The 72,089-nt window shown below is 45.5% G+C and overlaps 1 protein-coding gene across 1 annotated transcript; it reads right to left on the reverse strand.

Moving 5' to 3' along the window:
- Nucleotides 1–11,609: 11,609 nt before the first annotated feature.
- Nucleotides 11,610–43,360, reverse strand: ZSWIM4 (zinc finger SWIM-type containing 4). Its single transcript, XM_073622769.1, has 14 exons — nt 42,971–43,360; nt 34,885–35,086; nt 26,063–26,410; nt 23,212–23,360; nt 22,692–22,842; nt 20,373–20,549; nt 19,300–19,623; nt 18,333–18,470; nt 17,913–18,173; nt 17,513–17,648; nt 17,261–17,415; nt 16,459–16,622; nt 14,993–15,074; nt 11,610–14,896 (listed from the first exon to the last, which is right to left on the reverse strand). Exons 1-14 carry the CDS (start codon nt 43,082–43,084, stop codon nt 14,019–14,021), a joined length of 3,279 nt encoding a protein of 1,092 aa, XP_073478870.1. The 5' UTR covers nt 43,085–43,360; the 3' UTR covers nt 11,610–14,018.
- Nucleotides 43,361–72,089: the final 28,729 nt, after the last annotated feature.

Raw genomic sequence — 72,089 nt, forward strand, 5'->3', positions numbered from 1 at the left:
TAAGCGTTTATTGATTGGTTTGCGCAAAAGTTATAGCGTCTACAAAATAGGGGATAGATTTATGGCTTTTTTAAAAATAATTTTATTTTACTAGTAATGGCGGTGATCTGCGATTTTTATCGTGACTGCAACATTATGGCGGACACATCGGACACATTTGGCGCTATTTTGGGACCATTCATATTTATACATCGATCAGTGTGATTAAAAATGCACTGATTACTGTGTAAATGTGACTGCCAGTGAAGAGGTTAAGTGTGTCCTAGGGAGTGATTCTAACTGTTAGGGGGCGTGGCTATGAGTGACACGTCACTGATCGCTGCTCCCGATGAGAGGGAACAGACGATCAGTGACATGTCACTAGGAAGAATGGGGAGATGTTGTGTTTATACTAACATCTCCCCGTTCTTCAGCTCCGTGACACGATCGTGGGACACCGGCGGACATCGAGTCCGCGGGTCCCGCAGGCACGATCACAGAACTTGCGGCAGGGGCAAGCACGCGACCACACGGCGGCAAATTTAAAGGGACGTACCTGTACGCCCATTTGCCTGTCTGTGCCATTATGTCGACGTATATCTACATGCGGCGGTCGGCATGTGGTTAAGGTGGTTGTAAACCTTAGGACAAAAAAAAAAACAAACCTGCAAGACAAAGGCATAATGAGCTAGTATGCATAGCATACTAGCATACCTGAGATCGAAGCCCCTGCAGCCATCCTCATACACCACTCTGGTGGCCGACATCGCTCCCGGAGTTACTTCCGGGTATCGCGGACTCCGGCGCTGTGATTGGCCTGAGCCGCGATGACGTCACTCCCACACATGCGCGTGGGAGCCGCCGGTAACGGCACACTCACTGAAGCACTGGCACGTACGTGCCAGTGCTTCAGTGCGCATGTGCTGATGACGTGCACATGCAAATACAGGGGATATCTCCTAAACCGTTCAGGTTTAGGAGATATCCAGGGTAGCTACAGGTAAGCCTTCCTATAGGCTTACCTGTAGCAAAAAGTGTGTTGTAAGGGTTTACAACCACTTTAAAACTATTGTTTTATTATATGTTAACTTCTTTAAAATAAATGAAATAAAATGTTCAAAATTTCACTAAAACGTTGTGCCTCAAAAGTTCCATATGTTACTACAGACACTTTTATGATACACCAGATTTAGGGATGTGGCATGCAAATTGAATTATCTTTGATCATCGATTTAGACAGAAGCCAATTAACTTACCAGCATGTGTTTGGAAGGAAACCGGAGTACCCGAAGGAAACCCATGCGGGAACATGGAGAGTTTGGGATTCGACCCTTTTAGCTGCAAAGTGCTAACCACTACACCACCGTGCTGCCCAGATACAGTGATCAGTGCTTAAAATACACACGGTCACTGTACTAATGACACTGGCTGGGAAGGGGTTAACATCAGGGGCAATCGAAGAATTAAATGTGTACCTAACGTGTTTTTGTGTTTACTGTGAGCTGCTTTCATTATGGGATGTGCTGGATTGTATTCCCTTTGCAGGAAACCAAATCCAGCACATCCACAGTGACAGGACAGAGTTCTGCCTTGTTTACATAGGCAGAGCTCCGTTTTGTCTTTTTCTCCTCACCAATCAGTGGGTGCCGGCGGACATCCATTGGCCGGCACCCACTGATCGGCCTGTGCTGTGACTAATCGCAGCACACCCCCTACTGGGAAGAGAAGGATCACACGTTTTACATATGTGATTCTACACAGCCGGCCCACACTGTCGCAGTAGGTGTACAGTGCGCGGTTGGCAAGTGGATATACAATCCCAAAAAAGTTGAGACGCTATACAAAATCTTCACAAATACAGAATGCAATGATTGGCAAATCTCATAAACCCATATTTTAGTCACAACAGAAAATATATCAAATGTTTAAACTGAGAAAATTTACCATTTTAAGAAAAAAAAAAAAAAAAATATTGAAATTGATGGCAGCAACTTGTCTCAAAAAGTTTGGACAGGGCCATGTTTACCCCGGTGTAGCATCTCCTCTTCTTTTAACAGCACGCTGTAGATGTCTGGGCACTGAAGAGACCAGTTAATGGGGTTTTGGGAAAGGAATGTCTCATTCTTGCCTGATGTAGGATTCTACCTTCTATAGGAGGCTACCTTCTCTAGGAGTCTACCTTCTCTAGGAGTCTACCTTCTCTAGGAGACTACCTTCTATAGGATTCTACATTTTCTAGGGGTCTACCTTCTCTAGGAGTCTACCTTCTATAGTATTCTACCTTCTCTAGGGGTCTACCTTCTATAGGATTCTACCTTCTATAGGAGGCTACCTTCTCTAGGATTCTACCTTCTATAGGAGGCTACATTGACACTCCAGCTGTGTGGAAACTACAAATCCCATCATGGCCAAGGTGGTGCTTTTATGAATGTCCTTCATAAAGACCAGTTAATGGGGTTTTGGGAAAGGAATGTTGTCTCATTCTTGCCTGATGTAGGATTCTACCTTCTATAGGAGGCTACCTTCTATAGGATTCTACCTTCTCTAGGATTCTACCTTCTATAGGAAGCTACATTGACACTCCAGCTGTGTGGAAACTACAAATCCCATCATGGCCAAGGTGGTGGTGCTTTTATGAATGTCCTTCCTATGCACCAGATTGGATATATATATATATATATATATATATATATATATATATATATATATAGATATATATATATATATATATAGATATATTTTTTTTTTTTAATGCATGCATTGTGGTGTGTTATGGATATACTGTACATTGCATGGGGGGGGGTGATCCATGCACACTGAATGGCAATGCACCACCCAGTAGCCATAGGTTGTTGCAATGTATGTTTTAGCAAATGTAAATAGGCCCCTAACATTAACTTTCAGCGGGAAAAAAAAATCTGCTTTCTTGTCCTGACAGATAGAGCTGTATATAGCTCAGACCTGAATGGGCAGATACACAAAGGCTTTATAAAGCTTCTCCTGTATATTGTCCATCTGTACAGCTTTAACAATTCTTCCTTCTAAGGCAGGCCTTGGGCATCCTACACATGAAAGCTGCATGCAGAATTACTGTGCACACCCCAATGAGAAGATTATGTGTAATACAAGAGGATGTAGACTACATTGTGAGGCCCTATAGAGGACACAGTCCATGTTCATTTTAATGCAAACAACCCCATTCTCTATACTGAGCCCTCTGGCAATGCTCTTGCTCACCTAAGCCTCAGTTGTATTAGTCACTCTATACAAAGCCTTTTCGTGCCCACTGATACTAGATCACCAATAGGAGACAAAGGCAAATCTTCATGTGTATGGCCACAGCTGCCTGAAGGTGATTAGATGCTTGCATCTCCAATGGCCACCTATTGTATATTGTAAAGGTCCTCTAAAAACTACAATAATAGTTTCTGAGTTAGGCTGGCCATACACTAGTAGAAGTTCATCCAAAATGTTTCATTTATAAGAAAGTTTGTTCAATTTTCTGTTAGCGGGTCAAATCGATGCTTCTGCCTCTATAGATGCGAGATCATCATCAATCCAGACAAAAATGATGGTGTCAGGGATTCAGCACACAATGTAAGATCAGAACAGTTGTCACATTGGATCATAGACAAAAAGCTTTGTGCCATGGCATGGACTGCTCTGCCATCTGCTGGTGCTTTGTGGAACTTACATATCCCCTTTCATATTTGCTGCCAAAGATCCCACATTATACTACAGCTTGGAATAAATGCCTCTATTGTGGAGCTGTATCTGTACTCTAAAGCAGCAGTTCTGGTAAAGGAGTGATATGCCGATATGACTACAAGTTGTTTGTGACTTCAGCTTCATGTCTCAGACATTATTGGAGCCTCTTCACACTATGTGCTGTTTACAGTGCACATGCCATGCATTGTGGTGCACCATGTTAATGGGTCGTGTCTACTTTGTCATGTGTTAAAGCCTACCCCGCCATGAGACCATATTCAGCATATAACATGGTTGCAAGCAGAGGTTGTTCTCCCCAGTGGTAGTGTGATTTGTAGCTCTCAGTGGAACACAAGTGCGATTATTGAGGTTGCAATGCTTTGTAGGCTCACATTCTTACAGACACGCTCTAAAGTCTTGTAGGAAACATTCCCAGAAGAACAGAGGCTCTTATAGCTGCAACAGGGATAGAAGAAGTATGTTAATGCCCATGGTTTGGGATGGGAATGTCCAACAAGCCCATAGAGGTGTTGTGATGGCCAGGTGTACACCATTTGATAATTTGCCTCATTGGCTGTTTAAAGCAGTAAAATAGAAGGGCCACTAAGGCTTGGTTCACATTGCCACAACTTGGGATCTGAAGATTGCCAAGACCCTGAAACTGAGCCGTAGCACGATGGCCAAGACCATACATCGGTTCAACAGGACAGGTTCCACTCAGAACAGGCCTCGCCATAGTCGACCAAAGAAGTTGAGTGCACGTGCTCAGCGTCATATCCAGAGGTTGTCTTTGGGAAATAGACATATGAGTGCTGCCAGCATTGCTGCAGAGGTTGAAGGGGTGGATGCCAGCCTGTCAGTGCTCAGACCATACACCGCACACTGCATCAAATTGGTCTGCATAGCTGTCGTCCCAGAAGGCGGCCGCTTTTAAAGACGATGCACAAGAAATCCCGCAAACAGGTTGCTGAAGACAAGCAGACTAAGGACATGGATTACTGGAACCATGTCCCGTGGTCTGATGAGACCAAGATAAACTTATTTGGTTCAGATGGTGTCAAGCGTGTGTGGCGGCAACCAGGTGAGGAGTACAAAGACAAGTGTGTCTTGCCTACAGTCAAGCATGGTGGTGGGAGTGTCATGGTCTGGTGCTGCATGAGTGCTGCTGGCACTGGAAAGCTACAGTTCATTGAGGGAACCATGAATGCCAACATGTACTGTGACATACTGAAGCAGAGCATGAACCCCTCCATTAGGAGACTGGGCAGAAGGCCAGTATTCCAACATGAAAACGACCCCAAACACACCTCCAAGACTGCCTTGCGAAAGAAGCTGAGGGCAAAGGTGATGGACTGGCCAAGCATGGCTCCAGAGCTAAACCCTAACATTCACCAGCTCCGTGATGTTGTCATGGAGGAGTGGAAGAGGACTCCAGTGGCAACCTGTGAAGCTCTGGTGAACTCCATGCCCAAGAGGGTTAAGGCAGTGCTGGAAAATAATGGTGGCCACACAAACTATTGACACATTGGGCCCAGCTTGGACATTTTCACTCAGGGATGTACTCACTTTTGTTGCCAGCGGTTTAGACATTAATGGCTGTGTGTTGAGTTATTTTGAGGGGACAGCAAATTTACACTGTTATACAAGCTGTACACTCACTACTGTACATTGTAGCAAAGTGTCATTTCTTCAGGGTTGTCACATGGAATGACATAATAAAATATTTACAAAAATGTAAGGGGTGTACTCACTTTTGTGAGATACTGTGTGTGTATATGTGTCAATTTGGGCATATACCCCTGCATGAGAAAGTAGCACAGAAAGTAATTTACTACATAGGGAAATATAACAACCAAATAAAAAGTGAGTCAAACAATTTTCCAAACTCAACTCTACCGATAGTTCCTGCTAAGTATAGCACCTTTTAGTCCATGGCATCCTAGGCTACACATCTACCTCCATTTTGAACCCTGGGCGAGGAAGAAGTCACCCTTTTCAGCAAGATCCTGGGGGATACAGAGCCAAAAATTGGAATGGAATATAGTGGGCCTGATTAGACTGTGCACTTGGCTCCAGAGCTTAGTAAATGAGGTAAAGCTTCACTTTGTGTTCTTTTTTTTGTTTTCCTTTCATGTAATTGGGTATTCTGTGCAAAGTGAAGCTCTACTTCATTTACTAAGCGCTGGAGCCAAGTGCGTGGTTTATTTGCCTTTAGTCATAGATATGTGCATCTCAAAACACACATGCCTTTCTCTGCAGCCTCAAATGCACTGTACTGTGAATGAGTGGGAAGTGCTCTATGCTGAATGACTGCCTGTTCTTCCCCAAACTGAAGCATAGTAAATCCAGTTTACTACACTTCAATTATGAATGGACACAGTAAGTGTTTACACCATGTTCATTTACGGGGGGGGGGTGGAGAGTTCAGCACCCGATGTAGTGATTAGGCCCCGGCACACACTTATGTCTTTAGTAAACCAACCTCAGTCTCCTCACCTGCTCTGCATTCCTCAGGAATATTCCCAAAAAGGATGGTGGCAACAGGGCCTGGGATGCAAAAAAAAATAACAGTGGGGGGTGGGTGCGGAAATCTTCTTAACAGTAGGGGATTTGTAAATGGGAGGGGTCCAGGCAATTTGACAGGGCCACTACACCAGCCTGCACACTACAACACATGCATGTTGGTGTGCATAGTGTACTAGTAGTGCAAAGGCGGATCCAGGAGGGGGGGCAACAGGGCAATTGCCCCCCCCTACCGGAAAATACCACACGGACATGTCATGTTGTCACTTGCCTCTGCTCGAGTGTCTCTCTCTCTCTCACATCACCCGATCAGTGGCGCCAAGATAGAGACTCGTCTAATGTTATTAAGCCGCTGCACCGCACTGACCAGGAGCCGGAGGAGCCTCTTCCCTGCACTCGTTGCTAGCGCCTGGGCCACCTGGCGTCTAGCAACGAGTGACGTCAGTGAGTCACGTCGGACTCGAGTCTCAGACGAGTGACGTCAGTGAGTCTCAGAGCTGACGTGACAGGAGCCTCAAATAAGGGAACAGTTAATGCTGCAGTTTAGACAGACTAGTTAAAATGTCCAGCGTCCACTGTCAGTGGCAGAGCGCCAGCATTCTTTCTTCTCTGAGTGAGTGTTGGCTCCACCCACCTCCTCCCTCCATCTTCTCCACCTTGCAGTCTGCAGAGTGACATGGCAAGTGGACAATCTGCAGCTTGTGGCAAGTGACACACTCGGGGCTCCCACTGATTCTGCATTATGGTGAGTTGAACTATTTAATTCTATATTACAATGTAATAATAGAAATAATGCGATACAATCATCCTGACACCATAACAACTATGGTGCCATGATGATAGAAGAGCCAACACCAGCCATTTCCCTGCCTGCAAAAAAAAAAAAAAAAAATAATATCATATTTTCTGGCAGTGCCCCTCCCGAGCCTAGGCTCTGGATCCGCCCCTGGAGTAGTGGGATGTGTGGTTATGGTATGTTTTAATATTTAATATTCTGGCCAAGGGAATGAATGCCCAAAAAATATTTGCACAACACAGCTTTAGGCATGCTTTTCCTGACAGGAGCAAAAGGCATTCAAATTTGCTGGGCAAACACCCATTGTGCATGAGAACATAACATCAAAACACTGCATTGAGGTGTTGTGTAACAGGAATACATAGACAAATATTTTTCTATGCAGCTCAATGCACATGTGAATGAGCCCCCAAAGCCACAGTAAGGGGGGAAAAAAAAAAAAAAAAAAAAAAAGTATTTGGATTATCTGCTGATTTTGTACATTTACCCACAGACAAAGATATTATTAGTCTATAAATTTTAATGGTCAGTTTATTTTAACGTAAAAACTGTGTTAGAAAGTAATCCAAAATTGGACTAAATCATTGCACTAGACAGCGCTAATGTTGAGCAATTGAAATATGTGGCCAACAGCACATGCAAAGGAAAATCCTATAACAGAGAAGTCCCTTATATAGGGTAGTGATGTAAAGTTCAGGGTGTAGTTCAAAAAAAAAAAAAAAAAATAGATGATTACTTTAGCCGATATTGATGATTTTTTCTTGAACCTCCATGGAAATGGTAAACCATTGTTTTGGGGGATAGAAGGCTTGGTTCACACTTACATGTTTCATGCTTTTTTGCAGAAAAGCACTAGTCCATTTACCATAGTTTCCTATGGGACACATACAAAAGTAAACCATTTCCATGGAGGTTCAAGAAAAAATCATCAATATCGGCTAAAGTAATCATCTCTGTGTTCTCTGGGGCAGCGCTGGCGTTACAGGTGATCAGGAGCCCTGAAAACCTGTGACCCTGCATGAAGTGATGTTGACAACAAACTGCTGGCAAAGAGTGATTATTCTGAATGCTCTATTACTCCCCATTTCTGGTGAGTGTAACCCCCTAAGGGGAGAGTGTTTTTGCACCGGGTGGATTTCGGAGTGATCGGTGGAAGGTGCATGCGGAGGATTGATTTCATGATCACCTGATTTTTATTTTTTTGAACTACACCCTGAACTTTACATCACTACCCTATATAAAGGGACTTTCTCCTAAGGGACTTCTCTGTTATAGGATTTTCCTTTGCATGTGCTGTTGGCCACATATTTCAATTGCTCAACATTAGCGCTGTCTAGTGCAATGATTTAGTCCAATTTTGGATTACTTTCTAACACAGTTTTTACATTTACGTATTTGATTTGAGACAGCTGCTTCACATTTTTTTTTAGGTCTTCTCTCTGCTTAATAGGCAAAGTGGAGTCTAATTTCATTTATGTGTTTATGAATGATTTTATAGTCGCATATCGATGTTTATTCACATTTATGCACTTCTAAATGTCCAATAATATTTTTTTTATTTTGGATCAGTATATAGTGACCTGGCGCTGAGTAGTGTTTCTGCAGGTCTGGTGAAACACTTCTATTTTTGTATTTCTTAGTTTATTTTAACAGTGAGAGACAGAATAACAAAAATATACAAAAAAAAAAAAGTTGTCAAATTGATTTGCATTTTAATGAGTGAAATAAGTATTTGACCCCTTCGCAAAACGTGACTTCGTACATGGTGGCAATCAGAGGTCAGACGTTTCTTGCAGTTGCCCACCAGGTTTGCACGCATCTCAGGAGGGATTTTGTCCCACTCCTTGCAGATTCCTCCCCCCAAGTCATTAAGGTTTCAAGGCCGACGTTTGGTAACTCGAACCTTCAGCTACCTCCACATATTTTCTATTGGATTAAGGTCCAGAGACTGGCTAGGCCACTCCAGGACCTTAATGTGCCTCTTGAGCGACTTTTGTTGCCTTGGCCATGTGTTTTGAGTCATTGTCATTCTGGAATACCCATCCGTGACCCATTTTCAATGCCCTGGCTGAGGGAAGGAGGTTCTCACCCAAGATTTGACAGTACATGGCCCCGTCTATCATCCCTTTGATGCAGTGAAGTTGTCCTGTCCCCTTAGCAGAAAAACACCCCCAAAGCATAAGGTTTCCACCTCCATGTTGGACGGTGGGGATGGTGTTCTTGGGAGTCATAGGCAGCATTCCTCCAAAACACAACAAGTGAAGTTGATGCTACAGAGCTTGATTTTAGTCTCATCTGACCACAACACTTTCAGTTCTCTGAATCATTCAGATGTTCATTAGTAAACTTCTGAGAGGCATGTCCCTTTTCTTTCTTGAACAGGGGGATCTTGCGGGTGGTGCAGGATTTCAGTCCTCCACCGCATGGTGCGTCACCAATTGGTTTTCTTGGTGACCATGGTCCAAGGTGCCTTGAGATCATTGACAAGATTATCCCGTGTAGTTCTGGGCCAATTCCTCACCATTCTCATGATCATGGAAACTCCAAGGCAAGATCTTGCATGGAGCGCCAGACGGAGGGAGATTGAGTTATTTTGCGTCTCTTCCATTTGCAAACAAGTGCACCAACTGTTGTCACCCTCTCACCAAGCTGCTTGGCGATGGCCTTGTAGCCCATTCCAGCCTTCGGGCTAAAATCTTGTCCCTGACATCCTTTGACAGGTCTTCGGTCTTGGCTATGGCAGAGAGATTGGAATATGATTGCTTCTGTGGAAAGGTGTCTATTATACAGGTAACAAGCTGATATTAGGAGCACGCTTAAAGGGAGTGCTCCTAATCTCAGCTTGTTACCCGTATAGAAGACACCTTGGAGCCAGAACTCGTGCTGATTGATAGGGGATCAAATACTTATTTCACTCATTAAAAAGCAAATCAATTTATAAAATTTTTGAAATGCCTTTTTCTGGATATTTTTGTTGTTACTCCGTCTCTCACTGGTAAAATAAACCTACCATTAAAATTATAGACTGATCATTTCAGTGTCAGTGGCCAAACATACAAAATCAGCAGGAGGATCAAATACTCTCTCTCTCTCGCCCTTCCCCTGTTTTAGGCAACAGGGACGTAGATAAGTTTCACAAAGCCAGGCTTTATTCACCCTCCATTGTGCTTCACAGAGCTGCTGTTAATCATCCAGACACATGGATGAGGTGGAACAGATACCCTTGAATTGTTTTGGGGGATAGAAGGCTTGGTTCACACTTACATGTTTCATGCTTTTTTGCAGAAAAGCACTAGTCCATTTAACATAGTTTCCTATGGGACACATACAAAAGTATTAGGGCACCTGCCTTTACACGCACATGAACTTTAAAGGCGTCTTAGTCCGTAGGGTTCAATATTAAGTTGTCCCACCCTTAGCAGCTATAAAAGCTTCAACTCTTCTGGGAAGGCTGTTCACAAGGTTTAGGCATGTCTATGGGAGTGTTTGACCATTCTTCCAGAGGTGCATTCATGAAGTCAGGCACCGATGTGGACAAGAAGGTCTGGCTCGCAGTCTCCACTCCAATTCATCCCAAAAGGTGTTATATTGGGTTGAGGTCAAGACTTTGTGCAAGCCAGTCAGTCAATTTCCTAAACCATCATCCATATCTTTATGGACCTTGCTTTGTGCGCAGTCATGTTGAAACAGGAAGGGGCCATCCCCAAACTGTTCCCACAAAGTTGGGAGCGTGAAATTATCCAAAATCTCTTGGTATGCTGATGCCTTAAGTGTTCCCTTCCCTGGAACTAAAGGGGCCAAGCCTAACCCCTGAAAAAAAAAATCTCTCTCTCAAAGGCCCATTAAGGTTGGGCCAGCCAACTCAATATTGAACCCTATGGACTAAAACTGGAATGCCATTAAAGATTATGTGCATGTAAAGACAGGTGTCCCGATACTTTTTGGTAATGGTGTATATGCTTTTCTTTAAGTTGCTGCGTTTTTGGAAAGGGTCAGACTTTTTAAAAAAGAAAAATGGTGCAACAGACTTCAATGGAGAACCATGTAGTGTGTTTTTGCTCAGATTTTAGCACGATTTGCATAGAGAGGGAAAAAAAAAACAAAAAAAAAACAAAACAACCCGACTCAACAAAAATCGGCTAAAAATATATTAAAAAAAATGTGTGCAAAAAAACCCCAAAAAAGCACTGCAGAAAAAGGATCAAAAGCAGACGGCATAAGTGTGAACCAAGCCTAAGTGCCTATTAGTCAAGTTAGGGGGAGATTTACTAAAACTGGCACACAGAATCTGGTGTAGCTGTGCATAGTAACCAATCAGCTTCTAACTTCAGGTTGTTCAAATAAGCGGATTGGTTATAAGGCACAGCTGCTCCAGTTTTATTACATCTCCCCCATGGAATCAGCTCTACCATTGCTTGGAAACTTAGATTTCTTGGAAAAATTCAGCAGCTTCATCATTGCACTATACATAAAGATCATCACGGAGCTTTTCAGCAGAAGCACAAAATCCACAGAAATCACAAGTCAGCAGAACACAGGTTTTCTTTAAAATGTATTTGTCGTCATTAAAGTATTACAGAGCAGTCAATAAATAAAACAGCAATAAAGTCATCATTTTTAATAGATCAGCTCCCTCCCCGACAAAATTATATTAATCAGTGAGTCGCTTTCATATATTAGGGGATTTAAACCTTCATTTGAGGGAAACTTGGGGGAGGGCAGAGAAGTGTAGAAGCCCTCCCCCGAGGAATGGAAGGAAAAAAAAAAAAAAAAAAGAAAGCAGAGTGCAGCGCTGTGGAGATACCAAATGGACAGCTTGTATTTTCCTGAGTTATATCATCAGCGACATATTATATCTAAGCGATTTGGAAATGAGAGGAGGATGTTGAGGTATTAAGCAAGGTCACCCCTCCAAAATCAGTTCTTTCAGTGCTACCGAGACTAAATTAGCTAGTCTCCTGTGATTTCTCCCTACCCTGGACAGTCTAATAACATGGGGTAGTTCCGTCAGTGTTAATACATATACATACACACAGAGTAATATACACAAAGTATACACAGCAAGCTGACCACCAGAAATACCTTCACAGCAAATTTTGGTCAACCATCAATCTCCGATCTACTGCCACTCCACGGAAAACACAGGCTGATCCAATACAACGGGAAGGACAGGAATTAGGAGGAGATCACCTTAGGCCTACTGTCAATGGATGGCAGCCATTATGTCCCACAAAATGGCCTGTCACTGACGTATACACCCAAGATTACTTGGAATGACAAGTTTACCTTACTACAAGGTATTCTACTTTTTTGGTCATTTGTTTTAGTTTTTCTTCAAGTCTAAATCGAACATAAGTGGCTACTAAAGAAGAAATATCAAAACATTCTGAGTTGCTCCTGTCCCCCCATGTGGCAAGGTGCAAGTAGGATTTTGTCCTCATCTTTCTAGGCATGTTAGTCCGAGATAGCATGATCAACAGTGCTCTACCCCCTCCCCCCCGCCCAATCACTGTCTGCCCATGCACCCAACAGGAAAATATTTTTTGAAAGACGCTCGTCTCGGGCACCAGGCGCTTTTCAGTAACACAAGCCGTTACTAGGAATGCAGGGGAAGGAAGGTTGTCGGTTCTCCTGTTACACCCCCTAGTCTTTTCAAGCAGCAATAGGCTCAGCTGATCCATCACTTGGCAAGCCATCTTCAGTGGGTGCTAGGAATGCAGGCAGCAAGGCCTTACAGTGTCCTTGGTTGCTAGGATGCAGGCAGTGTCTCCATGGTGTGGGAGGCCTGTCCTCCTGCATCATAGCAACCAATGACACAGCATAGATCAGCTGCCTGCGTCCTAGCAACCAATAAAGCTGGATTGCCAGGTGGCAAATCCAGTCAAGCCTGCTTGAAAACAGACAGGAAAGGTGGAACAGTGCTCCCGGCAGGTGCACCCACAGAATAGGCTTTAGTAACACTCCCAAATTGGGATTCTGTCAGGGAAGGAGTTGGAAAGCCTAAGATTTTCTTTACATTTCGATAGTGGTTCAATGGAGAAGCCAATACAGATGTTTAGACATGAATGTATAATCGTTTTAATGCTCATGAGAGTTCTTCTTTAAAAACCAGACTCTTATCTACACCCAAGCATCAGTGACCATTTTGTGGGCTCAGGCTATATCCAGCACATCTGTGAAGGGATAACTAAACATGACTCACAATATAGCCAAGCTACTTCATGTTTAAGTGACAAAACTAAATGGGAAACGACCAGTGCCCATACCCCTCTATTAGTATTAGCCGCTCCTGTTTTTGCGTGAAAATAACAAAAAAAAAAAAATCAAAGCCAGCGTCATACAAAATGGCTGCCTTTGGCTTAATACTTGGTTCAAGCCTGTTAAAGCTTAGCTACGCTATAGATCAGCGGCAGCGTTTTGGAGTTAAGCGGTGGAGATGTTTTGCATCCAACACGTTGGAAAAAAAAAAAAAGATGCCCGATTAGATTACAAGTCAGACTTAAACATACAAAAAAAATATATATATTAATAAGTTAATACAGAGATTCCTTCAGAAATAAATATATAAATTCTGCTCTTTGCAGATCGCTCCGCTGTCCCGCACACGAATGCGCCCACCTCCTGTGCTGTAGGGTACACAGGATTTCTATGTTAAATACATAAAAATGTCAAAGTGGGCCACAGACTGTATTAAGTTCCTGCAGTTGGGAAGAGGAGAGGTTTCACCAATATTATAAATAAATATAAGTTATTTATAAAAAAAAAAAAAAAAAAAAAAAAAGCACAACTTCACCCGGAAATCCCAGGCGATTTTCTTCAAAATTAAGTTTCCTTCAAATAACTAAATCAAAAATGTCTCCACCTGCAGGAAGGGCTGTCCAATGGAGAGATGCGAGGTATGGGGAACCTCTCCCCTACTCGTTTATCTGGACCCTTGGTGGGGGAGCAGCAAGTCTTTATTTATTATTTTCTTATTATTTTTAAAACGGTGGAAATCGCCTTCATTGTTTGTTCAGCCAAATCTTTCTCTTACCAAAAGCATTAATTTTTTTTTCCCCTTGTAAGTCTGCTTAAGATTATCCAGAAACTGGGAAAACTGCCGGTGCCCATCTGGTGCCAACATGAAAGTGTCTCGTGCCTTGGCCAGGAACTCTATAAATTCGCCATAATGGCGCGGGCTGATGTGTGTAAGACGGGAGTGTGTGGTGCTGATGTACGCTCCAACGGCGGCTTCCAGAAGCTGGCAGAGGGGGGGCTTATCAGCCCGGGGTCCGGTTCCTCTGCCCCGTGAGGCATTAGAAATAGAGAGAGACTGGGCTAAGCCAGGAGGGGCCAGGCTACAACGCCGTAGTATGTCAGAGAGGACCGGGGCGCACTGTACACTTTTGATCACTAGGGGCACCACGGTGCTCAGCTCCACTTTACCCAAAGAATGCGCCAAGGAACAAGCCCACAGGACGTCGCTGACTGCCGGATGGGAGTCCTGGCTGAAGCCAATGTTTAGGTTGGATAGGGCCAGCGTTGCAAGGGTAAACGCCCTCATGGGCAGACCACGGTGCTCCATGTAACGGGCAACGGTGAAAAGGTGAGAGTGGGCACCAGGGCCAGAGCTGGCACTGTCCAATACGATTTGGTAGGCTGCCTCAAATGATGTGTGGTCCTTTTCGCATAGAGTTAGAGCAGGCAGTGCGCAGCTCTGCGGGTCCTTCATGGCGCACTGTAGGGCGAGCGCCCGGGCACACGAACATAGTTCTTCTCGTTGTCTGGGGTCCGTGCTGAAACGGAGGAGCGTGGCGGGGGATGTACAGGACACAGCGACGATACTTGTGGCTTCTATGGGAGTGAAGAGGGTATACCAGTTCTGCATGATGCTGATTAGAGCCTGTGCCCCTGGAGAGAAGACATGGAGAATAAGGTGTCAGTTATGATCATGGCACTGAACATAAAAAGGTAAAGTCATACACAAAAACCATTGTAGCCTCTTACCAATTTCTGTGGCACACGACACCAGCCAACGCACCATTTCCCTTCGCCTCCATGTCAGAGTGGTCAACGTCATCCTCATAACCTGAACGGGACAAATCTCTTTAGTATGCAGTCTATTTAGCTTAAAGAGCATTCTTATAACATCGTCGCTCTGGCCACTCACACAGCCCGAGTCCGCGAACCCGGAAGGAAAACCGGGTGAAGATGGAAGCGCCTTCAGCGGTGACAGCGCGTCTCTAGAGGACTTCGCTTTAGGGCAAGTTTCACATAATGTGCTAGTATGTGATGCATACTAACACATTATGACCTTGCCTTGCAGGATTTAAAAAAAAAATAAAAACAAACACACACACACACACACACACACACACACACACACACACACAGCAGTTTACTACTGCTTTAAGGAGTTGATTCAGTTCTTGTATTTTTGAGACATCAGTCTCAAAATTACTCCAAGCACTCTACTGCTCCCCAGATGTGTTAGCACTGCGGTTTGTCCACAGAATAGGTGTATGCGCGATTTTCGTGCGTTTTAGGCATGGTCTCAGACTTTTAGGTCATGCATTTTTGCCACGTTTGAAAGAGCAAAGATGCAGCGTGCAGGACTTTTGGTGCACTTTCAGAAAACGGGTCACACAACAGAAAAAGTCTATGGGACTGTGGCTAAAATGCACAAAAATGAAACCGCAGTGCACCACGCCTTACACTTTAATAATGGATACCACTACCCCAAAATTTGAGTATTTAGGCCCCTTTCACACAGACAGACCAATCAAGTCCGCCTGCCAATTTTTCAGGCAGACCCTATATTGCTCTCTATGGAGCAGCTGATGTCAACGGACAGGCATCCTTTGACACCCACCGACATCCAATTGGATAGGCGGTCTGTTTCCATACGACAACCCATAGAGGAGAATGGGCTGTGTCAGGGTCTACTCTGCATCAGCAGAGCAGGCACAGACCTGTCAGCCACCTACTCAGTGGGGGATCAGCAAAGAGATACCCTGCTGTGCTGGCAGGCTCCGCCAGTATGAAAAGGACCTTATGTGTTGCTTTCTACACCTACTAAGTGGATAGCTTGGGAAAAAAAAATATTTTATAAAAAAAAAAAAAATTATATAGAATCTATATCTCTCCTGGCCATCTCTGAAATATGGAGTCACCAGTCAGCAATTCTGAAAGCATAAAAGCCTTTGAATGAGCATAACAGCCAGGCAACTGGTATTTTTCAAATATGTGTGAGTTCAAATATGGCAGTCTACTGATTACTCTCAACACGTGTCTTTTAAAGGCCTTTTGCTTTGGTACCTTCATTTTGAAGAAACAGAATACATTTCTGAATCCACCATAATTTTAGGACTACCATAGCTACTACAGTTCGAGTTATTTTACACATGTGACATCGCTGCTCCATAGTATATATCCTGATAATTCTCTCGCCTTCAGAAGTTTTGGCCTCTCACCTGTAATCCCAGCTCCAGAGAGATGTTCAGCAGGGTGGTATCAGGAGGAGAATTGGGGGGTGTTGCAGTCTTACAAGCGTCCTGGGCCAGCTTGAAGAGCAGAGCTGGGGAGTGGATGTGTTGCTGGATGGAGGCTAGGACTGTGTGAAGCCACTTAGGATCTCCTATGGAGGAGGAAAGAAGAGAATGAGCTACTGATTGACAGTTATGTAAAAGCATCACTAAAATATAAACACACCTGGCAATGACCAGCAGCATGCCTCATCAGTTCAGTTCATCAGACCACACTGCTAGTTAAAGTGGATGTAAAGTCTTACACATACCCAGTGAAGGGACTATCCTCAGGTGATACAGAGATGAAACAAATCCTACACAAGTTCTGCCAGTTTATCTGCAGTCTTAACTTCTCTACATACGTTCAAAGTACTGAATTTATAAAGCTTGTCTGAGCTTCCAGAGAACAGGGGGCGGAGAGCTGAAGTTACTCTCCAGATCTGACAGCTGATTGGAAGCAAGGCACACAAATAACAAAAAAGGAACAGAGCTAAGGCTGTCAATCTGCTGGAGATCCCTCCCGTCACCTTTTATCACTTGGTCTCAGCAAAAATTGTCTGACGTAATTCATGGTGATAGAGGAACGAAGTTGCAGACAGAATGACACTTAGTGCTTTTATTTGAGACAAGCACACACTATAGAAGACTATAGAGGGATATTCTCTTTGTTAAGATTTCATGTTTGGAGGTTTATAACCAAAAATAGTGGGATTTTAGCTCACGCGTGGATATCGATCAGCGAATTTACCTTTTGCGGTAGTCAACATGGCTGACGCCAGCTCACACTGGCGTGTCTCCAGATGGCCCAAAATAAACCAGCGGGGAAAGCGACTGGTCAGCATGGAGTCCAACGGCATGATGTCCGAACCATGAGGAGGAAGAACTGACTCCAGCACAGGCAGCCTTGAACAGAGAAGAGACCATTAAAATAGAACAACAATCACATGAAAGGACTAGCAGTGAAGGACAGACTAGAGTCACTGTTCGCGCATCAACTCACCTCATAGCTCTTAAAGCAACGCGATAGGCCAAGTCAGAGTCATGCGGAAGTAAAGCAGTAAATAGAAAGCGAGCAAATGTATGCATGGGAACGCTCTCTCTATAGATCACTTCACCGAAACCACTGAATGGACCGCCTTGGGACAAAAAAAAAAAAAAAAGTGCACATTAGTATGCTGTAAATGCATTCAAACAAAGCAATATAATATAAAAAAAAAAAAATAAATAAAACCTGGAAGCTGATTGGTTTCTATACAGAGCTGCACTAGATTTTACACTCTCCAGTTTTAGTAAATCAACCCCATAATAATGGCATAATGCATGTAGAAAGGCCCACACAAAAAAAAAAAAAAAAATTCCCCTCGTAAAGATAGACTTTTTTACCACTGTTTTATACATACCTTCTAAAAGCAGCATTGCCTGCTTCCGTAGGACTTGCACCAGCCTCTCTCCCATTTCCAATGTTCCCAGCAGGCCAATGATCTGTTCTTCACTTCGCACCAGCTTGTCCTGTGCGTATAGTCCTTCCGGCATTGCTCGTTGCTGCCCCAAGCCCATGAGGGCCACTTCCAGTGCCAAGCAAAGCAGAGACTCTCCAGACTGGGATCCTCCAAGAACTGGGACATGTTGGTACATAACCTTCCTCTGCTCCCCGCCTATTTCTGCAAAACAAAAAAAACAGTGTCAGAATGCTCTACAGAATGAAGATGCATGAAATCTGTCCGATACCAGCCAACTCAATTCTATTTATCTGAGGTCACAACTCCATAAAAGATTTATGAATTTTATCATCTCATGGAAACACTCCAAAAACTACCTACCTGGGAATGGGGCTGGTGCTTCATCTTCGGGCAAACTGGCTTCTAAGAAGGTCTTGCAGAGACAGCCGATTGGATCCAGTGGGTGGCCAATCCACCCCTCCAGATTGGTAAGAGTGGTGCTACCTTTCATCTGCAGTTCTAAAAAGAAAAAGAAGGTGATCAGAGGTGGACCTGAGAAAAAAGTATGGTTTTCAGAAACCGAAAGTACCAGTAGAGGGCTTGCAATCAAAATGAATTGAACCACTTCCTCCAAATCTCAGAATATTCACTGGAAACCCATCACTATATCATGTATAGCAAATGGTGCTCATTTTCAGTGTATCAGGAACTTTATTAATGTTCCTATACCAGAAAAAAAAAAAAAAAAAAAAAACCCACCACAAAAACTGCCCAGATTACGCTTTCGATCAGCATATTCCCCAATCCACACAAGTGAGGCAGAAAGAGGAATCCTCCCCATTATATTCTGACAGCAGGACTTCTCCACTGTCAAGACACTGATCAGCGGCTGCAGCCACCGATCGACAAATTTTTCCCCAACATTCCTGTTCGACAGAGTTAGATTGTCAAGCAGGAACAACCTTACATGGATCGAAATTCGTCTGGTCCCTGCTCAACCAGTCGGATTTTGATCAGTCTATGGCCAGATTAAAAAAAAGGAATGGACTGTAGACAGAACCCACAACTTCAGTTTTCTGAAACCTCCCAAAAATTGCCTTCTGTGCATCTGCTCAGACAAAATCCATTAGAGAGTGGAGGTTGGACCAATCCCCAATTGGTGTCATGGAGGAATTGTAACAAAGTAATGTATACTGATGGTGTTTTTGCAAGATGGCATGATCGGCTTATGAGGTGCAACATGGGAAGACCGAGGCATGAGGTCATTGTAAAACTAGAGTCAGTTCAGAAGTGTACCCAGTGTTTAGTGCCATGTCAGAATTACCATCCATTGTTCACTCCCTCTCACCTTTCCTCTGCTGCTTCAGCCCCTCCATCTGATGCTGCCGTTGAAGCCTCATGGTGTTCACCACAGAGACAGCCAGCCTCAGAGCCGGCTGCGGATAACCGTGGGACCGAAGTGCGTCGACCCGAGCGCAGGCCACAGGGAAATGGTCTCCGAGCCATAACGGACGCCCTTGAGGGTCATAGGACAGCTTGTCAGTGTTGTTCTTTATGCCGGCTCCTGAAGAGGCGGTCTCTCCGATCAGCACTTTCTGTAGGTGGGGATCATTCCAGCGCAGCTCTCCAGCCTTGAGAGCCCGGGCAAAGACAGTCTGACGGGGTCCCGGAGCTGCCGGCAAAGACACATGGGGTAAAACGAACTGCAAATGGTCACTTCTAGGCTTTACCCAATCTTTAGCCTTTAAACTTCTCTAGATATACAGTCCTGTGAAAACATAACTGCCTCTGTCCTGATGACCCAAATAGGGGGTGCCGCTCAAGGCGCCAGCCTGGTTCTTTCCTGTAGTACACCTCAGAGTGCTGGCAAAGACAGAGCTCATCCCAACTCCAATTATACAACAAACAAGGCCCTATGCGCCACACATCATTGCAAGACCCTGGGGATATGTGAAATGACAGCCTCAACCCAGGATCCAGCCAAGCCCCCCCCCCCCCAACAGGGGTCAATTCACCCCTAGGAGGTGAATCATGGGCCTCTATTCTGAACTCAGTATTAAACATTGAATTTGGTTGAAAAAAAAAAAAAATTATTATACACACATACATATACCTCCTTTTTGAGGGACAGTTAAATATGTAAATTTATTGCAGTCTTCTATATGTCCAACAGATGGCGATCTAGTCTTTTACTGTTGGTGGTTTACAGAATTCCCATAAGTCAGAGCAGTGAATCCACCCTTGTCAGAAAGCAGCTTTAGGTTTCAATCCATCAAGACTCGCTGCAAAGCAAGCTGCGCCCCAAAATAAACCCAAACCAATTCGGATATAAAATGACCTCTAAGATTTTGTGACCATCCTGTGCCAACTTTTACTGCACACCACGATTAGATCCTGCACACATCCTCCATGTAGAAATACCTTGTCCTGCAGTTGAAATCTGAGGCATCGTTTGTGTTCCTGGTCCATCCAGGGAATAGTTCCCCTCTTCCAGAGGACAAATGTCAAGCGCGTTCCATCGTCGGAGCAACTGCAACCAAGACTCCCTCTCCTCTGGGCGGCAATGTGGGCTGAGAACCACACAAACCCACAATGCACCTGACAAAGGAAAAAAAAAAATAGTAAAAATTAATGCAATGTTCACAAATACATAATGCAAACAAACATGTAAAGGGTATACAGTATGCTGAGCGACATAACCGGAATGCATTTGCCATTGTTAACTGCAGCCTTAGATCTGCCATCATGAGCCATTCTATAGCTATAGAAGACAGACCCACAGATAAAAGGGTTGGTTCAACTTTACAAAAAAAAAAAAAAAAAAAAAAAAAAAAAAAGTGTCTAGTACCCAGTTAGGACAGGTATTCCAGGTCCCATCTCTACCTGCTGCCGCCTAGACTCCTCCTTCTCTCCCACTCATCTTCTGGGACATGTCACAGGTCCCAGATTTGCTGGGCCATTCAGGACAGCGCAGCATGGCTCGCGCATCGCGCATCCAGGTGTGAAGCCACAAGCTGTCACAGCCAGGTGCCCACACTTGCAAGCTCGGCACCACAGAGAGGAGCGAAGCTTGAAAGGCAGCCGCATCGCTGGACGTGGGTCAGGCAAGTGTGCATTTATTAAAAGTCACCAGTTACACTTTTTGTAGCTGCTGACTTAAAAAAAGAAAAGAAAAATAAAATAAAAAAAAAAAAAAAAAAAAAAAAAAAAACAGTGGAACTCAGCTTTAATCCAGGTGTACTTCAAATAGCCTGGCTGAAAAATTCCCAGAGAAGGCATTGTCTCGTCCTGCCTAGTTGCTAGGACATTGCCAAGACACTCCCAAATAAGTCAAACCCCGCCCACATGCACTCCTTTTCCCTGCTGCAGTACCTTTGAGCTCTGTGATACTGCGACTAGGGAGTTAGTGGAACACACACACGTGGGGGGTTGAGAGCTCGTTCCTGAGCAGTAATGGCCGAGAGTGTCTTCACAAGGCCGGTACAGGAAGATGCAAACTCTGGGATTTTTTTTTTTTTGGGCCAGGCTTCAGGAAGAATGTAAATGGCCTACACCTATAGAAAGGACATTATTCAGGTTTAGTCAGAGCTGAACACTTTTTGTTTTCATCTACAGACACCCCTTATCTGCATAGGCAGTTATTTGGCAAGCCCTGGTTCACACTGCCGCAACTTGTCATGTGACTTGAGCATTCAAAGTCACATAACAAGTTGCGCCCCATGAATAGCAACGGAACCATTTTAATCAGAACTTCCTGCACTACTTTTGGTGAGGCTGCAGCACGACTTGCATTGACCTCTGTTAAAGTGGAGTTCCATCCAAAAATGGAACTTCCACTTTTCGGATTCCTCCCCCCCCTCCGGTGTTACATTTGGCACCTTTCAGGGGAGAGGCGGAGCAGATACCTGTATAATCCAGGTATTTTCTCCCACTTCCGGACATCGCCGTAATATTAGCGGCTATCTACACAATGTCGGGCCTCTCCCGTCCCCGTCCCCCCCGCTGTCTTCTGGGAGACACACAGGTCCCAGTGAGATCGCACAGCATGACTCGCGCATGCGCAGTAGGGAACCAGGCTGTAAAGCCTCAAGGCTTCAATTCCAGATTCCCTTACCGAAGATGGCGGCACCTCCACCCGGGAGCTGAGGGACAGATTGGCTTTGGGTGAGGACATCGCGGGCGCCCTGGACAGGTAAGTGTCCATATATTTTAAGTCAGCAGCTGCAATATTTGTAGCTGCTGACTTATTTTTTTTCTTTTTTCCCCCTGCAGAACTCCGCTTTAAAGAAGTCGTATGCAAGCCATGAATAAGTCGTGCAGGGATGTCAGATTCAAAGTCACGCAGAAGTCACGGCAGTGTGATCCGGGGGCTAAAAAAGGTGAACTAACCCTTTTAAAGGATTTATTGCTGATGTGTATGGGATAAAATGTAAAAAAAAAAAAAAAAAAAAAAAAAGGGGAGGCATTTCTGATAAGCCAAGACTTGAGCTGCATACCCATACCTATGCAGAACAAACGTATTTGACAATGGCGGGAAGGAGGGCTGGCTGAGTGGGTGAAAGATGAAAATCTGTAGAGGGTTTCCTATTCACATCATCAAACGATTAAACCGTGGAATAAATAGAGCTACATGTAGAACACACAAATCCTTTAGGTGAAACGACTGCATAAAATCCAGCCAAACCCGGATCATCGTCCATTCCAGTGCATTTAGACCCCTGTAGATGGTGCACAACTCACCTAGTTCATCCCATAGCTGCCGACATTTGTCAGTCATGCCGGCTCCCTGCTGCCTCCAGAGTGCCAGACGAGGGTCCTCCAAAAACTGTTCTGTCATCAAGATGAGCATGCGTGCTCCATTGGAATCTCGCATCCTTAACATCTCCCTTACCTGGTGGAAAAAGGAATAAGACGTTATAAAACTCAACAGGACAGGCGAAAATCTCCACATCAATGCAGACCTATAAAATGTCTGACATGTCATATTATACAAAACAAAAAAATAAAAACAAACACCAACACACACCCTACACACTGATCAACACACTTTTTCTAAAAGCTGCAGCTCCCTCTCCCAATCTGAGCACTAACAGCGCTCAAGTTAGAAGGCAACAGCAGGATGGGCTGATCTGCGTGATGCTTTATCATCCACACCCCAGAAACTCAGTTTTATCAACTTTTTGCTAGGCAACAGTATAAAAATTGGTCTACAAAAGGAAAATTTGAGGAGGATACCTAGACCACAAATGGTAACGCTCACCTTATTAAACATAGACTGCAGCTGCTTGCTGGCTCCATAATACCCTCCATTAGACAGAAGCTGCTTCACTTGCTCCTGAATTTGTTCCTCATCTAAATGCCAACAGTTATCGTCTTCTCGACCTGCACCAGCAGTGGGGTCTGGGGCTCCTGAAAAACAGAAAAATGATTGAGTATTAGATAAACATGAAAACTGTTTTCCTGGATTATAATAACACCACACTCAATAAAATGTTGGTCATGATCATTCCACAGAAAATTCCTGTACTGATTGCAAGTCCTAAAGGGCCACCGCAGCAAAACAAGGAATATTTTTATTCTGGTACCTGTAGTGTGTATGCATACATACATTATTTTCCCCCAGTACTTTATAAAATATGAGTTATTCTCCACCTTTACATTTAGGTCAAGCTGTCCAAAAAAAAAAAAAAAAAAAAAAAAAAAAAAAAAGTGATAGTTCTACTGTATAACATGCTTTAAAAAGGAACAGGATCCATTTTTTTTGTTAGGGTAACACGCTTTAATTTAGGAATACAAAAGTACTACCCAATCTCAACTGGGACGTCATTTGTTCTAAATACAGAGCAATACAAATCACAGCGGAAAAGATAGAGTCTCTCTCATTAGATTTTTATGAAATATATATGAAAATGCCACAAATCCTAAAATAAATAAAGATCTAAATCTGCGTTTAAACCATTTGGAGAAATAGTGTTGAAAAAAAATGTATCCACTGTACCTCTCTCCTAAGGGTACGTTCACCATCGCCACCTCTCCTATTTCTTTCAATGCCGTCTAATACCATGTATTTTAGTTGCAAGACTATGTCCTTGTTCTACAAAGTGTCGGGCAAGTGACAACCGTGTTAATTTGCCCGAGTATTTATGTCTGGTGATTCGATCTTTCACCAATATATACTAAACCACATGGACACTTGATAGCGTACACTACAAACGATGATTGGCATGTGTAATGTCCCTTAATAGGTAGATTAAAACCTCTGTGGGGATGTGAAAAAAATATTTACCCCTTATCATTGAGTTACATTGGATACAAGATAAACAAGCATAAGATCACGTATTTTTTGGTCCCAAGAATGTTATTTTGGGAGCAGGTGGATAAAATTGGTCCTATTTCACCAATCGATCTCGGAGTGTTCTACCTTTCCTATATGAAGACATAGGCAGACTCCAAAATTCTTCAATAGTGGGATAACTTGCCCTAAGTAAATTCCAACATTTTTTGATAGAATTAAAAATTATATGTGGAAATGGATGAGATTGTACGACAAAGGGAATTTACTGTTTAGACCTAGTATTGCCTAGATCTGATCATCTTTTTTTAATTAATGCTTCAGGATATCTCCTATTTATAAGTTTCTTTTCCATCTCATATGACAATGTTGAGAATCATTGACAATTCTTTGGACCCTCATTAATTGACTTCTCGGAATGGAAGAGATAGATAGGATAGATAGATAGATAGGATAGATAGAGGCGAGGAGCTGGTCTGCCTGGGAGTTAGCACTGCCATCAGATGGGATGAATGGGAGACATTCTCCCAGAATAAGAGTGTGGAGGAACAGAGAGGGCGGCCAGATTATAGCAGAAGAGAGCGTGGAGGAAGAGGCAAGCTGGCTTGATCACAGAGCGGGGTTTACCTGCTGTAACAGCTTACATTACAATTGCAGTCTGTGCACCGTCACACACACAGACCCCACCCTCCTGACCCCCGCACCTGTGTGTGACGGTGCACAGACTGCAATTGTAATGTAAGCTGTTACAGCAGGTAAACCCCTCTACACAGGTGAGGCCGCAATGTTGGACACACAGGTGAGGCCGCAATGTTGGACACACAGGTGAGGCCGCAATGTTGGACACACAGGTGAGGCCGCAATGTTGGACACACAGGTGAGGCCGCAATGTTGGACACACAGGTGATAAAGTTGTTATTTATTTGTGCAACTTAATTCTGCATAAAACATTTAAGTATCATTTCATGAGAATTTATGAGGGCGTGTATAGGGACAGGGCAACTGGTGGCAAGTAACCCTTAAGGCCTGGCTAGTAGCTCAGGACTTGAAAATTTGAGCCCTGTGTGTACATACAGAAAAACAGGGGCTGCTGATGTTTTAGTCATAAGGCTTTAGATGCAATTTAAAGGGAACTGCTAAAGTGGTCATTGCTTGACTTTGATGATGAAAAGATGAAGGCTTCAACGTTGTGATCCTTCAAGTGGCAGCGTGGCTTTTTTTGGTCGACTGCACCCCCTACCAGCACTTACCACATCTAGGTGGTGGGCGGGCTCCTGTGTCCTCTGCTTCAGCGGCAGGTAGCAGCTCCTGTGTCCTCTCCTGCTTGGCTTCAGGGGCGGGTGGGTTGCGGGCAGTGGCTCCTGTGCCCTCTCCTGCTTGGCTTTAGTGGCGGGCATGTTTGAGGGCAGCGGCTCCTATGTCCTCTCCTGCTCAGCTTCCTCCATACGGCTCCTCCCTCCTCCTAGGCATCCAATAGGATCGCCTGTCCTTTCAGCACCTGTGATACCCTTAATAGATGGGCCGCCGCTGGATCCTTCCTTCTACTTAGTCACCTACCGGGAATAAGTAGACGGCCAGGTTAGGTCATCTGGATGCATGCTTTTCCAGGGCAGGGACTCCCTAACCAACGAAGTCAGAATTGAGGCGAGGGCCTCAGAGCCTAGGCCTTTAAAAACAAGCCAGTAAACGGCAGCTCTAATATATTGCAAGCTCTTTTCAGAGAGCCCAAGAGCAAGTCCCATTCAGACTAACGCAAGACCTGTAGGAGATTGTGACCTTTTGAAAACCCCCTTTCCCTGCAAGGAGCTACCAATCTTACCATGCACTCTGTTTATCTCAGATCCCAGCTGAAGGATCTCATCTGCTAATCGCTGGGCAGTTGGCAGCACCTCTGTATGATGTTCACTGATCAGGTACTGCACAAACTTTTGAAGCTGGTCCCTGTTCATCTGGGACAGAGTCTCCGAGATAGGAAGTCTCAGCTCCACCCCTCTTGCCCGCCGGATGCGGTGAAGGGACAGCGCCACCACGTGCGCGCAGTAGAAAATGTCTCTGTTCTCGCAGCCGCAGCTGACCGACGTGATCTTGCATCTGTCAAAACTGATGGATACTTGATAGGTGCGCTCTGGTTCTCCTGCTTCTGTGACCGATCCGCTGAGGTGAAACCCTGCGAGAAGAGAGGAGACAGAGGATGCCAATCATTAAAATAAAAATAAATAAAAAGGGAGAATCATGTTATTTTCACTAGATTTTTAACTACCCATTTTCGAAGGACTTGTGTTGAGTGGGTGTCAATTGGCTGCACATGCTGATCGAACACAAAATTTTCCAATAGTCCCTTTCGAGAGGAGTCAATCCACCAGGCTGACCCTTCTCGAACAGGAATGGCCAAAGATGGCTCAAAATTCAGCCAGTTCCTACAGAATCTCGATCCATCCATGACCAGCTTAAGTTTCAAACCCAAAGTCAAATCTAAACAGGACTACAAATGCTTTATATGCAAGTGAATACAACAATAGGAGCGAGGAGAAAAGACCATTTGTTTGCTGGTTATCTGTCCCCTCCCTAATCTTCTGTCTCATTAACCTCCCATTCAGCAGTGTTGAGCTTCCCACTAGCATAATCTAATTACTGGATTGGTGAGAATTCACATCCATAAGAGAAATCTGCCCCTGGTAAATACAACAACCCCCCCCCCCCCCCCCCCCCCAAAAAAAAAAGTCCTAAATTAGGAGACAATTGTCCCTTCACTGTAGAACACATACACTTTAGGCACTGCATACAAATGCAGGTAGGTCTCAAAAGTCATAGGGCCCTTAGAAACCCCAGGCTTGCCATCGACATACAATAAACTATAGAATAGGTAGACATATTGGGCTGTGGAGGCACACAGATGGACTCCTGATTATGATCAGCAGAGGGAGGAGTCATGACACCAATTTTATCATCTCGCTACAATAACAGCAATGGGGTCAGTACGGTGCAACCAACCTTCCGCTTCCCATCTGTTCACAAGCTCCCCCTAACCTAATTCTCATGCACACGGAGAGGGGAGGGGGAGGGGCCAGGTAATCAGGACCCCTCTATACAGAACAGAGCAGGCTCTGGTTGCCATGTGAGATAATCAGGCAGTTAATGCATAAGGGACACAAGAGGAAGAAAAAACACACACACACACACACACACACACACACACACACACACACACACACACACACACACACACACACACACACACACACACACACACACACACACACGCACACACACACACACACACACACAAAAATAGTGCAAGAGCAGGCATTTACCCTGAGCGGAAAAGAGATCTGCCTATGCAGGGCTAAACAAGGGCAGATTTGTCCCCCCCCCAAGAGGAAGTATAGATAACTATTGGGATACTGGGGAACTGGAGAAAGTGCAGAGAAGGGCAACCAAACTGATAAGAGACATGGAGCTCAGCTATGAGGAAAGATTAGGAGGAACTTAAAGCGGAGTTCCACCCAAAAATGGAACTTCCGCTTTTCGGGATCCTCTCCCCCCTCTGGTGTCACATTTGGCACCTGACTAATCCAGGTATTTGCTCCCACTTCTGGGAAGAGATAGCCACAGTATCCGCAGATATCTATGCTATATCCGGCCCCCCCCCACCCCCCCGCCGCCTTCTGGGAGACACCAGGGACCTGTGGGATTGCACAGTGAGACTTGCGCATGCGCAGTAGGGAACCAGGCTGTGAAGCCGCAAGGCTTCACTTCCTGATTCCCTTACCGAAGATGGCAGCGCCTCCACCCAAGAGCCAGACCATATCACGGGCGCCCTGGACAGGTAAGTGTTCTTATTTTAAAAGTCAGCAGCTGCAGTATTTGTAGCCGTTTACTAAAAAAAAAAAAAAAAAAAAAAAATTGGCAGAACTCCGCTTTAAATTTTATTTCCTCTTGAGGAGGAGATTAAGGGGGATATAATAAGATCAACATGTACAAATACATATACATAAGGAGTTCATTTAGTGAACTTTAAGGTCATCACAGACATGGGGGCACTCTATGCCTAGCGGAAAAGACATTTCGCTCTAAATACGGAAAGGTTTCTTCACAGTAAGAGCTGTAAAAAAAGTGGTATAGACTCCCTCAAAAGCTGATTCTGGCCAACTCAGTAGATTGCTTTAAAAAAAGACCTGGGTTATTTCCTAGATGTACATAATATAACTGGGTATTAACATTTATAGGTAAAATTTATCCAGGGAATATCAGATTGCCTCTTGGGGGATCAGGAAGGAATTTTTCCCCCTGCTGGAGCAAATTGTACCATGCTTTGCTGGGGTTTTCACCTTCTCTGGATTAGGGTATAGGATTGTGTGTTTTTTGTTGGTTGAACTGGATGGACTTCTGTTTTTTTTTTTTTTTTTTTTTTTTTTGCAACCTGACTAACACTGAACAGTTTTCATATGATCACAGAATATCCAGAGAATACATGTTGGAGCTGGATGGACCAAGTCTTATGTGTATTGGACTCTTCCACACAAATCGTGTCAACCATGCAGTTTGGGGGGGGGGGGGTGTCCTTACTGTCCATCTTAATGGATCCTGGATACTCCTATATGATTTTTCCTTTACATTTTTATAATTTGAGAATGCGAGCAAGGAGGACGACATAATTGGGGGGCACTACTAATAGACCAGGGGTCTCCAAACTTTCTAAACAAAGCAAGTTTACGGTCCCTCAGACTTAAGGGGGGGGGGGGGGGGGAGACACTGGTCATTGGGAGTAGAAAGTCCCGAAGTCAGTGGGAATAAATAATGCCCCATCTTTGGTGTCAAGTGAGGACTCCCTCTTGTTGGTGTCATTGGAAGGAATTGTGCTCCATCATTGGTGCCATTTGACCCTCATTGTTGGTGTCATTGGGAGGAATTCTGCCCCTTCATTGGCATCAGAGAGAACATGCCTCAGTGTTGGCATCAGTGGGTGAAAATAGTGCCCAAGAGCCGCAGTTTGGAGACCACTGTATTAGACCAGTACTAATAGGCCATGTTGAGATGGTGGACCTACTTCACCATGCCGACCTTGATCACAACAGGATCAGGAGACAAGGACATCAATGGGCATCATATAGCTACCAGGTTCCAGCACCAACATCTTCTACAGCTCTGAAAATGTCAAGTGACTGAATGCATAGATCTACAAAAGGAAGCCGGTTCTGGAATGTGAGAAAAAGGGGGTCACAGTAAACAATGTTCTTTAGAACATCCTGTCCAACCTTGGTTGAAACCCAACATAATGGGCACAGAGTCGGGAACTCTGCACAGAAATCTTAGGAAAAAAAAAAAAAAAGTATATATTAACTACTGCTGATAACTAGCCAGCCAGTGCTCATTCCAGGGTAATATAACCCAGGCAGCGATGTGCGCAGGCTTGCTGGGCCCTCAATAAAGCCATTGAGGGCTCTCAGTCTGTCTCAGGTCTCCACGGTCAGGACATGTGTGGGATCCGTGACGCATGACGGACTGGGTATCAGCCTGGTATTGTCCTCAGTCACACGCCTCGGGCCCCTCTCTGTCAATGAGACTTTTATCTGCTGTATACAAAACACAATCACGAACGAGGGAGGGGCTCCCTGGGGGGGGTCCATGCAGAGAACAGGGAAACAAAACAAAAAAAAGAATAAAAAAGGATTAGTCTTTCAGGTTTGATATCCTAATAAAGAGAATTATACCCAAATAGGCAGGGGATAAGGGGGGGTCTGGCATCTTCATAGATTTGCTGACAATGGGGAAACTGCCTTAACAAAAAAATGCTGCAGGCCAGTCTAATATAAGCAAATCTGTCTCCTCTGTCCTTAGGGTGAGAAGAACTACCTGCCACCTTTTATCGTCCACCATCAGGTGATACTTCTCCAATAGAAAGAAAAAAAAATGTATAACAGCTGTGGCATGATAGCTTTTAAAGGAACCTGTCAGGTTACAAAAAATAAAATAAAAAATTAAAATGATGGCGTTTGATGCCAACATACCCCCACCACACAATATGGTTCCACCCTCTAACATCACGGCTGACTTCTCTAGACCTGTAGGGGGTTAGAGAATAGCACTACAGCGTGTGGCAGGGGATGCAGGTATTTGACACTCCCAAACTGTAAAGACAGGAGACTGATGGAAGCTGCTGAACTGGAACTGGGGACAAAGTAGGAGGCATGGCAACCAGAATAAAAAAAAAAAAAAGTGTTTTTTTTTTGGAACAGGTCTCTCTACAAGGAATTGTAGTATACCGCCTGTAAGAACACATTTGCAGTTTTTAAATATTTACCCAAATTCTCTGATGCGACTCTTACACTACTAAATATATATATATACACACACACACGAACTTGAATTAATATGAATTTATTGTCTGCAAATATTGGCACCTTTAGCACAAGAAAAGCCCTTTAAAAATTCTATAGTCTGTTGCACTTCTATTGTGGTTAAAATCCTGCTTGCTGCATTTTTGGTCAGTTACAAAATTAAAAAAAACCTCCCCGTTGAAATGCACTGAAAAAAGCAGCAAGAATGCATCAATAACACACGTTAAGTTTCTTGATGCAGTTTTTTTCTTTTGAGTCGCATGACCTATGAAAAACACCATAAGCATAGTAAAATCGCAGCAAAATCGCGTGCGTTTTTCAGTGCCATTATCGGCAAAATCCCGATCGCACCATTTTCAGTCGATCACTTTCAGCTGCTGAAATTTTGGCGCATCTCTAGTATCATGGTGTATTTTTTTTTTTTTTAGAATTGTAAATCCTAAATGGGTCCGTTAAACCTCCCTCTAGTGGCCATCTGTATATCAGCAGTACAAATATCAGCCTTGCTGAACAGTTGGAGCTGAAATAACAGGCCAAGTCACACTGGCTGGTTAATGGGTGGTTATAGGGGGCCCAATCATTTCTAGCAAAGTTTGCAATTCTGGAGTATTACAATTATTAGGCTGAACTCCTAAAAAGGGTGATATTGAGTGTCTCAAAGGCACCAATTTGTACAAACATTTGGCAACTTGAATGAAATCTCCCTGAGTGTGCGCCAGGCACACCATGAAAGAGGAAAGGTCAACGTACTGCCAATGGCACCCATTAATCAAGGTTAGATAGTTCCCCACCTGTCACTTTCTAGGAAACACCAGCAAATCTAAGGCCACTATAGAGCTAAAACCAGTCATTTAATTTTTTTTTTTTTTTTTTAAATTCTGGTAAATTTAAAAAAAAAAAAAAAGATTTAAAAAAAGCCATCAGCTGTGGGAAAAAATAAAATGGATGAAATACAAAAATCACAACCAGATTGCTTTAAATGCATTTTTTTTTTTTAATTCTCAACCATTTTCAAGTAAGAGTAAATCTATTTGATCAGAGTTAGAGATTGAAAATTGGCTAGTCGATCGAATTTGCTAATGGCGAGCACTGTTCTTTCAAAATCAATTTCAATTGCATTAGCAACCAAAAGCTGGCTGAAAAAGGCCTCACGTACGGCAAGCATAACAGACTTGCAATGAGATAGAAAACAGTAAGGTCCAAATCACTGCACTATACAACTAAGGGGCCCAAGAAAGCCTTGTAATTGGCGTGGCTGCTGATGTGGCCAGGGAAATTTTCCCCTTGTATCTTATTAGAGTTCCGTTGGTCTCGGAATGTAAAGCGCTGTGTCATTGGACGGTGCTATACATGTACCAAATAATAATGAAGTCAAACAGAGCCTCCATAGGTTGGATGCATTTACACCAACATACTATACATAGGATTGAGGTTTTTAAAACCATACTGTGTGATTCAGAATGACAGGCATGCATAAGAATAGCACAGAATTGGTATTTAAATACGCAGAACAAACACGGATGGTACATTTTCTGTTGGGGATTCAGAAACTGCCACAACCTGTGTGACCGGGCTCTTCAAAACACACATCACGTCTAATCTAGGCAGATTGTATTTTGGGTTCCTGCAGAGCTCTGGCACATGCACAGACGTGCCCACTGACTAAATACAGGGCAACAGGCCTGGGCAAGCCACAGCTCTCAGGCCACTGAGTCAGACGTCCAAAAGGGAAAAAAAAAAAAAAAAAAAAAAAAATTGGTGTGATGTGATAATTGTCACCAACTGTCACCTGCATGACAAGTCGCTGCCTGCAATGTCAGGTGTGGACAGTTACAGGTGAAACCGTCTGATTCCTCCCGAAATCACAATAAATAAATCTACGAGTGTACACTGCATCGCGTTTCACGTGTTGTGGTACCTGAACTATATAGGAGCATCCATTCTTCAACCAGACTTCCATGGAACCCCGGGGTTCCTCTGGAGGATACTAACCTAGAGTCTAGACCAGTGGTTATCAACTCCTGTCCTTGGGACCCACCAACAGGCCAGGTTTGCAAGATAACTGAAATACATCATATCATTTGCTGCTCAGTGATTGCAGTATTCTAGTCTGCCTCTCCAAGGTAATACTTAAATTCTGGCCTGTTAGTGGGTCCTGAGGACCGGAGTTGAGAACCACTGGTCTAGACTCTAGAGCAGGGATATGCAATTAGCGAACCTCCAGCTGTTGCAAAACTACAAGTCCCATCATGCCTCTGGGTGTCATGCTTGTGGCCGTCAGTCTTGTTATGCCTCATTGGACTTGTAGTTCTGGAAGACAATATCCTCTAGAGCAGGGATATGCAATTAGCGGACCTCAAGCTGTTGCAGAGGAACCCCAGGGTTCCAAGGTATTCTGGTTGGGTTTCCTTAACCTCCCATCTGATGGTGCCTACATAGTTCCTGGTTCAATGCCACTTGGCAGAACCTGCAGCATGACACAAATTAACTTGTTAGCCATTTGTAGTGGTGGCATGCTGACCAACATAAGTACATCATGGGAGGCCAATCTTCCACACTGGCCACCTACATCATGGGAGGCCAATCTTCCACACTGGCCACCTACATCATGGGAGGCCAATCTTCCACACTGGCCACCTACATCATGGGAGGCCAATCTTCCACACTGGCCACCTACATCATGGGAGGCCAATCTTCCACACTGGCCACCTACACCATGAGAGGCCAATCATCCACACTGACCAACTACGAATTAACTTTAAGCAAGGGTTCCCCAAGACCTGAAAATGTCAAGAGTTCCTCTAAGGCAGAAAGGTTGGGGAAAGGCCATCATAGAGCCTAAAGGGCCTGCGCACACTGGTCACATGTCCCCTGCGATGCATTGATAGATCACCGTAAGGGCAGATAGTAAACAATTGCTTTCCTAAATATAAATTCAGAGAGGTATTCAGGGACGCAAGGTTATGCCACATCCAGGAGATTGGAAATTTAACGTGTGCCTTGATCACACCATACTTATGTACTGCGTAAAAATCTAGCATGTTAGCATTTGTACACAACTCACTGCTGTAACCTATAAATGCATGGAATTGAATGAAGGGTCATGCTTTGACACGTCAATAAAAGTTTAAACAAAAAAAAAAAAAAATGGATTATTAATAAATGAGTGTTCTAATGTGCTGTAATAATGCATTGAACAACCCCTACACAACACACACCAGCGTGAAAACTATAGTCCAAAATCCTAAGTGCTAATATTGCTTTAGAAAATGAACCTGTACTTTGCCAACACTGGGCAATTCAAGTAAATTTTAAGAGTAAGAATAAGATTTCCTCTCACTTCCTGTCCTACAGACAACATGAAGTTAGAGACCATCTCTACAAAAGTAAATGCCCTCAGATGTAGTCATTAGGACAAGTGACACCGTTGGAAGAATTCCTCTGTTCCTGTTCTGGTGACATCTCAACTGTTTGGATTTTCTCTAACTAGGACAAAGTGGGACACCCCCCCACTCCCCCAAGCAGAAGCACAGATAGCAAGAAAAACATGACTGGGGTTTTATTCCCTTCTACACATCACCCAAAAACCCCAAATGAAGGTTTGCCTTTAAATACGCATTAAAAAAAAAAAAAAAAAAAAAAAAAAAAAAAAAAAAAAAGGAGCAGTCATCCAGGCAGTACTACTTATTGACTGGTTCTGAACGAACCCATAAAGCACGGAAACCTGGAAATTCTTAATGCTTGTGCTGTATACATGTCTCTGAAGGAAGACAAAGTTCTTGATGTCTACAGCAACCCAACTATCCCAATAATACTATCCGTGCAAAGTGCCAAACCAACACCAAAAAAACAGACCACTAAAGGCAACAGCAACTGCTCAGCCTTCTTCAGACACTTATGGTTCCGGCCTATTGCTCTTGGCTGTCAGGGTGTTGCCCTGAACCAAAGTGGGGCCCTAAGATCCGACAATGCAGTTCATTCATAGAAGCGTCAAGCATCTCAGCATTCTGCATGTGAATAAAAGCTGCTTTAGTGTACATACGCACACAGACAGACAAAACTTGGCACCTGCTATGCAGAGGCCTATGTTTGTGTTCAAAATAATTCTGTTAAACCTGATCAGCAAGCATGGCTGGGCCCCTTAGGGACATGCAGGCATGGTGAATGCTATCTAAAGCCCGCACAATAATAACAGATTGTACTCATTGTACACCAGATAAAAGCCTAGTCACTGAGGCAGGGGGCAGCGAACACAGGATCAGGCAAGAACAGGACTTTCTGGCAGGCTTGTGTCAACACTTACCGACTTGTAGCACTCGCTGCACCGCTCCGGACTGGAAGAGCTGCAGGCCGCGGTTAAAGGGCACCCGAGAGTCACGTTCGCCGTCTGGAGGGTGGTACCCCAGCGAGGAGTACATGCAGATCTCCTTCTCGCTGCGTGGGAATGACCAAAAGACGATCCGTTTCTGGACGGGTTCTGGGACCCTGGAAAACCGTTCTTCCACCTAGGGAGATGCAATCTTGATTAGTAAACAAGAATCCTCTATAGATAAAAACAAAAAACACACACACACACACACACACACACACACACACACGAGGAGAACCCCCCCCGTGAGCCACAATATGTCAGTTCTGATCACTGGGACCCAATTTGTCTGCAACAAAACTAGTATGTGGTCCCTGGTGGTTCCCAGGACATGACAAGAATGTGATCCTAGGGGGTTCCCAGGACATGACCATTATGAGTATGTGGTCCTGGGCTCTTTAAACATGATGACTCTGGTGCTTATTTCCCTTCACGTTTTTTTCTGGTTCAACAATAGCCAGTATCACTTATTTATACCACTTGTCTATATTCACTTATGGCACATTGCACTTTAAATTATATTCAAACAGTAAACATTGTAAATACAAATAATTAATGGTTTGTATAATCAACTAATGATATTGAGCGCCCTCTACACCCTATCTAATCAGCATTTTGAGTATCACTACTTAGAAGAGCAGATGTTTTTATTAAGCTTGTTATATTTCACAGATTGTTAATTATTTTGGTGCAGAGTATATTCACCATTTTAATTTTTTTCACACATACTGGTCATGTCTGGAGAACCTTGGGACCGCATACTGGTCATGCATCAGAAGCACCAGAGTCGCATACAGATCATGTTTCAAGAGCCCCAGGATCACATTCTTGTCATGTCCTGGGAACCCCCCCTAAGATCACATTCTTGTCATGTCCTGGGAACCCCCCCTAAGATCACATTCTTGTCATGTCCTGGGAACCCCCCCCCCCCTAGGATCACATTCTTGTCATGTCCTGGGAACCCCCCCTAAGATCACATTCTTGTCATGTCCTGGGAACCCCCCTAAGATCACATTCTTGTCATGTCCTGGGAACCCCCCCCTAGGATCACATTCTTGTCATGTCCTAGGAACCGCCAGGGACCACACATTCTTGTCATGTCCTGGGAACCACATACTAGTTTTATTGCAGGCAAATTGGGTACCAGTGATCAGAACTGACATATGGTGGCTCACAGGGGGGGGGGCAGTATGTGGTGCCAGAACTTCTGAGACATGTATTGCTCTAAAATTCAAAGTAAACCCTTCATAAGAAAGACAGGGGCAGGGGCTTCCACTGTTGTACCTGAAAATGCTACCCGACTGGCTGTTATCCTTACCCTCCAACTTCCGATCTTTTACAAGTTCACTGGCTGAAATAAGTACACAGATAAGTTCTAACCCAGTATGTAATCTTTGGTTTTGGATAGCAAGTGGAATGGCTCTGATCTCTGTTGAGTTTTAACGCCGTTTATGCCCTTGCTGGAGAGATATATCACCCTTCTTTTCCTGCTAACCAAACATGAAGGGCCCTCCCTTTTATGGACACCAGCAATAATAAATAAATAATATATATATATATATATATATATATATATATATATATATATATATATATATATATATATATATATATATATATATATATATATATATATATATATATATATATATATATCACTGAGCAGTTGGCGTTACTACAGTAATAACCTTGATCTTTGGGTCCTGGACACACTGAACACAGGAGGTCACTTACTTGGCACTGCGATCATTTAGGAGCAGTGGTCGCCAAAATACAGCCCTTTGCTTTTACCTGTCCCTTGGGGAACAATTTTCATCCACTGATACCAACGACGGGGCACAATTCCTCCCAATGACACCAACAATGGGACACTATTCCTCTCACTATTCCTCACACCAAAGATGGGACAATTGTTTATTCCCACTGACATCAAGATTTTCAACTTCCAATGGCCACAGCCTGGCCCCCCTCAAGTCTGAAGGACAGTAAACTGGCCCTTTGTTTAGAAAGTTTGGAGACCCCTGATTTAGAGCATACCTTGTATTTTATTTTATTTTATTTCAATGAATAAAATTCATGACTGTTAAAAACAATTCATGATTGATTCACTCTGTCCTGCTGAATGTTATGGGCACAGGAAGTTCGGCGGGGGGGGATCATTGCCATCATGGGAGATTGGTTCTCACTTCCTGTTTCCTGGGACAGGAAATAAGGGGGGCAGCCCTGCTAATTGGTCACAGCAAGAACAAAAATAAGTAATAACCTGACAACTGTTTAACCATGGTTTGCTTTGGATACACATTAGGCAAGGCCTTTGATCATTGTATCTCACTTTCAGAAAGTAAAGCATTGTGCGTCACATTAGCGCGCATGCTAGTTTTCCAAAAACAACGTTATCCAGTATAACTCCATTCTCTATCTCAAATTTACTGATGTCCAACAAAAATGGGGCAGAAAACATACTCGCACTGATGTTTTGGGGCGCCACTGGACCCTTTTCTCAAAGTGATAAACTGACTCAGGAGTGGCAACGTTCCTCATTAATTGTGCATGGCTCACGTAAAGCCGTGTCTGCGGTGCTCAGTTTTGGCAGTACTACAGGTCCTTTTATGAAGGCTGCCAGAAAGCCCTCCCAAGCGCTCTAAAAATTCAGCCATTGCAGCCTGACAGGGCTGTACACATGCCAGGAATGCATTGCTTTGCTTCACAGCAATTATAACTTGGCTTTCAGAGTACGACAGGCATCACCACCTGTCAGATGGACCATTGGGAGCAAATAGCAACCATGAGCTAAACGCTTGACTCACACTTTGGTGAGGTATTTCTATACAAAATCCCCATTGGGATGAAAAAAACAAACAAACAAAAAAAAACACTATAGTCATTCATTTAATTTTTATGTTGTCATTTTTTCTTAACATGGCGTACCCTCATTTAAGGTCCCACTAAATTCCTCCTATCTACCATAGTCATTCAAGAAGCAGCAGACGGTCAGGTTGCTTTTCATAGGGCGGTAGACACTTTCACTAAGGCTCCATTCACACTCGCAAGACTTCAAAGTTGTGCCGACTTTGAAGTGCAACCTTGACACAACTTTGGATAGGTGCAACTTGGATACGACGTTGGCTTTGACCAGCGATAGACAACTGTTGCATTGTATAACATTCAGGTACATTTTTCATGCATCTTTTGAGGGTTAACATTGAAGTCTATGGGCCTCAAGTTGCATGAAAGGGGGACCAAAGTAGTTACTGCACTACTTAGGTTGCACATATATATGGAATAGTCATTTAAAAACCTGGGGAACAACTTGTCATGAGACTTTGATGTCCAAAGTTGCATGACAAGTGTGAATGGAGCCCTAAAAGATGTGCAAGTGTAAATGTACATTTTTTATTATACATTTTTTTCCTCTCTCGATACAAAAACAGGGGTAGGGGGGATATACGTGAAATAAAAAATTGGTATTCCGATTTAAAACCTCAAATCCCAAATTTTTTTTTGACTGAACAAAGGGTGAGAATGTTTATTGGCTTCTTTATTTTGTCAGTGTTCTCTTTGGAGATTTATAGTCTCTACTTGTCCTGTGACAGGAAGAGAAAGTGACAGGAAATCCAAAGAGGTTACATTTTCTATTGGAATAGGAAGTGGCGGGCAGAGTCCCGATGGGGACACCTGTTGAGGAAAGGATTTCCCTTCACTTTGTAGAGATTTCCTCACTTCCTGTTGTGTGTCCAGAAAAGGAAATGGAGGGAAACCCGATCAATGATTCACCGACTGGCTAAAACAGGAAAAAAAAAAAAAAAAAAAAAAAACACCCGTCGGGGATAGTAACCTATCCCAAGCTAAACAAGCTTGGCCTTGACTATAATTTAGGTTTCATTTGTTAAGCTGGTATATCCAAAAAAAAAAAAAAAACTGGGCAATTTCTGTCTGTTTCACAGCAGTTTGTGAAAGGTTTACCTCAAAACAAAGAACAGGTCATAGCTGACCAATCAAATCCTGGTCGCCAGATTTAGCGCAGGCCAATTTTGGATCTGCAATCTCCCCAATATGGTGAAATTGCCCTGCAGCGTCCTTACAGGTGTAGAGGAAGGCGACAGGTGACAGACACTCCCGAGGTGATGGCATGCCGGGAGAGTCCGGGGAGGGTGGAGCGTTATGAGGAATGGTGAGGTCACGACGATACTATGATCAACACAATGACATGAACAAACACATCAATTCACTAAGACGTCTCAGCGTGTGGAAATAGCACACAGGACACACATTACTCCCTGCCGAGTGTCACATTCTAATCTACACCATTGTATAGAGAGAAGGGGGGGGGGGGGGGGGGGAATCAGCACCTGCGAGCCTGGGCTCCAATGAAAGATTACATGATCCGATTGATGTGTGATTTGATCAAGATGATCAGAGCAAATAGTCAGCCATAACTTCCCCTCCAATTGATTTAAACCGGATTTGATCAAACTGAGTCGACTGATGGAATATGATCAATTGCTTTGTATCAAATCGGCAGAGTATTTTGATGGGATCACATGGTGGAGACAGACGCGATCAATGACTTACAATAGTCGTTTATAGATCAATTATCCCTAATTGGGGGGGAGATTGATCAACAAAGTCATTGATTTTTTTTTTTTATCAAAGCGTGCATCGCCACCATAAGTAGTGTCAACACATGATACATGCTGACATTCAATACAAAATGCCTGACAACATACATTAACCTCTCCCAGACGAAAAAATTTATAATATATACATACACACATATATATATATATATATATATATATACACACACACACACACACAGCAGAATCTGATAAAAGTGGTCCCAGTCTGATTCGCCACGGGACCACTTTTATAGGCAGCGAGGCGCCCCCCCCCCCCCCCCCTCAATTCCCTGGCTTACCGGAGCAATCGGTAAAGGGAGAACGATCTGATCCCCTGGAGCGATGAGCAGGAAGTCGAGTGAGGGTAAGATGGGCTCAACTATGCCCTTGGAGGACTGGAAACTATGTCCAACATCACTTCCCCCTAACAGCCTTGAAGGACCAGTTTGTTTTTTTAGTAAGTGTAAAAATTACTTTCTTTTCTTTTGCTTTTAAGTGTAAATGAGAGAGTAGGGTCTTTTTGATCCCAAATCATAAAATAAAGAGGACCTGTTGTGCTTAATTTCTATTACAAGGGATGTTTACAAAAATACAAAAAAAAATAAAAATTCTAAAGTGCATCAAACGCATACACAAGTTGCACCCACATAAGCAAGCGGTGTTCAAACCAAACGTGAGGTATCGCTGCAATCGCTAGAGCAATAATTCTAGCACTAGACCTCCAACGCTAAACAAGTAACCTGTAAAATTTTTGAAAGTGTCGCCTATGGAGATTTCTATGTACCATAGTTTGTCGCCATTACACGAGTGTGCGCAATTTTAAAGTGTGACATGCTAGGTCTCTATTTACTTGGCATAACATCTTTCACATTATAGAAAAAAAATTGGGCGAATTTTTCTTCTTCCCCCCCCCCCCCCCCCAAACAAAAATTGCGTTTGTAAGACAAAATTGCGTTTGTAAGACTGTTGCGCAAACACTGTAAAAAAAAAAAAAAAAAAGAAAAAAAAAAAAAAATTAAAATTGATCTTCATTTTATTCTCAAGTGTCTCTGCTAAAATTATATATATATATATATATATATATATATATATATATATATCTATATATATATATATATATATATATATATATATATATATATATATATATATATATATATATATATTTTTAGCAGAGACCCATGAAAAATAAAATGGAGATCATTTTAATATTTTTTTTGTCACACCGTGTTTGCCCAGCAGACAGACATACATACATACATACCTCTTGAACATACTGGTCCATGGGTTACAAGGGTCCAACTTCTACTCACAAAGCTCCCACACCAGGAGACAGAGTGACAGTTATTGTCAGTGGACTCCAATGAGGTGTGAAGTGACAGTCACATGTCTGAAATAAGATTACTTCACTTTTTGTTGAGGATTTGGGAACTGAGCCAATTCTCTACAATGTAACAAATGCTGCCAACCCATCCATGTGTATATATGTATTGTTACATAGTCACTGACCCTGGCTAGATAGAAGTCATAAAACTGTCCCACATACAATGTGATGTATCGATATTCGTTCTTTATTGATCACATGATCAACGTCCAAGCTACACATACTATTTATATACCTCTATTAGCACTTGTAGTAAATACCATTAACTTAGATGTAGAGTACATAATTATTGTAACTATTCATTTTTTTTTATAATAAGGAAAGTACATAAATATTCATAAAATCTATTACCTTTATGTAGTGTAACATCAAATATAAGATTTTATATTTTAAGAGATTGTACTAGTTCTTCATGGATCACACGATGTTGTCATCCTGTATCTGAACTAGATAAAACATCTCTATATAAAAACTAAATTTTTATTAAATGTTACACTACATATTAGGAAATATCTATCTACACAATCATACACACACACACACAACTAACAACCAACACCACCTCCTATTCAATTAGGTCAATAATACTACCAATACTACCACAACCTCCAATAATAATACCAATAATAATAATTACCAATAATAATAATACCAATAATAATAATAGTGGTAGTATTATTATTGGAGGTTGTGGTGGTATTGATGTTGTTGTTAATAATAATAACAACAACACCACAACCTCCAATAATAATACTACCACCACCACTAGTAATAATAATAATAATAATAATAATAATACCACCACAACCTCCAATAATAATACCAGCAATAATAATACTACCACCACTAATATTATTATTATTATTAACAACAACATCAATACTACCACAACCTCCAATAATAATACTACCACCACTAATATTAATATTAATAGTAGTAGTAGTATTATTATTATTGGAGGTTGTGGTGGTATTGGTAGTATCGTTATTATTATTAGTGGTGGTAGTATTATTATTGGAGGTTGTGGTGGTATTGGTATTAATATTATTTATTATTATTAATAAATAATAATAATAATAATAATAATAATAATAATAATAATAATAATAATAATAATACCACCACAACCTCTAATACTACTGCCAATAACGGCACCTATACCACTACTACCACCAATAAAAATAGCACCTATATTAGTGCTGCTAGTGGTATTGACTGGAGTAATATTGTTAGTAGTATTGGTGGTGGTAACGGCCAGAGTAATATTGTTGGTAGTAGTGGTATTCATCCTATACAGCACGCCAAACCCGGTGCGATTTTTGCCACAAAGGTCATGTGAAAAAATGCACAAGAATCGTGGCAAAAATGCGTGTAAAAAAAAAAAAAAAAAAAAAAAATCATGCCTGGCTCAGGACTAAAATTTGGTCTCCGAGGTTTTTTTTTTTTTTTTTGGGAACAAATGTACATAGAGCATCCTACTAAAGTAAATGGACAGTCCTGTGAGCAACAAGCGGCATTGTGGGGGAAAAAAAAATAAAATAAAATCACACTCACAAAAACACAAGGAGGAACACTTCTCCCTGATATGTGAATGGGGCCTTCGTATTACTACCATCATCTCCAATATGACTCCCCCCCCCCCCCCCCCTTCTCTCTTAGGACTGTCACCTATATGTAGACATTATTGTAACAGTCAAAAATAATTAGTTTAAGGTAAATCCGTACAGAATACAAAAACGTTACAAATTAATTATATACAAAAACGAGAGAGACATATATATATTTTTTTATATTAGTTTTCGGTCACATGACACCCTCGCCCCCCCCGTCTATAATGAATGTGTGATGTCCGATGTGACACATATATATATATATATATGTGATGGGGGGGGGGGGGGTACACAGTACGGACGATGATTGATCGGTTGGTGTCATATCCGATCCACACATCGTCCGATCTGTGATGTCACCCTCATCACCCCCTCGTACAGCCGATCGCCGCCCCCGGGTGTCTTACCTGCTCGAAGGCCCAGGTCTCGGCCACTTTCTTGGCACTGAGATCCAGCAGGGAGTCGGGCTTGTAGCGGGGGCTCAGGCCGGAACACCTCCTCTTAGCGGCCGGCGGCTCCATAGTCCGGTATATGCGGTGTGTCTCCCCCCACCCCCTACCCGGGATCTTCAACCAACGTCGCTGCTTCACCCAATGACAATCCACTCGAGCGAGGCCTACTCCCAAGTGCGCGATCCCCGGCCTTTCCCACGGGGTGCGGCCGCCTCCTGCGTCCCTCCGCCCGGCCTCTCTCTCTCGCGCTGGCCTCGCTCACACGGCCCCTTTAAATCTCCTTAACAATGGGGAACGCGAGCTTTATCCCAGGAGCCGCGGACACGCCCCCGCCCGGCGGCAACCCGGTCGCCTATTGGGCGGCGGCGGCTTGTCTTTTTTTTTTGTTGCATGCGCCCCGCCCCTTTTTCTTTGATGTTGGCGTGGAACGAGGAAGTTAGCGGTCTGTCAATCAGCGGCGGCCGGGCCAATGGGGTGGCGAGCTGAGGCTCTTTAACTGAGCGGATACTCCATACAAGGGAAGGGTGGGCGGGGCCGGTGGCTGGGAAGTTATTCATTCATGTGGTTGCCCAGAGGTCAAACTGTCACATGTGTGTGTCTGCAGGGACAGGTTCCTGAGTGCACTGCATGGACTGCTATCAGTACAGGATGCAGGAAAGAGCATGGCCCAGGCCGCATGCACACGCCACTTGCGCTATGCTTTGCGCATGAACACGCGTTATCCATTGATGTGCAATTTTTTTATTTCTTTTTTCATACTTTATTTTTTCTTTTATATATATATATATATAATTTTTTTTTTTTTTTCATATATATATATATATATATATACACACTTTTTACATTTTTTAATACCTTTTAAAAATATTTTTTCTTTTATTGCAGGCCATTGCAATGCGTTTAGTTAGAGCACAATCCATTTGCACCCAGCGCATTGCAATGTCATGAACCACGCCTATTTGAGACAACGGAATTGGGCTCCACCCGGTGATCACAATTCGTGGACCCGTTTAAAATACATTGCATTAAATTTAGATTGTAAGCTCCACGAGCAGGGCCCTCCTGTCCCTACTGAGCTGTATTGTAATTGTGCTGTCCTCCCCTCTACATTGCACAAACTGTTAGCGCTATATAAATCCTGTATAGTAATAATAAAATAGTATTAAACCCTCAGAGTGTTTTAGCTGAACACATCAAGTAAAATAACAAAAAACCTTACCTCGTAAACTATTTGGTAAAATTTCTACCCCCCAGCATTTACAGTTTACAATGTCCAATGCTCCTGCTCTCTCAGTGCTGCTTCCCTGAACTTCCTGCCTTCACAGGAAAGAGATGACAGTCTGCAGCCAGTCTGTTCACTTGGAGGAGGTTGGAGCAGGGGAGTGCCTTGCTGTCCTTGGTTAAAGGGCCGGGTGTTTCTATTGGTGCACGCAGTGTAAGGTAGTGCTTGTCGACTTTGGGCCGCACATAATGTTATAGATCAGGGATATGCAATTAGCGGACCTCCAGCTGTTACAAAACTACAAGTCCCATCATGCCTCTGCCTCTGAGTGTCATGCTTGTGGCTGTCAGTCTTGCTATGGCTCATGGGACTTGTAGTTCTGCAACAGCTGGAGGTCCGCTAATTGTATATCCTTGTTATAGATATATGGTCTTGGGAAAATGGCTAATTGGGCCCAATTTGGACATTTTCACTTAGGGGTGTACTCACTTCTGTTGCCAGCGGTTTAGACATTAATGGCTGTTTGTTGAGTTATTTTGAGGGGACAGAAAATTTACACTGTTATACAAGCTGTACACTCACTACTTTACATTGTAGAAAAGTGTCATTTCTTCAGTGTTGTCACATGAAAAGATAATATAAAATATTTACAAAAATGTGAGGAGTGTACTCACTTTTGTGAAATGCTGTATATATATATATATATATATATATATATATATATGCACATATATATTTATACACATATATATTTATTAATTACAGGTACTCATATAGCGCCATCAATTTACGCAGTGCTTTACATACACTATATTACCAAAAGTATTGGGACACCTGCCTTTACACGCACATGAACATTAAAGCGGAGCTCCACCCATTTAAAAGTCAGCAGCTACAAAAAGTGTAGCTGCTGATGTTTAATAATCAGACACTCACCAGTCCCACGGTCCAGCGATGCGGGCACACAAAGCCTCGCTCATCTCCCCCTCCTCTCCGGGATTCTAACTGTGGGCGCCCAGGCTGTGGCTTCACAGCTGGGCATGCACTGCGCATGCACGGGCCGCGCTGCACGCTGTGAATGGCCGGGCAATCTTCTGGGATCTGTGACATGTCCCAGAAGATTGCAGGGGGGAGGGGGGAGAGGTGATCTTCCTTCCAGCTCCACGGCACCAGGGGGGGGGGCAGTGGGAGCTGGGTGCTTGTGAAAACAGGGTACCAGCTCCTCCCCCCAAAAAATGATATGCCAAATGTAGCATGTCAGGGGGTCACCAGCAATTTTTGGATGGGACCCTGCTTTAATGACAGCCCAGTCTTAGGCTCCATTCACACTAGCGCGTTTTTTGATGCATTTTGCATTTTGCAGAAATGCACGGGAATGTTTTAACATGGGTTCCTATGGAACATGTTCACATCAATGCCTTTTTGTTTCTCTGCATTTTTGGAAAGGGTCAGGGACTTTTTTTCATGCAAAATGCAGCGTTTTGCATGTAATACAATTCAATGGACAAGCATCAAAAACGCAAAAAGTGCAAAAAAAAGTGCAAAAAAAAAAACGCAAAACGCAAATCGCGGCAAAAACGCCGCTCAAAAACGTGGCAAGCATGAAAAAAAAACCTCCAAAAACGCCCAAAAGCAACATGCATAGGTGTGGATCGAGCCTTAAGGCCCGTACACACGATACGAAAATCTGATGGAAAGATTTATACTATGAGCTGTCTGCCGATTCTCAGATTGTTAGTACGGTGCTTTCGACAGCCGATTTCGCTTTTTGGTCAGACAAAAGCTGGATATGCAAACTATAATATTCCTGTCATACGTGAACATAACGTCCGATTTTCGTTTCATTAGTACGGTTTTCATTTTTTAAAAATCGTAAGAGCAAGACTACGCATGCTCAGCAACGAAAGAACACATACAGAACTATTCAACACATTACGTCACTTGTGACGTTGTATTCTGTCATACGAAAATGTTCATATTGTGAGTAACCTCTTCACTTTTGACATGAGACTAGCATGCCACAACGTTCGGTCGTCCGAAAATCTAAGCGTGTGTACGAGGCCTTACTCCGTAGGGTTCAATATTGAGTTGGCCCACCCTTTGCAGCTATAACAGCTTCAACTCTTCTGGGAAGGCTGTCCACAAGGTTTAGGAGTGTGTCTATGGGAATGTTTGACCATTCTTCCAGAAGCGCATTTGTGAGGTCAGGCACTGATGTTGGACGAGAAGGCCTGGCTCGCAGTCTCCACTCTAATTCATCCCAAAGGTGTTCTATCGGGTTGAGGTCAGGACTCTGTGCAGGCCAGTCAAGTTCCTCCACCCCAAACTCGCTCATCCATGTCTTTATGGACCTTGCTTTGTTCACTGGTCCAAATCATTTGGTGGAGGAGGGGGGGGGGGGGATTATGGTGTGGGGTTGTTTTTCATGGGTTGGGTTTGGCCTCTTAGTTCCAGTGAAGGGAAATCGTAAGGTATCAGCATACCAAGACATTTTATACAATTTCACGCTCCCAACTTTGTGGGAACAGTTTGGGGATGGCCCCTTCCTGTTCCAACATGACTGAGCACCAGTGCACAAAGCAAGGTCCATAAAGACATGTATGAGCAAGTTTGGGGTTGAGGAACTTGACTGGCCTGCACAGAGTCCTGACCTCAACCTGATAGAATACCTTTGGGATGAATTAGAGACTGCTAGCCAGGCCTTCCGGTCCACATCAGTGCCTGACCTCACAAATGTACTTCTGGAAGAATGGTCAAACATTCCCATAGACACTCCTAAACCTTGTGGACGGCCTTCCCAGAAAAGTTGAAGCTGTTATATCTGCAAAGGGTGGGCCAACTCAATATTGAACCCTACGGACTAAAGCCCCGTACACACGGTCAGATTTTCCGACGGAAAATGTGTGATAGGACCTTGTTGTCGGAAATTCCGACCGTGTGTAGGCTCCATCACACATTTTCCATCGGATTTTCCGACACACAGAGTTTGAGAGCAGGATATAAAATTTTCCAACAACAAAATCCGTTGTCGGAAATTCCGATCGTGTGTACACAAATCCGACAGACAAAGTGCCACGCATGCTCAGAATAAATAAAGAGATGAAATTGGCAGTATTGGCTACTGCCCCGTTTATAGTCCCGATGTACGTGTTTTATGTCACCGCGTTCAGAACGATCGGATTTTCCGACAACTTTGTGTGACCGTGTGTATGCAAGACAAGTTTGAGCCAACATCCGTCGGAAAAAATCCATGGATTTTGATGTCGGAATGTCCGATCAATGTCCGACCGTGTGTACAGGGCATAAGACTGGGATGCCATTAAATTTTATGTGTGTGTAAAAGCAGGTGTCCCAATACTTTTGGCAATATAGTGTATGTAATGCTTGATAGGACTATCAGAAACTGCAGACCTAATAGGGGCAATGAGGGTCAGAGAGTGTGGACTGGATACATTGTTGGCTGGGGATATGATGCAGAGGACAATACCAAACAGGGAACATGTTATATGAGGCTAGTAGAGGGGTCAATGCTATTCCAGCGCTGGCGAACCCTGGAACCCCAGATGTTTTGGAACTACATTTCCCATGATGCTCTGGCACTCTGCAGTGTAGTTGAGGACCATGGGAAATGTAGTTCCAAAACATCTGGGGTTCCAAGGTTCTCCATCACCAATGTTCCTGCTACAGACAGCTGCGGTCCGAGAGCCATACATCATATACCAAAGGGCTGCATGCGGCACTTGGCTGCAGGTTGAAGACCAGGGGGTGTAGGGAGGCACAACGCTAATTCCTGCATGCAAGGGTGACTCCATAGGATGCTGCCAAATGCTACTGATTTAAGTCAATAGGGCTGCGCCGCAACCATGTGCAATGCCTGTGGTTGTGGCGCGGGGCTTAAAACAGGTGGTAAATAGGTGACATATCGCCTGCTCACCATCTGTCAAACACCTTTAAAAAGCAATCCACTGCAGATCGCTTTTTCAGAGGGGCAGCAAGTTCTGCTGCAAATGTAAACTTGGCCTAAAGGAAGGTTACAATCCCTGTCAGTTTTTTTTTTGTGCATAGGGTTATAACCACTGTCAGTTTTTGTTTTTTTTTTTGCCATCTATCCCATTGTGGAAATTTCCCTTCACTTCCTGTCTCATTACCAAAACACGAAGAGTGAGAGCAAAATCCCTCCAAAGAGGGTGAATCCCTGGTTGTCACCAGAACTTGTGTCCCCATTGGAAGATTTCTCTCTTTTCCTGTTCAAAATTTGGGATTTCCCTTCACTTTCAATGATAATGTTAAACAGGACAAATAGAGAGGGTGAATCTCCCTAACGGGGGTGCAGACAGCAATAAAAACTGACAGGGGGTCCAATCCTTCTCCACTCTATCCAAAATGACCCCCCCCCCCCAAAAAAAAAAAAAACAAAGTTTTGTCTTTAGCTCCACTTGAATGTGGACTCCTGACATTGGCCCTAGAACTACACCCGATAATCCCGCCATCCTATGATGTTTATGACAGCGGCACCCATGTACAATGCTTCCTATAGAAGACCTCAGTAAGACGCAGCGGGAGGTCCAGACATGCCTCTATTACAGAGGGAGCTTACAGTGTAATTGGGTAATGGCTGACTTATACAGACAAATGGGAGTGTAATTAGTCCTCTAAGTAGCAGGGCTGGACTGACTGACAAGTGGATGCAGGCTCGGCGGAGTCATCTCATTTCTGCTTCTACAGCTCAGATCTCTGATGAATATGAATACTGTGCTCAGCCACACTGCACCGGACGACTCCGTCCACAACTCAGTGCTATGAGCGGCCATACTGGTCACATGACCCCAATGTGTGTCACCAGTGGGATTTGTAGTGTGTTTGCTGAAGATCAACAACGTACAACAATCCATTTTACATTACTTTCTATGGGGCCTATTCACATCTATGCATTTTCCTGCAGAGCATTTTTTGGAACAGGAAGGTGCAAATCTCTCTTAGTGCAGGAGGGTGCGACTCTCTGTTAGTGCAGGAATATGCGATTCTCTCTAACTGCAGGAAGGTGCGACTCTCCCTTAGTGCAGGAAGGTGCGACTCTCCCTTAGTGCAGGAAGGCGCAACTTTTTGTTAGCGCAGGAAGGCGTGAATCTCTCTTAGTGCAGGAAGGTATGACTCTGTTAGTGCAGGCAGGTGCGAATCTCTCTTAGTGCAGGAAGGTGCGAATCTCTCTTGGTGCAGGAAGGTGCGAATCTCTCTTGGTGCAGGAAGGTGCGATTCTTAGTGCAGGAAGGTGTGATTCTCTCTTAGTGCAGGAAGTGGCGAATTTCTGTTAGTGCAGGAAGGTGCGATTCTCTCAGTGCAGGAAGGTGTGATTCTCTCAGTGCAGGAAGGTGCGATTCTCTGTTAGTGCAGGGAGGTGCGATTCTTAGTGCAGGAAGGTGTGATTCTCTCAGTGCAGGAAGGTGCGATTCTCTGTTAGTGCAGGGAGGTGCGATTCTCTCAGTGCAGGAAGGTGCGATTCTATGTTAGTGCAGGATGGTGCGATTCTCTCAGTGCAGGAAGGTGCGATTCTCTGTTAGTGCAGGGAGGTGCGATTCTCTGTTAGTGCAGGGAGGTGCGATTCTCTCAGTGCAGTTAGGTGCTATTCTCTGTTAGTGCAGGAAGGTGCGCTTCTCTCTCAGTGCAGGAAGGTGCGCTTCTCCCTCAGTGCAGGAAGGTGCGCTTCTCTCTCAGTGAAGGAAGGTGCGCTTCTCTCTTAGTGCAGGAAGGTGCGCTTCTCCCTCAGTGCAGGAAGGTGCGCTTCTCCCTCAGTGCAGGAAGGTGCGCTTCTCCCTCAGTGCAGGAAGGTGCGCTTCTCCCTCAGTGCAAGAAGGTGCGCTTCTCCCTCAGTGCAGGAAGGTGCGCTTCTCTCTCAGTGCAGGAAGGTGCGCTTCTCCCTCAGTGCAAGAAGGTGCGCTTCTCCCTCAGTGCAGGAAGGTGCGCTTCTTTCTCAGTGCAGGAAGGTGCGCTTCTCTCTCAGTGCAGGAAGGTGCGCTTCTCCCTCAGTGCAGGAAGGTGCGCTTCTCCCTCAGTGCAGGAAGGTGCGCTTCTCCCTCAGTGCAGGAAGGTGCGCTTCTCTCTCAGTGCAGGAAGGTGCGCTTCTCCCTCAGTGCAAGAAGGTGCGCTTCTCCCTCAGTGCAGGAAGGTGCGCTTCTTTCTCAGTGCAGGAAGGTGCGCTTCTTTCTCAGTACAGGAAGGTGCGCTTCTTTCTCAGTACAGGAAGGTGCGCTTCTCTCTCAGTGCAGAAAGGTGCGCTTCTCTCTTAGTGCAGGAAGGTGCGCTTCTCCCTCAGTGCAGGAAGGTGCGCTTCTCCCTCAGTGCAGGAAGGTGCGCTTCTCCCTCAGTGCAGGAAGGTGCGCTTCTTTCTCAGTGCAGGAAGGTGCGCTTCTCTCTTAGTGCAGGAAGGTGCGCTTCTCTCTCAGTGCAGGAAGGTGCGCTTCTCTCTCAGTGCAGGAAGGTGCGCTTCTCTCTCAGTGCAGGAAGGTGCGCTTCTCTCTCAGTGCAGGAAGGTGCGCTTCTCTCTTAGTGCAGGAAGGTGCGCTTCTCTCTCAGTGCAGGAAGGTGCGCTTCTCTCTCAGTGCAGGAAGGTGCGCTTCTCTCTCAGTGCAGGAAGGTGCGCTTCTCTCTCAGTGCAGGAAGGTGCGCTTCTCTCTCAGTGCAGGAAGGTGCGCTTCTCTCTCAGTGCAGGAAGGTGCGCTTCTCCCTCAGTGCAGGAAGGTGCGCTTCTCTCTCAGTGCAGGAAGGTGCGCTTCTCTCTCAGTGCAGGAAGGTGCGCTTCTCTCTCAGTGCAGGAAGGTGCGCTTCTCTCTCAGTGCAGGAAGGTGCGCTTCTCCCTCAGTGCAGGAAGGTGCGCTTCTCCCTCAGTGCAGGAAGGTGCGCTTCTCCCTCAGTGCAGGAAGGTGCGCTTCTCTCTCAGTGCAGGAAGGTGCGCTTCTGTCTCAGTGCAGGAAGGTGCGCTTCTCTCTCAGTGCAGGAAGGTGCGCTTCTCTCTTAATGCAGGAAGGTGCGCTTCTCTCTTAATGCAGGAAGGTGCGCTTCTCTCTCAGTGCAGGAAGGTGCGCTTCTCTCTCAGTGCAGGAAGGTGCGCTTCTCCCTCAGTGCAGGAAGGTGCGCTTCTCTCTCAGTGCAGGAAGGTGCGCTTCTCTCTCAGTGCAGGAAGGTGCGCTTCTCTCTTAGTGCAGGAAGGTGCGCTTCTCTCTCAGTGCAGGAAGGTGCGCTTCTCTCTTAGTGCAGGAAGGTGCGCTTCTCCCTCAGTGCAGGAAGGTGCGCTTCTCCCTCAGTGCAGGAAGGTGCGCTTCTCCCTCAGTGCAGGAAGGTGCGCTTCTCCCTCAGTGCAGGAAGGTGCGCTTCTCTCTCAGTGCAGGAAGGTGCGCTTCTCTCTCAGTGCAGGAAGGTGCGCTCCTCTCTTAGTGCAGGAAGGTGCGCTTCTCCCTCAGTGCAGGAAGGTGCGCTTCTCCCTCAGTGCAGGAAGGTGCGCTTCTCTCTCAGTGCAGGAAGGTGCGCTTCTCTCTCAGTGCAGGAAGGTGCGCTTCTCTCTCAGTGCAGGAAGGTGCGCTTCTCTCTCAGTGCAGGAAGGTGCGCTTCTCTCTCAGTGCAGGAAGGTGCGCTTCTCTCTTAATGCAGGAAATTGCGCTTCTCTCTCAATGCAGGAAGGTGCGCTTCTCTCTCAGTGCAGGAAGGTGCGCTTCTCTCTCAGTGCAGGAAGGTGCGCTTCTCTCTCAGTGCAGGAAGGTGCGCTTCTCTCTCAGTGCAGGAAGGTGCGCTTCTCTCTTAATGCAGGAAGGTGCGCTTCTCTCTCAATGCAGGAAGGTGCGCTTCTCTCTCAGTGCAGGAAGGTGCGCTTCTCTCTCAGTGCAGGAAGGTGCGCCTCTCTCTCAGTGCCGGAAGGTGCGCTTCTCTCTCAGTGCAGGAGAGTCAATACTACTAATTACAGACCAGCTCGGGATGGTCCGGTCTTGGCTATAACATGAGCCTTTCCTCTTTGTTTTCCACATCCAGACATGATAACACATTACAGTACTAATCCTTCAGAGATGGTGTTAACATTTCTATCTTTATTAGGTAGGCAACTTTACCATAGAAGAAGTGATAGGTAATGCTGCATGAAGGATATCATTGTGTGTATGTTGAGGCATGTAATTTATTATGGGGAGTCATTGCATTCAAAAAGGTCCCAATGATGCCGGTGTCTTGCCGAGAAAGTTCCCCCCGGCGGATAAGGACCCCCCTGTACTGGGCAGCCGCAGCGTTTGCGCAGTACGAAGGACTATGGAGATGCCGAAAATAGCCGAAGCTGAAAACCTTGAGTCAGCTGTACACGGCGCCTGCGCCCTGAGTCCAGGTTCAAGCCCCACCATCCAAGTGGACATAGAGGTAGAATAAAAAAGTGCCAAGCGAAGCGAGGCCATGCCCGAAGCGTGGCGAGCGTAGTAGCGAGCCCGGGAGGTGCCATGTTACAGGCGCCGTGTACAGCTGATTTACAGCTATTCAGCTTCGGTTATTTCCAGCGGCTTGTACTGTGCAGTACAGGGGGGTCCTTATCCGCCGAGGGGAACTTTATCGGCAGAACACCGGCTCTAAAGTAAGAAACATTGGTAGGGGCCAGGAGCTTCACATCTGAGAAACACTGGACCTTGGGTACGCCACTTTTCAGGATTCTAATTAGAGATGACATATTCAAATATACAGATCAGGGCAGGGTAGGGTTGCCACCTCATCCTTTTAAACCTGAACACATATGAATTACACGGGTTCTGTGGCTAATTTATTGTAGGTAAGGCACCAAGTGAGTTTAATTATCACCTTAATCACCCTCAGAACCTGTGTAATTAATATGTGTTCGGGTTTAAAGGGATGAGATGGCAACCCTAGGGCAGGGTGACATTCAAATATACAGATCGGGGTGGACGCTTTATTTGTACAGGCTCAAAGGTCCTTGTGAGGTTTTAGGCTGGATTCACACCTATGCATTTTTTGTGCTTTTTGCATTTTGCAGATTTGCACTACAATCCATTCACCATGGTTTCCTATTGAACACATTCTGTAGTGCAAATCTGCAAAATGCAAAAAGCACTAAAAATGCCGTAGGTGTGAATCCAGCCTTAGAAGCCCATTTATATTAGAGGTGGGTCAGACAGGTGCTGGGACTACCTCCCATAGATCTGGACATTGCTCCTTGTATGGTTGAAGGCATTCCTCATGATTCCCTTTCCTTTCAACTGGAGTGGTGAAGGCCAAATCGCATTTCTTTCACCGTCATCCTCCTAGGCATAGAAGATGTGTGTGTATTAGGGCAGTAGTTGACTTGGGGGGAGACATGCAAATCTACAATGAATGGGTTTGGGTTTTGGAGCTCCTCACCAAGCAAAGGACATGGTGCCTAGACTAGACTGTATGGAAAATGTCATTGTTGAAATGTGTATTTATCAATCAATATACACAATGAAGATACACACCCAGCAGGGGGGGATCTCAAGGACGCATGCTATAGATATCATGTGCACAGACCTGGCAAGACATCGGCCAGCCCTTGAACTTACCGTTTTGGCTGGTAGGTGTTGGCTGAGTACATGGGGTGAATTTTTCGTTCTCATTTTACCATAAAAAAAATAAATAACTGCATTCTGTCTGTGATAATAAACAAAACTAAGGAAAAGGTTTTGACCAGAGTTGGCCTTTTATTGTTGTAACCCTTGAGAGGTAACCCTTCTCAACGTGTCCCCAGAACAGGAATAGGGGTAGGAAATCGTCCACGAAGGGCACCTCACATTGGGGGATTTCCTCGAACTTCCTGTTCCCTACTCTATCTGAAACTTTAAAATAGTTTTGGTTATACTTAGACTTTAAGCCAGGGACCTCCAAACTTTCTAAACAAAGGGCCAGTTTACTGTCCTTTAGACTTTAGGGGGACCGGACTTTGACCAATAGAAGAAAATGCCCTGGTAGCAGTGGGCATAAACAATGGCCCATCCTTGGTTTAACTGGAAGGAATGGTACCCCATTGTTGGCTTCACTGGGAAGTATAGAGCTCCATTGTTAATATCAATGGGAAGAATAGTGCCCCATCGATGGCGTCAGTTGGTGGAATAGTGCCCCAAGGGCTAAATAAAGGCATGCCAAAGCCCACATCCGGCCCCTGGGCCATAGTTTGGAGACCACTGCTTTAAGCTAAACCTCATATTTCCTAGTTCTTACGCTAACCTAATCCTTACACTTTTCCCTAAGATGGGCTTCAAACCTTGGTGGTACAGTGACGTTCTGTTGAATATGTGAATGCAGATCTGGATAGAGCGGTGAGGGGTTAGAGTTCTTTCAGGTTTTTATTGCTGTCTGTGTCCCTACTGGGGGGATTCATTCTTTCTTTTTCCTGGCGGCCAATGTCACCAAGACTGGAATGGAGAGAAACTCGAAAAATTCTGTTGTCACCAGATCAAGAGTAGAGGGGAAATCATCCAATGAGGACACTTGTTTCAGTGGTTACCGTTCAAAATGAGAGTTCTCTCACTTCCTGTTCTGTTTCCAAGACAGGAAGTGAAGAAAAATCTTCTCAATGGGATAAAGACAGTAGAAAAAAGCCCATAAAAACTCATCAGGGACTTTAACCATCCCAACTCTAGCTAACCAACTTTGGTTTCAGATATATTTTAATTGCCTGTGTGAAAGGGGCCTTATGTGTTTGTGGTGAAGTTGTGTTGTGCTAATTGATTGCAGCCTTTTCAGATATGTTTTAAATCTGAACTCCAGCCTTAAGCAGCCCATAGCTGATTTGATTTTTTAATTAAATGTTTATCATTTTTTTCCCACAAATAGAGCTTTCTTTTGGTGGTATTTGATCATCTCTGGCTTTTTTATTTTTTGTTAAAAAAATTAAAAAAGACCGATTTAAAAAAAAAAAAAATACAAAACCGTTTTATATTTGTAAATACATTTTGCAAACAGGTCATTTTTCTCCTTCATTGATGTACGCTGATAAGGCTACACTGATGGACACTGATAAGGCGACACTGATGGGCACTGATAAGGCGGCACTGATGGCACTGATGAGGTGGCATTGGTGGGCACTGAGAGGTGGCACTGAAGGGCATTGATAGGTGGCACTGAAGGGCACTAATAGGTGGCACTGATAGCTGGCACTGATACCTGGCACTGATGAGTGGCAGTGTTGGGCAATGGTAGGTGACACTGATAGGCAGCACTGATGAGGCAATGATTGGCACCACTGGTGGGCACTGATAGGTGGCACTCGTGAGCATTGATAGGTGGCACTGATTGCTGCCACTTATGTACTGGTGAGCACTGATTTGTGGCACTGTGGGCACTGATACGTGGCACTGGCAGGCGGTACTGGTGGGCACATATGAGGCAGCTTCGCCTCTTCCTCTTAGGGACCGATGTCCCTTGCACTGAAGCCTGCGATCGGCTTTTTTTTTCTCCTCATGCTGTCAGCGTGAGAAGAAAAAAAAAAGATTACCGATCTGCTGTTTACATCACGTGATCAGCTGTCAATGGTTGACAGCTGATCACGTGGTAAGGGACCGGGAACGACCCCTTACTCCGATCTGTGATCACCTGAGTCTCATTGACTCGGGTGATCACAGCGCGCGATCACAGCCGGGGGCGTGGCAAGCGTGCAAAGGGGAGGACATCTATTGACGGCCTCCCGGCAAAGCCGATCCGCACTGTAGCTGTTATTCGGCTATAGCGCAGATCTGAAGGGGTTAATTAGGTGATTCTGCATGTAAATAAAGCCTGCCTAAAAACAGCCACTCCTCCAGACTGACACCAACCCGTCAAGACATTTTGATATTTGCATATAAGACCCAACCCACTCCTTGCTTCAGGACTGGGGGAGCTCTTGGGGATTCTGAGGCATGGCGCTTTGCTGTTTTCAGGAAGGTATGTACAGCATCCCGCCGGCCCCTCCCACCATTCATGATCTGCCTGCATTGCATAGAGAAGCACTGAGTCCCCGCAATAACATCACTGGGTCTAAAATAAGGCGTGTAATAAAACTAGAAAGGTTTTTTTTAAATAAATAAATTCATCATTTGATAAAAAGGGAGGGGGGAGAAAAAGAATGAAGGCAAAGTATAAGCAGATTAAACTTCAGCTTGTTAATGATGGCTTCATTGAACGCATCACTTTTACAAAAGCCCCATCAGATATGCTTTAAATGCTGTTGAAAAGTGCAGCCGGGACGATTATCGGGAATGATCAAAGCCGGCCTGCGTTGGTGGGGCCACAATGAGTGTAACCCTCCTCCAAGCAGAGGTGCGTCTGTGGCCTTGTTTGTAAGAGTAACTTCATTTGAAACTTTGCATATTGATGCAGCTGTCGGCACCCCGAACAAAAGGCTCATCCCCCTTGTGAAAGCTGCAGGCCTCACAGAAGATAATATCGGCCAATGTACTTTAGGATTTTGAAGCTTTGAACTTCATGGTCACCAGCATGGATCCCATTTAAAGATTAGCGCTGTGCATAATTCTCTTTGTCACCCCCTGAAAATCTTCTGTTTTATCGGCTTATCACGTGCTCTGGTGGTGCCATGTGTAAGCTGTAACACCTGGTTGGGTCTAAGCGAACTCATTCAGTGACCATATCTTTAGAGTAAATATGTTTTCACTTAATTTGATTAGCATGGAGACTCAACACTCATGGTTCCTCCTCTGACCAGCAAGCAATGTTCATGTCATCTGTGATAGTGTGATATAGGAGTAAAGGTGTCTGTGGGTCCTGTAAGACCTGGCCATACAAACTCTGACCCACCAGTCTTGAAGGCAGAGGGCGTTCTCCAGATTTGATTGCCTTGGCCGACAGTTTCTGCTCTTATAAGATTAGGCCAGGGACAGGGTGGTCCGCACAACCCTCTCTACCATTACAAGCCTAAATGTTTATACCTGATCATTCTATAGAATAATCACTGTGGCTGGATCTTCTGGCCCTCCTATTATGCTCATGAACACCCTATAGAGCAGTGGTTCTCAACCTGGGGGTCGGGACCCCCTCGGGGGTCGAATGATGATTTGCCAGGGGTCACGAATCCTGGGCTGTTCCTGAAGCCCGCACCGCTCTCCCAGTCTTTTTGCGACCACCCAGCAGGACTGTCCCTGGAGCCCGCGGCCACCCACTCAGTTCACGGTATGGCTGGGAGCGCAAAGACTAGAGGTCAGCTGACTGGCGAGGAATGTGAAGTGGGAGGGGCTGGAGGAGACCCTATCTCCTGATGTCGGCATAGGTGTCACTGCTACGAGACACCACAAAGTCAGAGACACAGTGAAGCCGGAGACACAGTGAGTAACACTACCTGTGATTAGAGTTGCCATTAAAAGTCCCCACTACAGTTCTCAGATCAGCAGATGACCTGATGATGATCCAGAGCACCTAAATTGGCTGATCAGAACTCCCCCCAGCACTGCCACTCATCCCAATTCTCCCATCAGCACTGTCACTCATCCCATTCCCCCACTAGTACTGCCACTCATCTCATTCCCCGCACCCCCCACCAAGGAGTAAGCGAAGGAATAAAAATAGAGACTACATGGAAGGGAGAGTAAAAGAGGGGGGGGGGAACAAAGAAAAAGGGAGAGACATAATAAGAGAAAGAACAAGAAAGACGGCTAGATAGAGGGATTGGGGAAAAACAAGAAAGTAGGACAGAGATAGATAAAAGGGAAAGAAAGGCAAACAAAGAGAAAGAGTGGTACATCCTAAAATGTACCATAAGGGGAGTCCTAAATGTCCATGGATTAGGGGCGCAAATGACTTGTCTTGCCTTGGGTGCTGACAACCCACGCTATGAAAATAATTTTAATGTTAGGGGTCCCCACAACTTGGGAAATTTTATCAAGGGGTCACGGCACTAGAAAGGTTGAGAACCACTGCTATAGAGCAAGTGTGCCTCTATCATTTTGTACATGTAACATACACTATATTACCAAAAGTACACGCATATGAACTTTAATGGCATCCCAGTCTTAGTCCGTAGGGTTCAATATTGCGTTGGCCCACCCTTTGCAGCTATACCAGCTTCAGGCTGTTAGGGTGGCCACCTCATCTCTTTAAAACCGAACACATATGAATTACACAGATTCTGAGGCTAATTTAATTCGGATAAGGCACCAAGTGAGTTCAATAAGAAAATGGGGAGAAGTTGGGACTTTGAATGAGGCAGAGACCAGGTGGGGTCTCATGCCTCCATTCCTGCCAATATGAAAAAGGGGAAAAGATGCCCCTTGGGGAGCCTCCAGCTCTCATTGTTGCACCTCCTTTGCATGGTAGCTGTGAGTATTTTCTTAAACAGGGTTTATCCCCAGTTACATTTTTCTATTTCTTTTCAAAAGCATTGACCTTGATACTTAATATGTTCTATTTCAGATACACACATTGTTGCTCCTGAAGAGTGGATACAAATACTCCACGAAACGCGTAGAGCCTCTGTATATACAATGTGTAATACCAATGTAATATAGATTTATGTAATATAGATGAATTACTGTGACCTATGTACCAACTTGTATGGAATCTTTTATCCTGTTATACAATAAATATACAATTTCCTGACCCCTCACTGTTGACTGTGCGCTTCATTTAAAGTCCCGCCTTTTTCCCCTTATTCCAAGTGAGTTTAATTACCACCTTAATCAGCCACAGAACCTGCGTACTTAATATGTGTTTGGTTTTAAAGTGGTTGTAATGTATTGCATTACAACCACTTTAACCTACAGGTAAGCAAGAAATATCTCCCAAACCTAAAAGATTTAGGAGATATTTGCAGAAATAGCGGCACTGATGTCTACGGCGCATGTGCCGTAGACATCGGGCACAGGCGCACCGAGCGTGCCGTTTCTAACGGCAATCGTGCCGCTAGTGGGGGCACCAGCGTGCATGCGCGGGAGTGACGTCATCGCAGCTCCGGCCAGTCACAGCGCCGGAGCTGCGATACCCGGAAGTCACTCCGGGATAGATGGTGCGTCGGAGATGGCGAACGAGGGCTGATGCGGGGGCTTCGATCTCAGGTAAGTAATTCATAATGAGCTGGTATGCTATGCATACCAGCTCATTATGACTTTGTCTTGCAGGGTGTATTTTTTTTTTTCAGAGGCTTTACTTCCTCTTTAAAGGGATGAGGCGGCAACCCCAAAGGCTGTCCACAAGGTTTAGGAGTGTGTCTATGGGAATGTTTGACCATTCTTCCAGAAGCGCATTTGTGAGGTCAGGCACTGATGTTGGACAAGAAGGCCTGGCTCGCGGTCTCCGCTCTAATTCATCCCAAAGGTATTCTATTGGGTTGAGGCCAGTCAAGTTCCTCCACCCCAAACTCACTCATCTATGTCTTTCTGGACCTTGCTTTGTGCACTGTGCAGTCATGTTGGAACAGGAAGGGGCCATCCCCAAACTGTTCCTACAAAGTTGGGAGCATGAAATTGTCCAAAATGTCTTGGTATGCTGATGCCTTAAGAGTTCTCTTCACTGGAACTAAGGGGCCAAGCCCAACTCCTGAAAAACAACCCCACATCATAATCCCCTTTCCACCAAATGATTTGGACCAGTGCACAAAGCAAGGTCCATAAAGACCAGTGTTGCCAACCCCCTGAAGTGAAATTGACTTGCAGGATGCCAAAATTTACAAACGGCACCAGTTTTTGTTCTGGCAAAAAAATCATGAAATTTATTGACAGAGCCACATTTTTTACTGACACTGCAAAAAGGTACCTAAAATGACCGTTTTCAGTGCAAACAGTGCAAATATCAATATTTAAACTATAAACTTATAGCTAGTGCTATTAGCAATGTGTTAAGTTAAACAGAAGTAAAAAAACAACTTTCTCCATTTACATGAAGGTCTGATTACTATAACCCAGCCAGCACAGAGTTCCCCCTTACATCAGAGTCTGCAGGATTCCCCCTTACAGTGAAAGGGGGAACTCTGATGTAAGGGGTGGCTCTGGTGACCACAGATGACTTTATAGCAGAGTCCACTGCATTCCCTTTACATCAGAGTTCCCACATACATCAGGGTCTGCAACATTGCCCTTCACTGAAAGGGGGGAACCTTGCAGACTCTTATGTAAAGGGGAATGCCAGTAACTCTGATGTGGGGGCACTCTGGTGACAAGAGACCACCTTCCGCAGAGTGAATACACTAAGGTAAGGGGGGATTACTAATATGGGGGAACCTTTTTACCCGTGCCCCCTCCTCACATTAATGTATTCACTCCCCTATTACATCAGCAAGCCACCCCCCCCCCAGACTGGCCTTGCGGCGCTGTCACTGACTTCCTCTCAGGTGCACCATGCAGGGCTTAGTCAGACGGCCCCAGCTTGCTGGCTCTGGTTTTATCCCATAGTCTCCTCTCCACGGTCCATACACATCTGACTTCTCCCGTGACCCCCATCCCGGCGGTGTTCCCACTCTTGACTCCTCTCCAGACTCCCCCTCAGAGACTGCAAACATAATATAAGAGATGGCTAGAGACTGCAGAGATGATACAGGAGGTGGTCAGAGGCTGCGGACAGAAGCTGTGGAAATGATACAGGAGGTGGACAGAGGCAGCAGACATGATACAGGAGGTGAACAGAGGCTGCAGACATGATACAGGAGGTGAACAGAGGCTGCGGACATGATACAGGAGGTGGACAGAGGCTGCGGACATTGTACAGAAGGTGAACAGAGGCTGCAGACATGATACAGGAGGTGGACAGATGCTGCAGACATAATACAGTCAGGAGGTGGACAGAGGCTGTGGACATAATACAGGAGGTGGACAGATGCTGCAGACATAATACAGTCAGGAGGTGGACAGAGGCTGTGGACATAATACAGGAGGTGGACAGAGGCTGTGGACATAATACAGTCAGGAGGTGGACAGAGGCTGCGGACATAATACAGGAGGTGGACAGAGGCTGCGGACATAATACAGTTAGGAGGTGGAGGTGGACAGAGGCTGTGGACATAATACAGGAGGTGAACAGAGGCTGCGGACATAATACAGGAGGTGAACAGAGGCTGCGGACATAATACAGTCAGGACAGAGGCTGCGGACTTAATACAGGAGGTGAACAGAGGCTGCGGACATAATACAGGAGGTGCACAGAGGCTGCAGACATAATACAGAAGGTGAACAGAGGCTGCGGGCATAATACAGTCAGGAGGTGGACAGAGGCTGCGGACATAATACAGAAGGTGGACAGAGGCTGCGGACATAATACAGTCAGAAGGTGAACAGAGGCTGCGGGCATAATACAGTCAGGAGGTGGACAGAGGCTGCGGACATAATACAGAAGGTGGACAGAGGCTGCGGACATAATACAGTCAGGAGGTGGACAGAGGCTGCGGACATAATACAGGAGGTTAACAGAGGCTGTGGACATAATACAGTCAGGAGGTGGGGAGGTGGACAGAGGCTGTGGACATAATACAGGAGGTAAACAGAGGCTGTGGACATAATAGAGGAGGTGAACAGAGGCTGCGGACATAATACACTCAGGAGGTGGACAGAGGCTGCGGACATAATACAATCAGGAGGTGGACGGAGGCTGCGGACATAATACAGTCAGGAGGTGGACATAGGCTGCGGACATAATACAGTCAGGAGGTGGGGAGGTGGACAGAGGCTGTGGACATAATACAGGAGGTGAACAGAGGCTGTGGACATAATACATGAGGTGGACAGAGGCTGCGGACATAATACAATCAGGAGGTGGACAGAGGCTGCGGACATAATACAGTCAGGAGGTGGACAGAGGCTGTGGACATAATACAGTCAGGAGGTGGGGAGGTGGACAGAGGCTGTGGACATAATACAAGAGGTGAACAGAGGCTGTGGACATAATACATGAGGTGAACAGAGGCTGTGGACATAATACATGAGGTGAACAGAGGCTGTGGACATAATACATGAGGTGCACAGAGGCTGCGGACATAATAGAGGAGGTGAACAGAGGCTGCGGACATAATACACTCAGGAGGTGGACAGAGGCTGCGGACATAATACACTCAGGAGGTGGACAGAGGCTGCGGATATAATACAGTCAGGAGGTGGACAGAGGCTGCGGACATAATACAGGAGGTGGACAGAGGCTGCGGACATAATACAGGAGGTGGACAGAGGCTGCGGACATAATACAGGAGGTGGACAGAGGCTGCGGACATAATACAGTCAGGAGGTGGTCAGAGAGGCTGCGCGGACATGGTAGTTTCCTCCTCTGTCCACCTTCATATCACCTCTCCACATCAATATCCTCCCATGTCCATTGCACCCCTCCAGTCCACAGGAACATCAGCATGACAGTGTCCTCCTCCTCCTGTACCCCTTTCACCTCTCCACAGGGCAAGGCACATCAGTGTCCTCCTCTGCCGTGCCATTATCACCAGAATATCCAACTTACTAACTGGAGTGTAATCTGATCTCACTACATAAACATTTGCCTATTCATTGCATTCTTCCACAAAGAACCCCCTGAAGAAGACTTTCTGTAGTCGAAACGTTGGGGTATCAATGTGATGTTATGTTGAATCTGGAGAGGATATGTCAGTACTTTTTCTGTAGTTTGAACCTCATTATGTTTTATTCTAACCCAATTTTAACATGTTTATTGAATTAAAAACTTTTTATATATTCAAATGCTATAGTGTTTGTTGTTGCCTTTTAAAGTCCCTTCCCTTATCCAGTTTGTTCTTTGCATACATCGGGATGTGGCAACTGTGCAGACACTTGAACAGTTAGGCTTTTGATAAATAATTTGTAAATAGTCAAACATTCCCATAGACACACTCCTAAACCTTGTGGACGGCCTTCCCAGAAGAGTTGAAGCTGTTATAGCTGCAAAGGGTGGGCCAAATTAATATTGAACCCTCCGGACTTAAAGCGGAGTTCCACCCATTTAAAAGTCAGCAGCTACAAAAAGTGTAGCTGCTGACTTTTAATAAACAGAAACTCACCTGCCCCATGGTCCAGCGATGCGGGAGCAGGAAGCCTCGTTCCTCTCCCCTGCCTCTCCGAGGCGCCGGCATTCTAACAGTGGGCGCCCAGCTGTGGCTCCACAACTGGGCGTGCACTGTGCATGCATGAGCCACGCTGCGCACTGTGAATGGCCTTGGCAATCTTCTGGGACCTGTGACGCGTCCCAGAAGATTGCAGGGAGGGAGGGGGGAGAGGTGATCTTCCTTCCGGCGCCGCAGAGCAAAGGGGAGGAAGTGGGCTGGGTGCCCGTAAAAATAGGGTACCCACTTCTCCCCCCAAAAAATGACATGCCAAATGTGGCATGTCAGGGGGTCACCCGCACTTAAAGCGGAAGTTCCATTTTTGGGTGGAACTCCGCTTTAAACCCCATACTATTACATACCATATTTCTGCAGATTTTTGTCTTCGGATTTACCAAAACCATATAAAACCTTGAGAGTTTCAATTTGTATGCAATCAGGCAGGCCCTTGCACTACATAGTTTTGGTAAATCTGAAGACAAAAATCTGCAGAAAATCGAATAGTGTATGTGCGGTCTAAGACTGGGATGCCATTAAAGCTCATGTGCGTGTAAAGGCAGGTGTCCCAATACTTTTGACAATATAGTGTATTTGCTTAATTTTTTATCTTCTTCTGATTCGATCTGATTGGTGTGTCTGGGGCGGGGGGGGGGTGCAAGGACAGAAAAATACCTGTTGATCCTTTCAGAATTACAGTGAGCTCCTAACTTCCTTAAAGTGGATGTAAACCCTCACATATACCCAGTGAAGTGACTGGCCTCAGATGATCTACAGCTGTTCAAAGTCCAGAATTGATAAAGTTTGTCTGAGCTTTCAGAAAGCAGGTGGTGGAGAGTTACACACTGCAGAGCTCAGTGAGACACAGGAACAGAGCTGAGGATGTCAACCACAGGCTGTGTACTGGAGTTCCTCCCCTGTCACCTCTTTTCTCTTGTCAGAATTGATAAACCGCTTGGCGACCAGCTGCCGTCATTTTACTGCGGAAGGTTGGCATGATCCCGCTAACCATCGTAGCTATACGTCGGCTTGCGGGATCGGGATAGCAGGCGCGCGCCCGCTGCACAGCGTGGGTGCTGATGCTCGTGGCCGACGGTCATGATCACCGCCGGCCACGAGCGATCGTAGACACGAGAGGCAGAACACGGAAATGTTCCTGTTCCTGTTCTGTGAGGCGTGACAGATCGCGTGTTCCTATCGTGTGTTCCTATTAGCTAGGAACCACGAACCGTCACTTCCTCTAGGTCAGTCCCCTCCCCCTACAGTTAGAAACACACCTAGGGAACACAGTTCACCCCTTGATCGCCCCCTAGTGTTAACCCCTTCCCTGCCAGTGACATTTTTACAGTAATCAGTGCATTTTTATAGCACTGATCGCTGTATAAATGCCAATGGTCCCAAAAATGTGTCAAAAGTGTCCGATGTGTCCGCCATAGTGTCGCAGTCCCGATAAAAATTGCAGATCGCCACCATTACTAGTAAAAAATAAATAAATAAATAAAAATGCTATAAATCTATCCCCTATTTAGTAGACGCTAAAACTTTTGCGCAAATCAATCAATATACGCTTATTGCGATTTTTTTTTTCTTTACCAAAAATATGTAGAAGAATACATATCGGCCTAAACTGAGAAAAAAAAAAAAAAAAATGAGGATATTGGTTATAGCAAAAAGTACAAAATATTGTGTTATTTTTCCAAAATTTTTGCTCTTTTTTTGTTTATAGCGCAAAAAATAAAAACCGCAGAGGCGATCAAATACCCCCAAAAGAAAGCTCTATTTGTGGGAAAAAAAGAACATCAATTTTGTTTGGGTGCAGCGTCGCACGACCGCGCAATTGTCAGTTAAAGCGACGCAGTGCCAAATCCCAAAAATGGCCTGGTCAATTAGCAGCCAAACCTTCCGGGGCTGAAGTGGGCTGAAGTGGTTAATGCTGATAGAGGAACGAAGCAGCAAGCAGAAATGACACTTAGTGCTCTTAATTGAGACAAGTACACACTATAGAGGGATATGTTTTGTTCATAAATGAGAAGTATGGACTTGAAAAAGATACATACTTACCTCAATGCTGCAGCATCGGTCTGATGCTGGAGCTGTCCCAAGGCCTTTCAGACTGAAATATGACCACTGAAAGTTCTCGGTCTGCTTAGAGCGGAGAGCCGTAACGTTAGCTACCACTCTCTGCTCTGCTCCTCCAGCGCTCACTGGAGTGCAGGGCTGGAGAGGGGGCAGGTGCAGTTGGCTCTAGGTTTCAGCCATGCTGAGAACTGGACCCAGCTGTTAATCAGCCAGCTGGGAGGATCCCGACAATATGGTCGGGATCCTTCCAGAGCCCGGAGCGCCTCTGCTATTTGAGCTGAGAGTGAGCGTTAGCCTGATGTTGGCTGATTCTGGCTCACAGGAGTGCAAAAAGAAAGAGAAGCCCGTAGCTGAGCAGGAACGTAGTCAGCGAAGGGGGACATGACAGGGTGTTAAGGCAAACCAGCAAGGTCAGGGTTAAAGGTGTGGCATAAAGGTGTGGCATATAGTCTTAATTAAGTGGTCATTATTGGACGGAATTTGGTGCAAAGGGGGGTAGCTAGTAGCTAATAAATTAATGTGAAGAGGGTGGGGCTGTAACAGTTCTTGTGGAACCTGTTGAGAGCATCATCTTTTAGGTGGAGTTCTACTTAAAACCATGAGCGAACTTGAGCAACTTTTAGCCCAGCTCAGGGCTGCTGCTGGGATCCATGGAGCAGATTGGATCCAGAGACAAGTGACAGCGTCTTTACAAGGGGTCCAGCAGGGTCCTACACAACCAGGACCTGCTCCAAAGCGTGCTAGGTCTAAGCCCCCTGAGCGGTTCACCCCTGACAGGACTCCTCAGGCTCAGCGCCGCATCGGGAGCCCGCTTGCGGAACCTTCAAGCCCCCCTGCCAAACGATCGCGTGTGTTGGACAGGGGTGAGCCTGGGAGGAATCCCCACCCTAGGCGGAGCCTGCGGGGGATGGGATCTCCTAGGCGGGCTGCGTCTTACCCATCTTCCTCCGACCAGATTCAGGATCGAGCGGCTGGCGTGGATGGCGATGTCCCTGTCGGCACGCCGGCCCGGCGGGGAAGAGAGGACGGAGCGGGCCTCGGCCCGGATCGGGAGGCAGCCGGTGGCTTTGTCAGCCGAAGGGAGGAGCGGCGCTGCGAGATGGGCACGTCTGCCCGAGGGAGAGCTTCGGCACCTGCGCGCACCTCCAGGCCACAGGTGGTGCCTGCGAGCCCGGGTAAGGCCGGGGGCGCAGGAGGATGACGTCAGGGCGGTCGGACGTTCCGAACGGCGCAGGCCGGCAAGCCTGTCGGCGGCAAGAGGATCGGCAGCGGCTGAGGGGGAGAGAGGACGGCCAGCACACAGGCGGCTTGCGGTTCCCGGGTCGCCAGCGGAGAGACAGAGAGCGGAAGACAGCAGCGTGGAAGAGGGAGAATTAGAAGAGGATGTCGGTGACGCCGTGGGGGAAGTCGGTCCGGCGGCTGGAGGGGTTCCTGGCCCCATGCAGCCTGGTGAGTGCAATGCTGCTATTCTTCCTTTCATTTCTCCCTCTGTATTGTCGGGTTTGGGGGCCCATGGTCAGGTTGGGGGGACTTCTGGGAGTGTGGGGTCAGAGGTGCTTACGAGGGAGGTATTGCTGGGGTTAAGAGAGTTGCTGCAAAGGCTTGGCAGTGGGGGGGGGGGGGGGGGGGTGCCAGGGGGGGGGGCTGTGGTGGGGGACAGTTCAGGGAGACAGGTGCAGCCAGTGGAAATCCCATCTGCCCCTCCGTCTGTAGTAATAGCGTTGGATGTGCCACAAGGAACGAGTGGAGAGGCCTCGGGGGAGAAGCCGCCGGACAATAGTGACAAGGAGGTGGATAAGGTAAGATTGGCGGACGCAGCGAAGTGCGAGGTATATGTATGCTTCGAAGGCCCTTTGGGTGCGCACCTCAAACAGGAAGTGAGGGACCGTATTTGGAAAGGGGAGTACGTGGAAATATTTTCCCTGCTCCCCCTTGAAAAATTTAATTTAGATCGCGTTAAACGTGACGAGAGTAAGAAGGAGGACAAGGAAAAAAGGCGGTATCGCCTTTTGCAATCCTGAATGCTCAGGATGCGGGGGCAGTCATTCCTTCATTAGGTGTTTCAAGGCGGGAAAAAACAAGGCGGGAGATGGGTCTGGAAAAAGGGAAGACACCAGTGATGGTGGGAAAGATGTTTCCTTTCCTAAATAGGTATCCGGACCAGGAGTCGGCTCGACTCCTGTGGGAGGGATTCTCGGTGGGTTTTAGAATCCCGTGCTCTTTGACTACGGTTCCGCCGATTTCCGATAATCTGCAGTCAGCTCGCCTTTTCCCGGAGGTAGTAACGGAGAAACTACAGAAGGAAGTTTCTTTGGGTAGGATGGGCGGTCCGTTTTCTTCCCCGCCAATTGAGGGTTTAATTGTGTCTCCTCTGGGTGTGGTGCCCAAAAAGGAACCTGGCAAGTTCCCTTTGATTCACCATCTTTCTCATCCTAAAGGGGCATCGGTAAATGATGGTATTGATCCACAGGCCTGTGCGGTCACCTACACATCGTTCGATGCCGCGTTAGCATGGGTATGTAGGTACGGACGGGGGACTTTGTTGGCGAAAGTTGATGTGGAGTTGGCTTTTCGTCTGCTCCCGGTCCATCCGGATAGTATGCACCTCCTGGGCTGCAGGTGGCAAGAGTCGTATTTTGTCGATCGTTGTCTGCCGATGGGGTGCTCCATCTCGTGCGCGCTGTTTGAGACCTTCGGTTCCTTTGTGGAATGGGTAGTGCGGGATGTGTCCGGTCTAAATTCCGTCATCCATTACTTGGATGATTTCTTGTGTATAGGCCCTTCGGATTCTAACGCGTGTGCGGTGCTGCTGGGCACGTTACAGCACGTAGTGGATCGTTTTGGAATTCCCTTAGCACCGGAAAAAACAGTCGGCCCCACGACGGAATTGGTTTTCTTGGGGATAATGATTGATTCTGTAGCCATGGAATGCCGTTTGCCGGAAGCGAAGCTGGTGGCCTTGCGGCATGAAGTCAAGGATATGGGGGGCAGACGCAAGGTTCGGGTTAGGGAGCTGCAGTCCCTGTTGGGCAAATAAAATTTTGCCTGCAGAATCATCCCAATGGGCAGGATATTTTGCCGACAGCTTTCGTTGGCCATGGCGGGGGTCAGCAACCCCAGACATTTCGTTCGTTTGACCCGGGATCACCAAGCTGATCTTGGGGTCTGGGATGATTTCCTGGCAACTTACAATGGGAGGTCGATGTGGATGTCGGGCCCCGTTAGCAATGCGGACATGGTGTTGTTTACGGATGCGGCCGGGTCCGGAGGATACGGAGCGTTCTTCCAGGGTAAGTGGAGTGCCGGTGGTTGGCCCAATACTTGGAGGGAGGCCGGGTGGTTGTGTAACTTAGCGCTTTTGGAATTGTTTCTGATAGTGCTGGTGGTGGAAATTTGGGGTAGGGCGTTTCAGAATAAAAAAGTGCGTTTCCACTGTGACAACTTGGGAGTGGTCACTGCCATCAACACCCTGTCGGCCTCCTCCCTTCCGGTGGTGCGCTTGTTACGACATTTGGTGTTGTTATGCCTTCGCCTGAATGCTTTTGTCTATGCAGTGCACATTCCGGGGGTTTCTAACAGGATTGCGGATGCCTTGTCTCGTTCGCAGTGGAAAGAGTTTTGGATCTTGGCGCCGGACGCGGAGCAACGTGGTACCCCCTGTCCTCCAGGGTTATGGACGATCGCATTGGAGTCGCCGCAGGATTCATTCGCAAATCCCTGAGTGAGGCAACATGGGGCGCATACGCTGGTGTGTGGAGGGAATGGAATGCTTTGCTGGAGGAGGTAGGGGGGCTTGAGCCCCGAGACGACGTGTCGGCCTTGGTCCTGTACTTCATTGTTCAAAACTTTCTGCGGGGGGCATCTGTGTCTTCGGTGGACCGCAAGTTAGCGGGCTTGGCCTTTTGGTTTAAACTACAAGGAGGTAAGGATGTCACGAAATCTTTTATCGTAAGGCAGGCTATGAAGGGATATCGTAGAGGGAGCAAGTCCAGAGATTTTCGGCGCCCGGTTTCCTTCGCCACTTTACGGCTGATTATGGCTAGCATTCCGGGTGTGTGTGGGGACGGGTACGAACAGATCTTGTTTCAGGCGGCTTTCCTGTTGGCCTTTTTTGGGGCTTTACGTATAGGGGAATTGGTTAGCTCTGCCAAGCATGTTGCTGGGGGACTCTTCAGAGAAGATGTAACTGTAACAGAGGTGTCAGTAAGCTTAGTGATTCGTAAGTCTAAAACGGATCAGGCTGGAAAAGGTGTAATCCTGGAGTTGTTTCGGGGTGAGGTAGCCGGGCTGTGCCCGGTCTCGGCGGTATCCTGACTTATTGCGGTCAGGCCTGATAGTGCAGGACCATTCTTGATGCACAAGGATGGCTCGTATTTATCGCGTTTTCAATTCATTGCGTTTTTTCGCAAAAGTCTGAAAGCGGCAGGCCTGGATCCCAGGCAATTCGGTTCACACTCTTTCCGGATAGGAGCCGCAAATGAGGCGTCAAGATGGGGGTTGGGTGCGGAGATGATTAAACGTATCGGCAGATGGGAGTCAAATCGTTTCAGGCTGTATGTTAGACCTCATTTAGTGTAAGCATGGGGGGGGGGTCTTTGTCGTTATGTTTGTGGTGACACTCATGCTAATTCTTTTATCTGTGTTGGTCTTATTTGTTCTTGTTGTTCTAAGTCCAGGTTGGTGGGGCAATGTTTTTCTTTATTTGTTTCAGGTCACAGATGCCTAGTGTGGATCCTCGGGCATTCATTTGTTTATTGGGGGGCCAGGAGGGCTGAAGTTAGGCCCGATGCTAGGCAGTTAGGTTTACCCTGGGAAGAGGGTAGTGTTCGTTGGATAGGGGTAAGGGGCATGATGTGGAGCAGGGTTGTTCCCGAAGTGCATAGATTTGCACGCTGGGACTGGGCCCCAGATATTATGGTGATTCACGCTGGGGGAAATGATTTGGGTGTCAGGCGTTCTAGAGAACTGATCAGAGACATTCGGTTCGATTTCCTCAGGCTTCGCTGTGACTTCCCGGGCACTGTTTTTATTTGGTCAGAGATCGTGGCATGCACTGTTTGGAGAGAGTCCAGATCTGTGGATCGAATCAATAAGGCCCGGGTTAAAGTCAATAAGGAGGTGGGGAGGTTCTTTGTCAGGAATGGTGGCCTGGTCATTAGGCGTCAGGAATTGGAGTCCAAGACGTGGCGGTTCCTTAGGGGTGATGGCGTTCACCTCAACGCAGTTGGGATGGATATGTGGTTTTTGGGCTTAGAAGATAGAGTACAGAGGGCTCTTCGTGTGTGGCGGAGCGCTCAGGTATAAGGAGTCATACCTGTGCGCTGTGGCATTTTAGGATCCTTGGCGGTGGTAGAATGTGGTGCATTCTGGGTAAGCGGTGGGGAACCATCAGGTATGGTATCCTCGAGTGGGAACGGTTCACTGGCTAGTGACCGTGCAGCTTAAGGACCCTGGGGTGGCTGAGGTTAGCTGGGTTTAGGCCCTGAGTCTTCATAAATAGCGGCTGGGGTGGCAACTCAGTTAGATGTGCCTCTGACACAAATAAAGAGGGTAATGGTTACATTGGTACCGCCTTGGATCTTAAAAGATATATATATATATATATATATATATATATATATATATATATATATATATATATATATACACAGTTTAGTTGAAATAGTGTAGTTAGGTGGGTTCTTACAGTGTGTGTTGTTAACAAAAGTTGTTTTATTAATAAAAGGCCATGTTGGCCATTTAACCCACCTTAGGTGTTGTGTGCTTATTTTAATAGGCAATTGGGTTGTGTTTTTACTGCTTCCCGACTGCCTATCAAAGCAACTCACAAATGTTAAGACAGGGAGCATAGAGGTGTACAAACCATAGCTTTAATGTTGCCTTATGTCTCAGCGAGGCAAAAATAGTGCTGCCTGCAGAGTTGGCGGGTGTTGACACTCACAGCTGGGTCCTAGAATACTGGGTGCTCATTGCAAAATTTTGACGGGGCCCCCTTTATAGTGAAATCTCAGTGGCAACTGGTATTTTGCATGTCCCCTTACAGTGGTGGCCAGAGGGCAGAAGAATGCCCTATTACATTGGCGGTCAGTTGGAAAAATGACTCCTTACATTGGTGGTCAGCAAGAAGAACAATGCCCCCCCATACTGGGGGGTCAGAAAGCAGAAGAATGCCCTTTTACAATGGTGGTCAGTGGGAAGAAAGGCTCCTTACAAATGTAGTCAGTAGGAAGAAGAATGTCCCCTTGCATTGCTGGTCAGGAGGCATAAGAATGCCCTGATACTCTGGTGGTCAGGAGGCATAAGAATGCCCTGATACTCTGGTGGTCAGGAGGCATAAGAATGCCCTGTTACGCTGGTGGTCAGAGGGCAAAAGAATGCCCTGATACTCTGGTGGTCAGCGGGCAGACAAATGCCCTGACACTCTGGTGGTCAGCGGGCAGACGAATGCCCTGGTACACTGGTGGTCAGCGGGCAGACGAATGCCCTGATACTCTGGTGGTCAGCAGGCAGACGAATGCCCTGATACTCTGGTGGTCAGCAGGCAGACGAATGCCCTGATACTCTGGTGGTCAGCAGGCAAACGAATGCCCTGATACTCTGGTGGTCAGCGGGCAGACGAATGCCCTGATACCCTGGTGGTCAGCAGGGTGAAGAATACATTGGAGGTAATTGGAAAGTAGAATACCCCCTTACACTGGTGGTTAGCATAAGAAAGAAAACCCACTTACACTATATTGTCAGTAGTATTGGGACCCCTGCCTTTACACATACATGAA

The sequence above is a fragment of the Aquarana catesbeiana genome, linkage group LG03 (genome assembly GCF_042186555.1).
Source record: "Aquarana catesbeiana isolate 2022-GZ linkage group LG03, ASM4218655v1, whole genome shotgun sequence".
In the NCBI taxonomy this organism is placed as follows: domain Eukaryota; kingdom Metazoa; phylum Chordata; class Amphibia; order Anura; family Ranidae; genus Aquarana; species Aquarana catesbeiana.

Coding starts and splice junctions, on each gene's coding strand:
- ZSWIM4 (XM_073622769.1), bottom strand. CDS start 43,084: ATGGAGCCGCCGGCCGCTAAGAGGAGGTGTTCCGGCCTGAGCCCCCGC. Junction 19,624..20,372: donor GATTTCAACTGCAGGACAAG/GTATTTCTACAT, acceptor CTTTGCCGGCAG/CTCCGGGACCCCGTCAGACT. Junction 17,416..17,512: donor GTTGCTTTAAGAGCTATGAG/GTGAGTTGATGC, acceptor TCTCTGTTCAAG/GCTGCCTGTGCTGGAGTCAG.